Here is a 72,089-nt window from a genome sequence, read left to right as displayed (position 1 = left end):
CGAGTTCACTCGGACAGATAACAAGAGGCAACAATAACAAAAAGGAAAGGAGTACGCATCTTTTTCACCCAAACTTTATTTTACCTATCAAAGTATAGAATTTCCAACAAAATTTTAGGTTTCATAATTTTATAAGTGTTGGAATAAATAACAATCCAGCAGGAATGCAAAATGAAAAGTCTATAACTCCTCTAAAGAATGAAAAGTCTATAACTCCTCTAAAAGTGGTCCGATTTGACTGAATTTTGTTCTGTGGTCATAAATTAGACAGTGAAACAGTTTGGCATTAAAACTTTTTCAAAGTACTTTCTTGAACTGGCGGTACCGAAATATGACATTTTTGGGGGCGGTAGCACAAACTTGAAATAAACGTGGCCTGCGTTTTATTTGCAGGAGTCATCGTGCCAAAATTTAGAGCAGTGTCGCTTATAGTCATTAAGATCCACGAATTCACTCGGACAGATAACTAGAGGCAACAAAACAAAAAAGAAAGAAGTACGCACCTTTTTCACCCAAACTTTATTTTACCTATCAAAGTATAGAATTCCCAACAAAATTTTAGGTTTCATAATTTTATAAGTGTTGGAATAAATAACAATCCAGCAGGAATGCAAAATGAAAAGTCTATAACTCCTCTAAAGAATGAAAAGTCTATAACTCCTCTAAAAGTGGTCCGATTTGACTGAATTTTGTTCTGTGGTCATAAATTAGACAGTGAAACAGTTTGGCATTAAAACTTTTCAAAGTACTTTCTTGAACTGGCGGTACCGAAATATGACATTTTTGGGGGCGGTAGCACAAACTTGAAATAAACGTGGCCTGCGTTTTATTTGCAGGAGTCATCGTGCCAAAATTTAGAGCAGTGTCGCTTATAGTCTTTAAGATCCACGAGTTCACTCGGACAGATAACTAGAGACAACAATAACAAAAAAGAAAGGAGTACGCATCTTTTTCACCCAAACTTTATTTTGCCTATCAAAGTATAGAATTCCCAACAAAATTTTATGTTTCATAATTTTATAAGTGTTGGAATAAATAACAATCCAGCAGGAATGCAAAATGAAAAGTCTATCACTCCTCTAAAGAATGAAAAGTCTTTAACTCCTCTAAAAGTGGTCCGATTTGACTGAATTTTGTTCTGTGGTCATAAATTAGACAGTGAAACGGTTTGGCATTAAAACTTTTTCAAAGTACTTTCTTGAACTGGCGGTACCGAAATATGACATTTTTGGGGGCGGTAGCACAAACTTGAAATGAACGTGGCCTGCGTTTTATTTGCAGGAGTCATCGTGCCAAAATTTAGAGCAGTGTCGCTTATAGTCATTAAGATCCACGAGTTCACTCGGACAGATAACAAGAGGCAACAATAACAAAAAGGAAAGGAGTACGCATCTTTTTCACCCAAACTTTATTTTACCTATCAAAGTATAGAATTCCCAACAAAATTTTAGGTTTCATAATTTTATAAGTGTTGGAATAAATAACAATCCAGCAGGAATGCAAAATGAAAAGTCTATAACTCCTCTAAAGAATGAAAAGTCTTTAACTCCTCTAAAAGTGGTCCGATTTGACTGAATTTTGTTCTGTGGTCATAAATTAGACAGTGAAACGGTTTGGCATTAAAACTTTTTCAAAGTACTTTCTTGAACTGGCGGTACCGAAATATGACATTTTTGGGGGCGGTAGCACAAACTTGAAATAAACGTGGCCTGCGTTTTATTTGCAGGAGTCATCGTGCCAAAATTTAGAGCAGTGTCGCTTATAGTCTTTAAGATCCACTAGTTCACTCGGACAGATAACTAGAGACAACAATAACAAAAAAGAAAGGAGTACGCATCTTTTTCACCCAAACTTTATTTTGCCTATCAAAGTATAGAATTCCCAACAAAATTTTATGTTTCATAATTTTATAAGTCTTGGAATAAATAACAATCCAGCAGGAATGCAAAATGAAAAGTCTATAACTCCTCTAAAGAATGAAAAGTCTATAACTCCTCTAAAAGTGGTCCGATTTGACTGAATTTTGTTCTGTGGTCATAAATTAGACAGTGAAACAGTTTGGCATTAAAACTTTTTCAAAGTACTTTCTTGAACTGGCGGTACCGAAATATGACATTTTTGGGGGCGGTAGTACAAACTTGAAATAAACGTGGCCTGCGTTTTATTTGCAGGAGTCATCGTGCCAAAATTTAGAGCAGTGTCGCTTATAGTCATTAAGATCCACGAGTTCACTCGGACAGATAACTAGAGGCAACAATAACAAAAAAGAAAGAAGTACGCACCTTTTTCACCCAAACTTTATTTTACCTATCAAAGTATAGAATTCCCAACAAAATTTTAGGTTTCATAATTTTATAAGTGTTGGAATAAATAACAATCCAGCAGGAATGCAAAATGAAAAGTCTATAACTCCTCTAAAGAATGAAAAGTCTATAACTCCTCTAAAAGTGGTCCGATTTGACTGAATTTTGTTCTGTGGTCATAAATTAGACAGTGAAACGGTTTGGCATTAAAACTTTTTCAAAGTACTTTCTTGAACTGGCGGTACCGAAATATGACATTTTTGGGGGCGGTAGCACAAACTTGAAATAAACGTGGCCTGCGTTTTATTTGCAGGAGTCATCGTGCCAAAATTTAGAGCAGTGTCGCTTATAGTCTTAAAGATCCACGAGTTCACTCGGACAGATAACTAGAGGCAACAATAACAAAAAAGAAAGGAGTACGCATCTTTTTCACCCAAACTTTATTTTACCTATCAAAGTATAGAATTCCCAACAAAATTTTAGGTTTCATAATTTTATAAGTGTTGGAATAAATAACAATCCAGCAGGAATGCAAAATGAAAAGTCTATAACTCCTCTAAAGAATGAAAAGTCTTTAACTCCTCTAAAAGTGGTCCGATTTGACTGAATTTTGTTCTGTGGTCATAAATTAGACAGTGAAACGGTTTGGCATTAAAACTTTTTCAAAGTACTTTCTTGAACTGGCGGTACCGAAATATGACATTTTTGGGGGCGGTAGCACAAACTTGAAATGAACGTGGCCTGCGTTTTATTTGCAGGAGTCATCGTGCCAAAATTTAGAGCAGTGTCGCTTATAGTCATTAAGATCCACGAGTTCACTCGGACAGATAACAAGAGGCAACAATAACAAAAAGGAAAGGAGTACGCATCTTTTTCACCCAAACTTTATTTTACCTATCAAAGTATAGAATTTCCAACAAAATTTTAGGTTTCATAATTTTATAAGTGTTGGAATAAATAACAATCCAGCAGGAATGCAAAATGAAAAGTCTATAACTCCTCTAAAGAATGAAAAGTCTATAACTCCTCTAAAAGTGGTCCGATTTGACTGAATTTTGTTCTGTGGTCATAAATTAGACAGTGAAACAGTTTGGCATTAAAACTTTTTCAAAGTACTTTCTTGAACTGGCGGTACCGAAATATGACATTTTTGGGGGCGGTAGCACAAACTTGAAATAAACGTGGCCTGCGTTTTATTTGCAGGAGTCATCGTGCCAAAATTTAGAGCAGTGTCGCTTATAGTCATTAAGATCCACGAATTCACTCGGACAGATAACTAGAGGCAACAAAACAAAAAAGAAAGAAGTACGCACCTTTTTCACCCAAACTTTATTTTACCTATCAAAGTATAGAATTCCCAACAAAATTTTAGGTTTCATAATTTTATAAGTGTTGGAATAAATAACAATCCAGCAGGAATGCAAAATGAAAAGTCTATAACTCCTCTAAAGAATGAAAAGTCTATAACTCCTCTAAAAGTGGTCCGATTTGACTGAATTTTGTTCTGTGGTCATAAATTAGACAGTGAAACAGTTTGGCATTAAAACTTTTCAAAGTACTTTCTTGAACTGGCGGTACCGAAATATGACATTTTTGGGGGCGGTAGCACAAACTTGAAATAAACGTGGCCTGCGTTTTATTTGCAGGAGTCATCGTGCCAAAATTTAGAGCAGTGTCGCTTATAGTCTTTAAGATCCACGAGTTCACTCGGACAGATAACTAGAGACAACAATAACAAAAAAGAAAGGAGTACGCATCTTTTTCACCCAAACTTTATTTTGCCTATCAAAGTATAGAATTCCCAACAAAATTTTATGTTTCATAATTTTATAAGTGTTGGAATAAATAACAATCCAGCAGGAATGCAAAATGAAAAGTCTATCACTCCTCTAAAGAATGAAAAGTCTTTAACTCCTCTAAAAGTGGTCCGATTTGACTGAATTTTGTTCTGAGGTCATAAATTAGACAGTGAAACGGTTTGGCATTAAAACTTTTTCAAAGTACTTTCTTGAACTGGCGGTACCGAAATATGACATTTTTGGGGGCGGTAGCACAAACTTGAAATAAACGTGGCCTGCGTTTTATTTGCAGGAGTCATCGTGCCAAAATTTAGAGCAGTGTCGCTTATAGTCTTAAAGATCCACGAGTTCACTCGGACAGATAACTAGAGGCAACAATAACAAAAAAGAAAGGAGTACGCATCTTTTTCACCCAAACTTTATTTTACCTATCAAAGTATAGAATTCCCAACAAAATTTTAGGTTTCATAATTTTATAAGTGTTGAAATAAATAACAATCCAGCAGGAATGCAAAATGAAAAGTCTATAACTCCTCTAAAGAATGAAAAGTCTTTAACTCCTCTAAAAGTGGTCCGATTTGACTGAATTTTGTTCTGTGGTCATAAATTAGACAGTGAAACGGTTTGGCATTAAAACTTTTTCAAAGTACTTTCTTGAACTGGCGGTACCGAAATATGACATTTTTAAGGGGGCGGTAGCACAAACTTGAAATAAACGTGGCCTGCGTTTTATTTGCAGGAGTCATCGTGCCAAAATTTAGAGCAGTGTCGCTTACAGTCTTTAAGATCCACGAGTTCACTTGGTCAGATAACTAGAGACGACAATAACAAAAAAGAAAGGAGTACGCATCTTTTTCACCCAAACTTTATTTTACCTATCAAAGAATAGATTTCCCAATAAAATTTTAGGTTTCATAATTTTATAAGTGTTGGAATAAATAACAATACAGCAGGAATGCAAAATGAAAAGTCTATAACTCCTCTTAAAAATGAAAAGTCTATAACTCCTCTAAAATGTGTCCCAAATTGACTGAATTTTGTTCTGTTGTCATAAATTAGACAGTGAAACAGTTTGGCATTCAAACTTGTTCAAAGTACTTTCTTGAACTGGCGGTACCGAAATATGACATTTTTGGGGGCGGTAGCACAAACTTGAAATAAATGTGGCCTGCGTTTTTTTGCAGGAGTCATCGTGTTAAAATTTAGAGCAGTGTCGCTTATAGTCATTAAGATCCACGAGTTCACTCGGACAGATAACCAGAGGCAACAATAACAAAAAGGAAAGGAGTACGCATCTTTTTCACCCAAACTTTATTTTACCTATCAAAGCATAGAATTCCCAACAAAATTTTAGGTTTCATAATTTTATAAGTGTTGGAATAAATAACAATCCAGCAGGAATGCAAAATGAAAAGTCTATAACTCCTCTAAAGAATGAAAAGTCTATAACTCCTCTAAAAGTGGTCCGATTTGACTGAATTTTGTTCTGTGGTCATAAATTAGACAGTGAAACAGTTTGGCATTAAAACTTTTTCAAAGTACTTTCTTGAACTGGCGGTACCGAAATATGACATTTTTGGGGGCGGTAGCACAAACTTGAAATAAACGTGGCCTGCGTTTTATTTGCAGGAGTCATCGTGCCAAAATTTAGAGCAGTGTCGCTTATAGTCTTTAAGATCCACGAGTTCACTCGGACAGATAACTAGAGACAACAATAACACAAAAGAAAGGAGTACGCATCCTTTTCACCCAAACCTTATTTTGCCTATCAAAGTATAGAATTCCCAACAAAATTTTATGTTTCATAATTTTATAAGTGTTGGAATAAATAACAATCCAGCAGGAATGCAAAATGAAAAGTCTATAACTCCTCTAAAGAATGAAAAGTCTATAACTCCTCTAAAAGTGGTCCGATTTGACTGAATTTTGTTCTGTGGTCATAAATTAGACAGTGAAACGGTTTGGCATTAAAACTTTTTCAAAGTACTTTCTTGAACTGGCGGTACCGAAATATGACATTTTTGGGGGCGGTAGCACAAACTTGAAATAAACGTGGCCTGCGTTTTATTTGCAGGAGTCATCGTGCCAAAATTTAGAGCAGTGTCGCTTACAGTCTTTAAGATCCACGAGTTCACTTGGTCAGATAACTAGAGACGACAATAACAAAAAAGAAAGGAGTACGCATCTTTTTCACCCAAACTTTATTTTACCTATCAAAGAATAGATTTCCCAATAAAATTTTAGGTTTCATAATTTTATAAGTGTTGGAATAAATAACAATCCAGCAGGAATGCAAAATGAAAAGTCTATAACTCCTCTAAAGAATGAAAAGTCTTTAACTCCTCTAAAAGTGGTCCGATTTGACTGAATTTTGTTCTGTGGTCATAAATTAGACAGTGAAACGGTTTGGCATTAAAACTTTTTCAAAGTACTTTCTTGAACTGGCGGTACCGAAATATGACATTTTTGGGGGCGGTAGCACAAACTTGAAATAAACGTGGCCTGCGTTTTATTTGCAGGAGTCATCGTGCCAAAATTTAGAGCAGTGTCGCTTATAGTCTTAAAGATCCACGAGTTCACTCGGACAGATAACTAGAGGCAACAATAACAAAAAAGAAAGGAGTACGCATCTTTTTCACCCAAACTTTATTTTACCTATCAAAGTATAGAATTCCCAACAAAATTTTAGGTTTCATAATTTTATAAGTGTTGAAATAAATAACAATCCAGCAGGAATGCAAAATGAAAAGTCTATAACTCCTCTAAAGAATGAAAAGTCTTTAACTCCTCTAAAAGTGGTCCGATTTGACTGAATTTTGTTCTGTGGTCATAAATTAGACAGTGAAACGGTTTGGCATTAAAACTTTTTCAAAGTACTTTCTTGAACTGGCGGTACCGAAATATGACATTTTTAAGGGGGCGGTAGCACAAACTTGAAATAAACGTGGCCTGCGTTTTATTTGCAGGAGTCATCGTGCCAAAATTTAGAGCAGTGTCGCTTATAGTCTTTAAGATCCACGAGTTCACTCGGACAGATAACTAGAGACAACAATAACAAAAAAGAAAGGAGTACGCATCTTTTTCACCCAAACTTTATTTTGCCTATCAAAGTATAGAATTCCCAACAAAATTTTATGTTTCATAATTTTATAAGTGTTGGAATAAATAACAATCCAGCAGGAATGCAAAATGAAAAGTCTATCACTCCTCTAAAGAATGAAAAGTCTTTAACTCCTCTAAAAGTGGTCCGATTTGACTGAATTTTGTTCTGAGGTCATAAATTAGACAGTGAAACGGTTTGGCATTAAAACTTTTTCAAAGTACTTTCTTGAACTGGCGGTACCGAAATATGACATTTTTGGGGGCGGTAGCACAAACTTGAAATAAACGTGGCCTGCGTTTTATTTGCAGGAGTCATCGTGCCAAAATTTAGAGCAGTGTCGCTTATAGTCTTAAAGATCCACGAGTTCACTCGGACAGATAACTAGAGGCAACAATAACAAAAAAGAAAGGAGTACGCATCTTTTTCACCCAAACTTTATTTTACCTATCAAAGTATAGAATTCCCAACAAAATTTTAGGTTTCATAATTTTATAAGTGTTGAAATAAATAACAATCCAGCAGGAATGCAAAATGAAAAGTCTATAACTCCTCTAAAGAATGAAAAGTCTTTAACTCCTCTAAAAGTGGTCCGATTTGACTGAATTTTGTTCTGTGGTCATAAATTAGACAGTGAAACGGTTTGGCATTAAAACTTTTTCAAAGTACTTTCTTGAACTGGCGGTACCGAAATATGACATTTTTAAGGGGGCGGTAGCACAAACTTGAAATAAACGTGGCCTGCGTTTTATTTGCAGGAGTCATCGTGCCAAAATTTAGAGCAGTGTCGCTTACAGTCTTTAAGATCCACGAGTTCACTTGGTCAGATAACTAGAGACGACAATAACAAAAAAGAAAGGAGTACGCATCTTTTTCACCCAAACTTTATTTTACCTATCAAAGAATAGATTTCCCAATAAAATTTTAGGTTTCATAATTTTATAAGTGTTGGAATAAATAACAATACAGCAGGAATGCAAAATGAAAAGTCTATAACTCCTCTTAAAAATGAAAAGTCTATAACTCCTCTAAAATGTGTCCCAAATTGACTGAATTTTGTTCTGTTGTCATAAATTAGACAGTGAAACAGTTTGGCATTCAAACTTGTTCAAAGTACTTTCTTGAACTGGCGGTACCGAAATATGACATTTTTGGGGGCGGTAGCACAAACTTGAAATAAATGTGGCCTGCGTTTTTTTGCAGGAGTCATCGTGTTAAAATTTAGAGCAGTGTCGCTTATAGTCATTAAGATCCACGAGTTCACTCGGACAGATAACCAGAGGCAACAATAACAAAAAGGAAAGGAGTACGCATCTTTTTCACCCAAACTTTATTTTACCTATCAAAGTATAGAATTCCCAACAAAATTTTAGGTTTCATAATTTTATAAGTGTTGGAATAAATAACAATCCAGCAGGAATGCAAAATGAAAAGTCTATAACTCCTCTAAAAGTGGTCCGATTTGACTGAATTTTGTTCTGTGGTCATAAATTAGACAGTGAAACAGTTTGGCATTAAAACTTTTTCAAAGTACTTTCTTGAACTGGCGGTACCGAAATATGACATTTTTGGGGGCGGTAGCACAAACTTGAAATAAACGTGGCCTGCGTTTTATTTGCAGGAGTCATCGTGCCAAAATTTAGAGCAGTGTCGCTTATAGTCTTTAAGATCCACGAGTTCACTCGGACAGATAACTAGAGACAACAATAACAAAAAAGAAAGGAGTACGCATCTTTTTCACCCAAACTTTATTTTACCTATCAAAGTATAGAATTCCCAACAAAATTTTAGGTTTCATACTTTTATAAGTGTTGGAATAAATAACAATCCAGCAGGAATGCAAAATGAAAAGTCTATAACTCCTCTAAAGAATGAAAAGTCTTTAACTCCTCTAAAAGTGGTCCGATTTGACTGAATTTTGTTCTGTGGTCATAAATTAGACAGTGAAACGGTTTGGCATTAAAACTTTTTCAAAGTACTTTCTTGAACTGGCGGTACCGAAATATGACATTTTTGGGGGCGGTAGCACAAACTTGAAATAAATGTGGCCTGCGTTTTATTTGCAGGAGTCATCGTGCCAAAATTTAGAGCAGTGTCGCTTATAGTCATTAAGATCCACGAGTTCACTCGGACAGATAACTAGAGGCAACAATAACAAAAAGGAAAGGAGTACGCATCTTTTTCACCCAAACTTTATTTTACCTATCAAAGTATAGAATTCCCAACAAAATTTTAGGTTTCATAATTTTATAAGTGTTGGAATAAATAACAATCCAGCAGGAATGCAAAATGAAAAGTCTATAACTCCTCTAAAGAATGAAAAGTCTATAACTCCTCTAAAAGTGGTCCGATTTGACTGAATTTTGTTCTGTGGTCATAAATTAGACAGTGAAACAGTTTGGCATTAAAACTTTTTCAAAGTACTTTCTTGAACTGGCGGTACCGAAATATGACATTTTTGGGGGCGGTAGCACAAACTTGAAATAAACGTGGCCTGCGTTTTATTTGCAGGAGTCATCGTGCCAAAATTTAGAGCAGTGTCGCTTATAGTCTTTAAGATCCACGAGTTCACTCGGACAGATAACTAGAGACAACAATAACACAAAAGAAAGGAGTACGCATCCTTTTCACCCAAACCTTATTTTGCCTATCAAAGTATAGAATTCCCAACAAAATTTTATGTTTCATAATTTTATAAGTGTTGGAATAAATAACAATCCAGCAGGAATGCAAAATGAAAAGTCTATAACTCCTCTAAAGAATGAAAAGTCTATAACTCCTCTAAAAGTGGTCCGATTTGACTGAATTTTGTTCTGTGGTCATAAATTAGACAGTGAAACGGTTTGGCATTAAAACTTTTTCAAAGTACTTTCTTGAACTGGCGGTACCGAAATATGACATTTTTGGGGGCGGTAGCACAAACTTGAAATAAACGTGGCCTGCGTTTTATTTGCAGGAGTCATCGTGCCAAAATTTAGAGCAGTGTCGCTTATAGTCATTAAGATCCACGAGTTCACTCGGACAGATAACTAGAGGCAACAATAACAAAAAGGAGAGGAGTACGCATCTTTTTCACCCAAACTTTATTTTACCTATCAAAGTATAGAATTCCCAACAAAATTTTAGGTTTCATAATTTTATAAGTGTTGGAATAAATAACAATCCAGCAGGAATGCAAAATGAAAAGTCTATAACTCCTCTAAAAGTGGTCCGATTTGACTGAATTTTGTTCTGTGGTCATAAATTAGACAGTGAAACAGTTTGGCATTAAAACTTTTTCAAAGTACTTTCTTGAACTGGCGGTACCGAAATATGACATTTTTGGGGGCGGTAGCACAAACTTGAAATAAACGTGGCCTGCGTTTTATTTGCAGGAGTCATCGTGCCAAAATTTAGAGCAGTGTCGCTTATAGTCTTTAAGATCCACGAGTTCACTCGGACAGATAACTAGAGACAACAATAACAAAAAAGAAAGGAGTACGCATCTTTTTCACCCAAACTTTATTTTACCTATCAAAGTATAGAATTCCCAACAAAATTTTAGGTTTCATACTTTTATAAGTGTTGGAATAAATAACAATCCAGCAGGAATGCAAAATGAAAAGTCTATAACTCCTCTAAAGAATGAAAAGTCTTTAACTCCTCTAAAAGTGGTCCGATTTGACTGAATTTTGTTCTGTGGTCATAAATTAGACAGTGAAACGGTTTGGCATTAAAACTTTTTCAAAGTACTTTCTTGAACTGGCGGTACCGAAATATGACATTTTTGGGGGCGGTAGCACAAACTTGAAATAAATGTGGCCTGCGTTTTATTTGCAGGAGTCATCGTGCCAAAATTTAGAGCAGTGTCGCTTATAGTCATTAAGATCCACGAGTTCACTCGGACAGATAACTAGAGGCAACAATAACAAAAAGGAAAGGAGTACGCATCTTTTTCACCCAAACTTTATTTTACCTATCAAAGTATAGAATTCCCAACAAAATTTTAGGTTTCATAATTTTATAAGTGTTGGAATAAATAACAATCCAGCAGGAATGCAAAATGAAAAGTCTATAACTCCTCTAAAGAATGAAAAGTCTATAACTCCTCTAAAAGTGGTCCGATTTGACTGAATTTTGTTCTGTGGTCATAAATTAGACAGTGAAACAGTTTGGCATTAAAACTTTTTCAAAGTACTTTCTTGAACTGGCGGTACCGAAATATGACATTTTTGGGGGCGGTAGCACAAACTTGAAATAAACGTGGCCTGCGTTTTATTTGCAGGAGTCATCGTGCCAAAATTTAGAGCAGTGTCGCTTATAGTCTTTAAGATCCACGAGTTCACTCGGACAGATAACTAGAGACAACAATAACAAAAAAGAAAGGAGTACGCATCTTTTTCACCCAAACTTTATTTTGCCTATCAAAGTATAGAATTCCCAACAAAATTTTAGGTTTCATAATTTTATAAGTGTTGGAATAAATAACAATCCAGCAGGAATGCAAAATGAAAAGTCTATAACTCCTCTAAAGAATGAAAAGTCTTTAACTCCTCTAAAAGTGGTCCGATTTGACTGAATTTTGTTCTGTGGTCATAAATTAGACACTGAAACGGTTTGGCATTAAAACTTTTTCAAAGTACTTTCTTGAACTGGCGGTACCGAAATATGACATTTTTGGGGGCGGTAGCACAAACTTGAAATAAATGTGGCCTGCGTTTTATTTGCAGGAGTCATCGTGCCAAAATTTAGAGCAGTGTCGCTTATAGTCATTAAGATCCACGAGTTCACTCGGACAGATAACCAGAGGCAACAATAACAAAAAGGAAAGGAGTACGCATCTTTTTCACCCAAACTTTATTTTACCTATCAAAGTATGGAATTCCCAACAAAATTTTAGGTTTCATAATTTTATAAGTGTTGGAATAAATAACAATCCAGCAGGAATGCAAAATGAAATTTGCAGGAGTCATCGTGCCAAAATTTAGAGCAGTGTCGCTTATAGTCTTTAAGATCCACGAGTTCACTCGGAAAGATAACTATAGAAGACAATAACAAAAAAGAAAGGAGTACGCATCTTTTTCACCCAAACTTTATTTTACCTATCAAAGAATAGATTTCCCATCAAAATTTTAGGTTGCATAATTTTATAAGTGTTGAAATAAATAACAATCCAGCAGGAATGCAAAATGAAAGTCTATAACACCTCTAAAGAATGAAAACTCTCCTCTAAAACTCCTCTAAAATGGGTCCGATTTTACCGAATTTTGTTGTGTGGACATAAATTATACAGTGAAACAGTTTGGCATTAAAACGTTTTCAAAATGCTTTTTTGAACTGGAGGTATCGAAATATGACTTATTTGGCGGCGGCAGGGGGCGTGGAACAATTTTGAAACAAACGGGGCCTCCGTTTTATTTGCTGGAGTCATTGTGCCAAAATTTAGAGCAGTGTCTCTTATAGTCTTTAAGATCCACGAGTTCTCACGGACATATAACTAAAGACGACTAAAACAAAAAAGAAAGGAGTACTCATCTTTTCAACCCAAACTTTAGTTACCTATCAAAGTATAGACTTCCCAACAACATTTTAAGTTGCATAATTTTATGAATGTTTGTGTTGAGCCAAGCAGACAAGGGCGAAGCTGCTAAATAAGTCACATATGTTATAAATCTGAGTAGCAGCGGCGGGTTATCGGCAGTTCTGGTTTTTTGTTTACATCTCCCCGTTCGCATGCGCTTTGCTGGTATTTGTAGCGCATGCGCTTTGGGGAGCTTTTTTTTGGAGAGCTGCTGCACACCAGCAAATCGTGCATTTGTGTGCGTTCGTATTGCTAAGTTCGTATTGCTAAGCTTGGGTACTTGTATTATTGTATTGATTGGAACAGCTGCAAGTTGGGTTAGAGTTGAACCCTCGAGAAATAAAATATTGAAATTGCCTTGAAAATTGAACTGTGGAATTTAATTCGTTTGGCCGCTATTAAAAACCATTAATAGCTTAACATTTTGGTGACCCCGACGTGATTATCATCCGTTCAATTAACGCGATCAGCATTAAAAGTGCCACTAAAACACCGTTGTTGGTTTTGTTGTCGCATTTTAATTTAATTGGCATCTTAATTGGAATAATTCAATGGAATCTGGAGCTGAAGCCACTGCATCTGCTGCGTCAAGCCGTGAAAGGATGCTGCGGAGACGCGCAGAGGTAACATGCCAGGAAATGGAGGTACTGCATCGGAAGGTCAAGGCTGCGATGCAAACTGAAGATTCAACCATTCTGACCCTCGAGTCTATGGAGAAGCGTCTGCGCGACCGTTTCACCACGCTGCAGGAGGAATTGGAGGAGCTAAATTACAGCGAGATCGGGAGCGATTTATATTGGCGATTCTCTCAGCTGGCTACAGACGTGCACGTTGACATCCAGGTGGAGGTGGCCAAGCGTTCTATGCGGGTTGCTGCTCACTCTACGCTGTTAGATGCTACCAATGGTGCTGGGATTTCAAACGCTCCATATAGGCCTGCTCCCTCATTGCCCCCGTTGCCAATGCCAACATTTAGCGGCGGCTATGCTGAGTGGCCGGATTTCTGCGCCCTATTTAGGACAACAATTGACAGCCACCCGCACTTGACCAACATGGAGAAGCTCAGGTGGCTCATTTCCTGCCTGCGGGACTCAGCCCTGGAGACTGTGAGGGCGCTTGAGATTACCGACGCGAACTATGAGGTTGCCCTCGACCTTTTGCGCAACCGTTTCAGCAACCGTCGCTTAATCTTCCAGTCTCACATCAACGAGATCTTGCAGTTAAGGGCGGTTGAGCCAGGATCCGTTGCTACTCTTCGAGAATTATCCGACCGATTTAATGGACATATGCGGGCCCTTATGAGTTCCGGGACGTCGGCTGAAATTCAAGGGTGCCTCCTCATCCAGATCATCTTTCAAAAACTGGACCCTGCCACAAAGGCCAAATGGGAAGACTCGCTGGCAGGAAACACTGATGATAGCCTGCCAACTTGGGAATCTATGGCTCGGTTTCTGGAGCAAAGGTGCCGTACCCTGGAGACGGTGGATTTGGCCTTAGCTCCGCATTTGTCAGCGAATCAAGCGGGCCGTCGTAGGCCATTTAACAACCGATCCTGCATGCTCCTGAATGCTCCGCCTGCTTCGTGTGCCCTGTGCGGCAACCTGGCACACGCTGTGCCTTCTTGCCCAAGGTTTCTCGCCTTGTCAGTTGAGGAACGATACGATGAGGTTCGACGTCTTGCCCTCTGCTTTGTGTGCCTCAAGTCTGATCATTTAGCCCGCGGATGCTCATCCTCCCGCTGCCCAACTTGCCATCGCCGACACCATGCGCTATTGCATCCTTGCGAGCGTTTAGCCAGCGCCACTTCCGTTCCTGCTTCTGGATCGAATCCGGCCAATGTAGCAGGGGTTGCGACCTCTCAGGCTCCTCCTGCTAATGCTCTTATTGCACAGGATCGCAGCGCTGAAATAGTGTTCTTGCCCACCGCCAACATTCTCGTCCGTGGCAGATCAGGAGCCTTTCTTCCTTGTCGAGCACTACTTGACTCCGGCTCCCAAGTTCATCTCATCACATCCCGGCTGGCCAGCCAACTTCAGCTTCATCGGTCCAAATGCTCTGTAGCAGTGACTGGCCTTGGAGACGCTGAGTTTATTACGGATCGGGCATCGGTTAACGTTTGCCTGAAGTCTCGCCTATCCACGTATTCCGTTTACATTGAGGCAATTGTGGCGTCTCACATCATAGAGCGTCAACCTGGCCTGAACTTAGATGTGTCCAATTGGAAGGTTCCCGCCAATGTGGTGCTAGCTGACCCGGACTTCCACAGAGCTCAGCGTGTGGATCTGCTGATTGGAGCAAGCCTGTTTTTTGATCTGCTCTCAGTCGGGCAAATCCAGCTAGGAGACGGTCTGCCTCTGTTGCAGAAGACACGTTTTGGATGGGTAGTTTCTGGAGGAGGTTGCACCCCGGGAAACCCTCGCTTGGCCGCATCATGTAAGATGATTTCTGCTGACTCAGCAACCTCGTTTGACGATCGCCTCGATTATCTTCTCCGCCAATTCTGGGAAGTGGATGCCTGCACTGCGCCTATCGTTCAGGCCACTAAGGAGGAGCTCGATTGCGAGGCCCACTTCGTCATGCACCACGTCCGCCTTGAATCAGGTGCCTATTCCGTTCGCCTGCCAATCAAGCACAGTGTGGATCTGTTAGGGGAATCCTACGCACAGGCTTTGCGTCGGTTCCATTCACTTGAGCGCAAGCTGGATCGTCATCCGAATTTAAGGACCCAATATTCGTCTTTCATCAAGGAATACTTGGATCTGGGTCACATGTCTCTGGTGCCGCAGGAATTGCGAGGTAAGTGCCAGTATTTCCTTCCCCACCACTGCGTCCTGAAGGAAGAAAGTTCCACCACTAAGCTGAGAGTTGTGTTCGATGGTTCGGCTGCTACGGCTTCCGGCTATTCCCTCAATGATGTCCTGATGTCCGGCCCCGTGATTCAGCCTAAGCTTTTTCATACATTGCTTCGGTTTCGGTCCCACCTTGTAGCTTTGACTGGGGACATTTGCAAGATGTACCGCTGCGTAAGGGTCTTTCCGGATGATAGTTTGCTGCAGTGCATCCTCTGGAGAGATTCTATCCACGATGACGTGAAGGTTTTTAAGCTCGACATCGTGACGTATGGCACAAAGCCAGCGTCTTTTTTATCTATTCGCTCAATGCACCAGCTGGCTAAGGATGAAGGTGCCGGTTTTCCCGTTGGCTCTCGTGTTGTCCTCCAGGATTTTTATGTGGACGACCTTATATCTGGTGCCCCAACGAAGACTGAAGCGCTTGAGATAATAGCTCAGACATCGAGCCTGTTGAACAAGGATCAGTTTCAATTAAGGAAATGGTGCTCCAACATCCCAGAGGTTTTGGAAGGCGTGCCCGAAAGTGATAGAGAGTCTTACTTGAAATTTGACGATGGCAGTCCGTTCACAAAGACTCTTGGATTAGCATGGGATCCTTCAGCTGACCTGCTGCTTTTTTCCTTTGAAGCTCTTCAGCCCACCGCCAAACCCACCAGGAGATCTATACTATCTTCCGTCGCTCGGTTTTATGACCCAATGGGCTTGGTAGGTCCTGTAGTCACCAGGGCAAAGATCCTGTTGCAGAAGCTGTGCCGAGAAAATTTGTCAAGGGATGAAAGCCTTCCTCAATCCCTTCTCTCCGAGTGGTTACAGTTCTGTTCCAGTTTTGACCAAATTCAGCGAATTAAGTTTCCTCGGTTAGTCATTCCCTGTCAAGAAAGGCTGGAGGTCCACGGATTTTGCGACGCTAGTTTAGATGCGTATGGAGCGTGCGTGTATGTATTGTCAGGTTCTGATTGTCGGCTGTTATGCTCAAAGAGTCGAGTGGCACCCATTAAAACTCAGACAATACCGAAGCTAGAGTTATGTGGAGCTGAATTGCTAGCAAGACTAATGGCTGAAGTTGCTGATCTTGGGACATATAAAGGAGATTATTATTGTTGGTGTGACTCCTTGGTGGCCCTATCCTGGATTCAAGATGAACCTGCTCGATTTAACGTGTTTGTTTCTAATCGCGTTTCTTCCATTCAGGAGCTCACCAAGGCAATGAAATGGCTTTATGTTCCTACTGCCGTCAACCCAGCCGATCTACTGTCCAGAGGTTCTCTTCCCACTGAGCTATTAAACTCCCAGCTTTGGTCCCAAGGCCCTCCATTTCTTCGTGGTTCCAAGGATGATTGGCCCATTGCTGTTGTGGCCGAAAAGGCAGCCATCGAACTTCGCGCCAGGACTTTATTGGCTACGGCTCCACCCAGGGATATCGCCGCATTGTCAAAGTTTGCCAACTCGTTTCCCTCCCTACAGAGAGTGTTCGCCTACGTCTTCAAGTTTTGCCGCCGCATCCGTCACGAAGGGAGTTCTGTTCAGGATCTCAAAGGAGGAACCCATCTACTGTTGCGCGCCGTCCAGCTTGCCGAGTTTAAGGAAGAGATAAGCTTACTAAAGTCACGCAGATTGGTTCCGCCCTCAAACCCTCTGGCCTCGCTTGCTCCCTTTGTGGATAATGATGGTTTGCTTCGTGTTGACGGGCGATTGCGGAACTCTGCGTTGGATTTTGACGGACGTCATCCGATCATCCTTCCCAGAGGCCATCCCGTCACTTCGGCCATAGTGACTCACTTTCACGAGAAGAACCTGCATTCTGGTCCTCGGGCACTAGTGGCGAAAATCCGTTCTCAATACTGGCCCATTGGGGGGAGGAAGACCGTTTCAAGGGTTGTGAACAAATGCGTACGTTGTTTTCGCGCAAAGCCTCGTCTACTGGAGCATGTTATGGCCGATCTTCCGACCGAGAGAGTTGCAGGATTCCAATGTTTTAATGTCACTGGTGTGGATTTTTGCGGACCGTTTTTCTACAAGGCAGAGACTCGGAATAAGGGCCCTATTAAATGTTATGTAAGCGTATTCATCTGCTTCAGTACGAAGGCAATCCATTTGGAGTTAGTTAAGGACCTTTCCACCGCTTCGTTTCTGAGCGCCCTCCAACGGTTTATTTGTACGCGACGTAAACCCAGACAGATATGGTCGGATAATGCCACCAATTTTGTGGGTGCCAAGAATGAGCTTATGGAGTTGAAGCGAAGATTCCTCAGCCAGGAGCACCAGGCTTCTCTGCACGATTTTTGCCTGTCTGAGTCTATCGAGTGGCGATTTATTCCTCCACGCTCTCCTCATTTTGGTGGTCTATGGGAAGCAGCAGTGAAAACGGCTAAGCACCATCTTTATCGTGCAGTTGGTCCCGCAGTTCTTGGCTTTGAAGAATTAAGGACTTTGTTGTGCCGCATCGCCTCAATTATTAATTCTCGGCCCCTTGTGTCGATTTCAGAGAATCCTGCGGATCTACATGTCCTGACGCCGGCTCATTTTTTAAATGGCGGACCGCCTTCAACATTCATCGAGCCGGACCTTACTGCGCTAAACTTTAATCGGCTGGATGGGTGGCAGAGAGTCTCCTTCCTGCAGCAGGTTTTCTGGGCTCGTTGGAAGGAGGAGTACCTTACGCTGTTGCAGCAGCGTTCCAAATGGCGCACCCCTGGCCCTGTAATTGCTGTTGGAGACATAGTCCTGGTGAAGGATGAAAATCTACCCCCAATGAAGTGGGGGTAGATACTGGAGCTGGTTCCTGGGCGTGACGGAGTGCACCGTATGGCCGTTCTCAAAACAGCGGTGGGAGTGACTAGGCGTGCGGTGTCACGGCAGTGTCTGCTGCCTGTCAAGGATTTGGTTGAAGATTCAGCCTTCAACGGGGGGAGGATGTTGAGCCAAGCAGACAAGGGCGAAGCTGCTAAATAAGTCACATATGTTATAAATCTGAGTAGCAGCGGCGGGTTATCGGCAGTTCTGGTTTTTGTTTACATCTCCCCGTTCGCATGCGCTTTGCTGGTATTTGTAGCGCATGCGCTTTGGGGAGCTTTTTTGGAGAGCTGCTGCACACCAGCAAATCGTGCATTTGTGTGCGTTCGTATTGCTAAGTTCGTATTGCTAAGCTTGGGTACTTGTATTATTGTATTGATTGGAACAGCTGCAAGTTGGGTTAGAGTTGAACCCTCGAGAAATAAAAAATATTGAAATTGCCTTGAAAATTGAACTGTGGAATTTAATTCGTTTGGCCGCTATTAAAAACCATTAATAGCTCAACACATCTTTTTCACCCAAACTTTATTTTACATATCAAAGTATATATTTCCCATCAAAATTTAAGGTTTCATTATTTTATAAGTGTTGGAATAAATAACAATCTAGCAGGAATGCAAGGTGAAAAGTCTATAACTCCTTTAAAGAATGAAAAGTCTATAACTCCTCTAAAAGTGGTCCGATTTGACTGAATTTTGTTCTGTGGTCATAAATTAGACAGTGAAACAGTTTGGCATTCAAACTTGTTCAAAGTACTTTCTTGAACTGGCGGTACCGAAATATGACATTTTTGGGGGCGGTAGCACAAACTTGAAATAAACGTGGCCTGCGTTTTATTTGCAGGAGTCATCGTGCCAAAATTTAGAGCAGTGTCGCTTGTAGTCTTTAAGATCCACGAGTTCACTCGGACAGATAACTAGAGACAACAATAAGAAAAAAGAAAGGAGTACGCATCTTTTTCACCCAAACTTTATTTTACCTATCAAAGTATAGAATTCCCAACAAAATTTTAGGTTTCATAATTTTATAAGTGTTGGAATAAATAACAATCCAGCAGGAATGCAAAATGAAAAGTCTATAACTCCTCTAAAGAATGAAAAGTCTTTAACTCCTCTAAAAGTGGTCCGATTTGACTGAATTTTGTTCTGTGGTCATAAATTAGACAGTGAAACGGTTTGGCATTCAAACTTTTTCAAAGTACTTTCTTGAACTGGCGGTACCGAAATATGACATTTTTGGGGGCGGTAGCACAAACTTGAAATAAACGTGGCCTGCGTTTTATTTGCAGGAGTCATCGTGCCAAAATTTAGAGCAGTGTCGCTTATAGTCTTTAAGATCCACGAGTTCACTCGGACAGATAATTAGAGACGACAATAACAAAAAAGAAAGGAGTACGCATATTTTTCACCCAAACTTTATTTTGCCTATCAAAGTATAGAATTCCCAACAAAATTTTAGGTTTCATAATTTTATAAGTGTTGGAATAAATAACAATCCAGCAGGAATGCAAAATGAAAAGTCTATAACTCCTCTAAAGAATGAAAAGTCTATGACTCCTCTAAAAGTGGCCCGAATTGACTTTTCTGTGGTCATAAATTAGACAGTGAGACAGTTTGGCATTCAAACTTTTTCAAAGTACTTTCTTGAACTGGCGGTACCGAAATATGACATTTTTGCGGTCAGTAGGGGGCGTGGTACAAACTTGAAACAAAAGGGGTCTGCATTTTATTTGCAGCAGTCATCGTGCCAAAATTTAGAGCAGTGTCGCTTATAGTCTTTAAGATCCACGAGTTCACTCGGACAGATAATTAGAGACGACAATAACAAAAAAGAAAGGAGTACGCATATTTTTCACCCAAACTTTATTTTGCCTATCAAAGTAAAGATTTCCCATCAAAATTTTAGGTTTCATTATTTTATAAGTGTTGGAATAAATAACAATCCAGCAGGAATGCAAAATGAAAAGTCTATAACTACTCTAAAGAATGAAAAGTCTATAACTCCTCTAAAAGTGGTCCGATTTGACTGAATTTTGTTCTGTGGTCATAAATTAGACAGTGAGACAGTTTGGCATTCAAACTTTTTCAAAGTACTTTCTTGAACTGGCGGTACCGAAATATGACATTTTTGCGGTCAGTAGGGGGCGTGGTACAAACTTGAAACAAAAGGGGTCTGCATTTTATTTGCAGCAGTCATCGTGCCAAAATTTAGAGCAGTGACGTTTCTAGTCTTAAAGATCCACGAGTTCACTCGGACAGATAACTAGAGACAAATACAAAAAACGACAATAACAAAAAAGAAAGAAGTACGCAGGTTTTTTTTGCAGGGGTCATCGTGCCAAAATTTAGAGCAGTGTCGCTTATAGTCTTAAAATCCACGAGTTCACTCGGACAGATAACTAGAGACGACAATAACAAAAAAGAAAGGAGTACGCATCTTTTTCACCCAAACTTTATTTTACATATCAAAGTATAGATTTCCCATCAAAATTTTAGGTTTCATTATTTTATAAGTGTTGGAATAAATAACAATCCAGCAGGAATGCAAAATGAAAAGTCTATAACTCCTCTAAAGAATGAAAAGTCTATGACTCCTCTAAAAGTGGCCCGAATTGACTTTTCTGAGGTCATAAATTAGACAGTGAGACAGTTTGGCATTCAAACTTTTTCAAAGTACTTTCTTGAACTGGCGGTACCGAAATATGATATTCATGCGGTTGGTAGGGGGCGTGGCACAAACTTGAAACAAATGGGAGTCATCGTGCCAAAATTTAGAGCAGTGTCGCTTAAAGTCTTAAAGATCCAGGAGTTCAAAAAACGACAATAACAAAAAAGAAAGAAGTACGCAGGTTTTAGTTGCAGAAGTCATCGTGCCAAAATTTAGAGCAGTGTCGCTTATAGTCTTTAAGATCCACAAGTTCACTCAGACAGATAACTAGAGAAGACAATGACAAAAAAGATTACGCATCTTTTTCACCCAAACTTTATTTTACCTATCAAAGTTAAGATTTCCCATCAAAATTTTAGGTTTCATTGTTTTATAAGTATTGGAATAAATAACAATCCAGCAGGAATGCAAGATGAAAAGTCTATAACTCCTCTAAAGAATGAAAAGGCTATAACTCCTCTATAAGTGGTCCGAATTGACTTTTCTGTGGTCATAAATTAGACAGTGAAACAGTTTGGCATTCAAACTTTTTCAAAGTACTTTCTTAAACTGGCGGTACCGAAATATGATATTCATGCGGTTGGTAGGGGGCCTACCACTCGTGCGGTTAAGATCCACGAGTTCACTCAGACAGATAACTAGAGACGACAATAACAAAAAAGAAAGGAGTACGCAACTTTTCACCCAAACTTTATTTTACCTATCAAAGTATAGATTTCCCATCAAAATTTAAGGTTTCATTATTTTATAAGTGTTGAATTAAATAAAAATCCAGCAGGAATGCAGGATGAAATATCTGTAACTCCTTTAAAGAATGAAAAGTCTATAACTCCTCTAAAAAGTGTTCCGATTTGACTGAATTTTGTTCTGTGGTCATAAATTAGACAGTGAAACAGTTTGGCATTCAAATTTTTTCAAAGTACTTTCTTGAACTAGCGGTACCGAAATATGACATTTTTGCGGTCGGGGGCACATACTTGAAACAAACGGGCCCTGCGTTAAATTTGTCATCGTGCCAAAATTTAGAGCAGTGTCGCTTATAGTCTTTAAGATCCACGAGTTCCCTCGGACAGATAACTAGAGACAAATACAAAAAACGACAATAACAAAAAAGAAAGAAGTACGCAGGTTTCATTTGCAGGAGTCATCGTGCCAAAATTTAGAGCAGTGTCGCTTAAAGTCTTTAAGATCCATGAGTTCACTCAGAGAGATAACTAGAGACGACAATAACAAAAACGAAAGGAGTACGCATCTTTTTCACTCAAACTTTATTTTACCTATCAAAGTATATATTTCCCATCAAAATTTAAGGTTTCATTATTTTATAAATGTTGGAATAAATAACAATTTAGCAGGAATGCAAGATGAAAAGTCTATAACTCCTCTAAAGAATGAAAAGGCCTATAACTCCTCTATAAGTGGTCCGAATTGACTTTTCTGTGGTCATAAATTAGACAGTGAAACAGTTTGGCATTCAAACTTTTTCAAAGTACTTTCTTAAACTGGCGGTACCGAAATATGATATTCATGCGGTTGGTAGGGGGCCTACCACTCGTGCGGTTAAGATCCACGAGTTCACTCAGACAGATAACTAGAGACGACAATAACAAAAAAGAAAGGAGTACGCAACTTTTCACCCAAACTTTATTTTACCTATCAAAGTATAGATTTCCCATCAAAATTTAAGGTTTCATTATTTTATAAGTGTTGAATTAAATAAAAATCCAGCAGGAATGCAGGATGAAATATCTGTAACTCCTTTAAAGAATGAAAAGTCTATAACTCCTCTAAAAAGTGTTCCGATTTGACTGAATTTTGTTCTGTGGTCATAAATTAGACAGTGAAACAGTTTGGCATTCAAATTTTTTCAAAGTACTTTCTTGAACTAGCGGTACCGAAATATGACATTTTTGCGGTCGGGGGCACATACTTGAAACAAACGGGCCCTGCGTTAAATTTGTCATCGTGCCAAAATTTAGAGCAGTGTCGCTTATAGTCTTTAAGATCCATGAGTTCACTCGGACAGATAATTAGAGACGACAATAACAAAAAAAAAAAGGAGTACGCATCTTTTTTACCCAAACTTTATTTTACCTATCAAAGTATAGATTTCCCAACAAATTTCCAAAAAAATTTTAGGTTTCATAATTTTATAAGTGTTGAAATAAATAACAATCCAGCAGGAATGCAAGATGAAAAGTCTATAACTCCTCTAAAGAATGAAAAGTCTATAACTCCTCTAAAAATGGTCCGAGTTGACTGAATTTTGTTTTGTGGTCATAAATTAGAGAGTGAAACAGTTTGTCATTAAAACTTTTTCAAAATACTTTTTGAACTGGCGGTATCGAAATATGACACTTTTGGGGTCGGTAGGGGCCGTGGCACAAATTTGAAACAAACGGGGCCTGCGTTTTATTTGCAGGAGTCATCGTGCCAAAATTTAGAGCAGTGTCTCATATAGTCTTTAAGATCCACGAGTTCACAAACGGGGCCTGCGTGTTATTTGCAGGAGTCGTCGTGCCAAAATTTAGAGCAGTGTCGCTTATAGTCTTTAAGATCTACGAGTTCACTCGGACAGATAACTAGAGACGATTTACCTATATTACCTATTATTTTACCTATCAAAGTATAGAATTCCCAACAAAATTTTAGGTTTCATAATTTTATAAGTGTTGGAATAAATAACAATCCAGCAGGAATGCAAAATGAAAAGTCTATAACTCCTCTAAAGAATGAAAAGTCTTTAACTCCTCTAAAAGTGGTCCGATTTGACTGAATTTTGTTCTGTGGTCATAAATTAGACAGTGAAACGGTTTGGCATTCAAACTTTTTCAAAGTACTTTCTTGAACTGGCGGTACCGAAATATGACATTTTTGGGGGCGGTAGCACAAACTTGAAATAAACGTGGCCTGCGTTTTATTTGCAGGAGTCATCGTGCCAAAATTTAGAGCAGTGTCGCTTATAGTCTTTAAGATCCACGAGTTCACTCGGACAGATAATTAGAGACGACAATAACAAAAAAGAAAGGAGTACGCATATTTTTCACCCAAACTTTATTTTGCCTATCAAAGTATAGAATTCCCAACAAAATTTTAGGTTTCATAATTTTATAAGTGTTGGAATAAATAACAATCCAGCAGGAATGCAAAATGAAAAGTCTATAACTCCTCTAAAGAATGAAAAGTCTATGACTCCTCTAAAAGTGGCCCGAATTGACTTTTCTGTGGTCATAAATTAGACAGTGAGACAGTTTGGCATTCAAACTTTTTCAAAGTACTTTTTTGAACTGGCGGTACCGAAATATGACATTTTTGCGGTCAGTAGGGGGCGTGGTACAAACTTGAAACAAAAGGGGTCTGCATTTTATTTGCAGCAGTCATCGTGCCAAAATTTAGAGCAGTGTCGCTTATAGTCTTTAAGATCCACGAGTTCACTCGGACAGATAATTAGAGACGACAATAACAAAAAAGAAAGGAGTACGCATATTTTTCACCCAAACTTTATTTTGCCTATCAAAGTAAAGATTTCCCATCAAAATTTTAGGTTTCATTATTTTATAAGTGTTGGAATAAATAACAATCCAGCAGGAATGCAAAATGAAAAGTCTATAACTCCTCTAAAAGTGGTCCGATTTGACTGAATTTTGTTCTGTGGTCATAAATTAGACAGTGAAACAGTTTGGCATTCAAACTTTTTCAAAGTACTTTCTTGAACTGGCGGTACCGAAATATGACATTTTTGCGGTCAGTAGGGGGCGTGGTACAAACTTGAAACAAAAGGGGTCTGCATTTTATTTGCAGCAGTCATCGTGCCAAAATTTAGAGCAGTGTCGCTTATAGTCTTTAAGATCCACGAGTTCACTCGGACAGATAACTAGAGACGACAATAACAAAAAAGAAGGAGTACGCATCTTTTTCACCCAAACTTTATTTTACATATCAAAGTATAGATTTCCCATCAAAATTTTAGGTTTCATTATTTTATAAGTGTTGGAATAAATAACAATCCAGCAGGAATGCAAAATGAAAAGTCTATAACTCCTCTAAAGAATGAAAAGTCTATGACTCCTCTAAAAGTGGCCCGAATTGACTTTTCTGTGGTCATAAATTAGACAGTGAGACAGTTTGGCATTCAAACTTTTTCAAAGTACTTTCTTGAACTGGCGGTACCGAAATATGATATTCATGCGGTTGGTAGGGGGCGTGGCACAAACTTGAAACAAATGGGAGTCATCGTGCCAAAATTTAGAGCAGTGTCGCTTAAAGTCTTAAAGATCCAGGAGTTCAAAAAACGACAATAACAAAAAAGAAAGAAGTACGCAGGTTTTTTTTGCAGGGGTCATCGTGCCAAAATTTAGAGCAGTGTCTCTCATAGTCTTTAAGATCCACGAGTTCACTCGGACACATAACTAGAGACGACAATAACAAAAAAAAAGGAGTACGCATCTTTTTCACCCAAACTTTATTTTACATATCAAAGTATATATTTCCCATCAAAATTTAAGGTTTCAGTATTTTATAAGTGTTGGAATAAATAACAATCTAGCAGGAGTGCAAGGTGAAAAGTCTATAACTCCTCTAAAGAATGAAAAGTCTATGACTCCTCTAAAAGTGGTCCGAATTGACTTTTCTGTGGTCATAAATTAGACAGTGAAACAGTTTGACATTCAAACTTTTTCACAGTACTTTCTTGAACTGGCGGTACCGAAATATGATATTCATGCGGTTGGTAGGGGGCGTGGCACAAAATTAAAACAAACGGGGCCTGCGTTTTATTCGCAGGAGTCATCGTGCCAAAATTTAGAGCAGTGTCGCTTATAGTCTTTAAGATCCACGAGTTCCCTCGGACAGATAACTAGAGACAAATACAAAAAACGACAATAACAAAAAAGAAAGAAGTACGCAGGTTTCATTTGCAGGAGTCATCGTGCCAAAATTTAGAGCAGTGTCGCTTATAGTCTTTAAGATCCATGAGTTCACTCAGAGAGATAACTAGAGACGACAATAACAAAAACGAAAGGAGTACGCATCTTTTTCACTCAAACTTTATTTTACCTATCAAAGTATATATTTCCCATCAAAATTTAAGGTTTCATTATTTTATAAATGTTGGAATAAATAACAATTTAGCAGGAATGCAAGATGAAAAGTCTATAACTCCTCTAAAGAATGAAAAGGCTATAACTCCTCTAAAGGTGGTCCGAATTGACTGACTTTTGTTCTGTGGTCATAAATTAGACAGTGAAACAGTTTGGTATTCAAACTTTTTCAAAGTACTTTCTTGAACTGGCGGTACCGAAATATGACATTTTTGCGGTCGGTAGGGGGCGTGGTACAAACTTGAAACAAAAGGGGCCTGCATTTTATATGCAGGAGTCATCGTGCCAAATTTAGAGCAGTGTCGCTTATAGTCTTTAAGATCCACGAGTTCCCTCGGACAGATAACTAGAGACAAATACAAAAAACGACAATAACAAAAAAGAAAGAAGTACGCAGGTTTCATTTGCAGGAGTCATCGTGCCAAAATTTAGAGCAGTGTCGCTTAAAGTCTTTAAGATCCATGAGTTCACTCAGAGAGATAACTAGAGACGACAATAACAAAAACGAAAGGAGTACGCATCTTTTTCACTCAAACTTTATTTTACCTATCAAAGTATATATTTCCCATCAAAACTTAAGGTTTCATTATTTTATATATGTTGGAATAAATAACAATTTAGCAGGAATGCAAGATGAAAAGTCTATAACTCCTCTAAAGAATGAAAAGGCTATAACTCCTCTATAAGTGGTCCGAATTGACTTTTCTGTGGTCATAAATTAGACAGTGAAACAGTTTGGCATTCAAACTTTTTCAAAGTACTTTCTTAAACTGGCGGTACCGAAATATGATATTCATGCGGTTGGTAGGGGGCCTACCACTCGTGCGGTTAAGATCCACGAGTTCACTCGGACAGATAATTAGAGACGACAATAACAAAAAAAAAAAGGAGTACGCATCTTTTTTACCCAAACTTTATTTTACCTATCAAAGTATAGATTTCCCAACAAATTTCCAAAAAAATTTTAGGTTTCATAATTTTATAAGTGTTGAAATAAATAACAATCCAGCAGGAATGCAAGATGAAAAGTCTATAACTCCTCTAAAGAATGAAAAGTCTATAACTCCTCTAAAAATGGTCCGAGTTGACTGAATTTTGTTTTGTGGTCATAAATTAGAGAGTGAAACAGTTTGTCATTAAAACTTTTTCAAAATACTTTTTGAACTGGCGGTACCGAAATATGACACTTTTGGGGTCGGTAGGGGCCGTGGCACAAATTTGAAACAAACGGGGCCTGCGTTTTATTTGCAGGAGGCATCGTGCCAAAATTTAGAGCAGTGTCTCATATAGTCTTTAAGATCCACGAGTTCACAAACGGGGCCTGCGTGTTATTTGCAGGAGTCGTCGTGCCAAAATTTAGAGCAGTGTCGCTTATAGTCTTTAAGATCTACGAGTTCACTCGGACAGATAACTAGAGACGACAATAGCAAAAAAGAAAGGTGTATAATTAATGTAGATAATTAATTGGAATGTTATGAAGTCTAGTATAAGTTAGTTTAGGGCAGAGCGGGAGTGCAAGTAAAGCTCTCACTTGCGCTCTCCCATGAATTCGCCCCGCTTCGCCGCACTAGATAAGCTAGGCTTAAGTTTTTGTTGATATGAATATATAATCGAATTTATAACGTTGAAAAGAGTGCACGCATTTTTCGTTTTCGTTCGTTGTTTTGCAATAATTTAATTCTACAGCCACGTTTGTTTCCTTTCGTTTTTTCGCGACGAGATAAACTAATCTCAGTGAACATTTTGGCGACCCGGGGGGACTGTAGTGAATACAATTAAATAAAAAAAAGCAACAAAAACAGTGACAGTGACACAATACATATATAAACAATATATAACATATATATATTCAAAAAAAAAAAAGAGTTGCTCGCGACAGTTGTGGTGGTGAATTCACAAATAAAAATTAAAGAATTCTCCGCGTCGCGAAACAAACTTCTCCAATCGAGTTGCAACTGGAAGGATTTGTCGTCCCCATGCCCTGCACCTGCATCGATTGTCAAAGGAAAGTGGCCGCAGGATTAAAGGATCCGAAAGCACAAACCCAGGTATTTGTGCAAAAAATTGAAAGTTGAGATAAGACAAATTAAAATCCGTCTTGTGCTGGAATATTGGACCCTCCTTTCAATTCTTGGCGCATACGTACGTAGAAAAAATAGTAGAGCAAAAATAAATAACAACAAATATAAAAGTTCTAAAAATGTAATTATAAATATATGTGCTAACCTAAATGTACTGCCTGTGGATAAAATAAAAAAGAAAATATTTATATTATTTGCAATCACTTTCGCCCCCTACCCTTCGTTCTCGAATTTACAAATCTTCCAAATAAATACTAAAGCGCAGCCAAAAATTATTTTATTTATTACAGATAAAATAAGGGTGCATATATATTTGGTATACATACATACAAATAGATGCAGCGATAATATTCTCGTTTTCGTTTCCCACCGTTATCCGCTGCTGTATGTATGTATGTTTTTGGCGCGTATAGTTTAACGGAACGCCAAGTGCCGCGCTCCCTTAAATTTGCATTGTTTTCGTTTTTGTATTGAAAAAATAAATTTTTCAGGTATTTGTGCAAAAAATTGAAAGTTGAGATAAGACAAATTAAAATCCGTCTTGTGCTGGAATATTCCACCCTCCTTTCAATTCTTGGCGCATACGTACGTAGAAAAAATAGTAGAGCAAAAATAAATAACAACAAATATAAAAGTTCTAAAAATTTAATTATAAATATATGTGCTAACCTAATTGTACTGCCTGTGGATAAAATAAAAAAGGAAATACTCATCTTTTGGTGAAAAAGATGCGTACTCCTTTTTCGTTATTGTCGTCTCTAGTTATCTGTCCGAATGAACTCGTGGATCTTAAAGACTATAAGCGACACTGCTCTAAATTTTGGCACGATGACCCCTGCAAAAAAAACCTGCGTACTTCTTCGTTTTTTGTTATTGTAGTTTTTTTATTTGTCTCTAGTTATCTGTTCGAGTGAACTCGTAGATCTTAATGACTATAAGCGACACTGCTCTAAATTTTGGCACGATGAATGCTGCAAATAAAATGCAGGCCCCTTTTGTTTCAAGTTTGTACCACGCCCCCTACCGACCGCAAAAATGTCATATTTCGGTACCGCCAGTTCAAGAAAGTACTTTGAACAAGTTTGAATGCCAAACTGTTTCACTGTCTAATTTATGACCACAGAAAAGTCAATTCGGACCACTTTTAGAGGAGTTAAAGACTTTTCATTCTTTAGAGGAGTTATAGACTTTTCATTTTGCATTCCTGCTGGATTGTTATTTATTCCAACACTTATAAAATTATGAAACCTAAAATTTTGTTGGGAATTCTATACTTTGATAGGCAAAATAAAGTTTGGGTGAAAAAGATGCGTACTCCTTTCTTTTTTGTTATTGTTGTCTCTAGTTATCTGTCCGAGTGAACTCGTGGATCTTAAAGACTATAAGCGACACTGCTCTAAATTTTGGCACCATGACTCCTGCAAATAAAACGCAGGCCACGTTTATTTTAAGTTTGTGCTACCGCCCCCAAAAATGTCATATTTCGGTACCGCCAGTTCAAGAATGTACTTTGAAAAAGTTTTAATGCCAAACTGTTTCACTGTCTAATTTATGACCACAGAACAAAATTCAGTCAAATCGGACCACTTTTAGAGGAGTTATAGACTTTTCATTCTTTAGAGGAGTTATAGACTTTTCATTTTGCATTCCTGCTGGATTGTTATTTATTCCAACACTTATAAAATTATGAAACCTAAAATTTTGTTGGGAATTCTATACTTTGATAGGTAAAATAAAGTTTGGGTGAAAAAGATGCGTACTCCTTTCTTTTTTCTTATTGGTGTCTCTAGTTATCTGTCCGAGTGAACTCGTGGATCTTAAAGACTATAAGCGACACTGCTCTAAATTTTGGCACGATGACTCCTGCAAATAAAACGCAGGCCACGTTTATTTCAAGTTTGTGCTACCGCCCCCAAAAATGTCATATTTCGGTTCCGCCAGTTCAAGAATGTACTTTGAAAAAGTTTTAATGCCAAACTGTTTCACTGTCTAATTTATGACCACAGAACAAAATTCAGTCAAATCGGACCACTTTTAGAGGAGTTATAGACTTTTCATTCTTTAGAGGAGTTATAGACTTTTCATTTTGCATTCCTGCTGGATTGTTATTTATTCCAACACTTATAAAATTATGAAACCTAAAATTTTGTTGGGAATTCTATACTTTGATAGGTAAAATAAAGTTTGGGTGAAAAAGATGCGTACTCCTTTCTTTTTTCTTATTGGTGTCTCTAGTTATCTGTCCGAGTGAACTCGTGGATCTTAAAGACTATAAGCGACACTGCTCTAAATTTTGGCACGATGACTCCTGCAAATAAAACGCAGGCCACGTTTATTTCAAGTTTGTGCTACCGCCCCCAAAAATGTCATATTTCGGTACCGCCAGTTCAAGAAAGTACTTTGAACAAGTTTGAATGCCAAACTGTTTCACTGTCTAATTTATGACCACAGAACAAAATTCAGTCAAATCGGACAACTTTTAGAGGAGTTATAGACTTTTCATTCTTTAAAGGAGTTATAGACTTTTCACCTTGCATTCCTGCTAGATTGTTATTTATTCCAACACTTATAAAATAATGAAACCTTAAATTTTGATGGGAAATATATACTTTGATATGTAAAATAAAGTTTGGGTGAAAAAGATGCGTACTCCATTTTTTTTTTTATTGTCGTCTCTAGTTATCTGTCCGAGTGAACTCGTGAATCTTAAAGACTATAAGAGACACTGCTCTAAATTTTGGCACGATGACTCCTGCAAATAAAACGCAGGCCACGTTTATTTCAAGTTTGTGCTACCGCCCCCAAAAATGTCATATTTCGGTACCACCAGTTCAAGAAAGTACTTTGAAAAAGTTTGAATACCAAACCGTTTCACTGTCTAATTTATGACCGCAGAACAAAATTCAGTCAAATCGGACCACTTTCAGAGGAGTTAAAGACTTTTCATTCTTTAGAGGAGTTATAGACTTTTCATTTTGCATTCCTGCTGGATTGTTATTTATTCCAACACTTATAAAATTATGAAACCTAAAATTTTGTTGGGAATTCTATACTTTGATAGGTAAAATAAAGTTTGGGTGAAAAAGATGCGTACTCCTTTCTTTTTTGTTATTGTTGTCTCTAGTTATCTGTCCGAGTGAACTCGTGGATCTTAAAGACTATAAGCGACACTGCTCTAAATTTTGGCACCATGACTCCTGCAAATAAAACGCAGGCCACGTTTAGTTCAAGTTTGTGCTACCGCCCCCAAAAATGTCATATTTCGGTACCGCCAGTTCAAGAATGTACTTTGAAAAAGTTTTAATGCCAAACTGTTTCACTGTCTAATTTATGACCACAGAACAAAATTCAGTCAAATCGGACCACTTTTAGAGGAGTTAAAGACTTTTCATTCTTAAGAGGAGTTATAGACTTTTCATTTTGCATTCCTGCTGGATTGTTATTTATTCCAACACTTATAAAAATAAGAAACCTAAAATTTTGTTGGGAATTCTATACTTTGATAGGCAAAATAAAGTTTGGGTGAAAAATATGCGTACTCCTTTCTTTTTTGTTATTGTCGTCTCTAATTATCTGTCCGAGTGAACTCGTGGATCTTAAAGACTATAAGCGACACTGCTCTAAATTTTGGCACCATGACTCCTGCAAATAAAACGCAGGCCACGTTTATTTCAAGTTTGTGCTACCGCCCCCGAAAATGTCATATTTCGGTACCGCCAGTTCAAGAATGTACTTTGAAAAAGTTTTAATGCCAAACTGTTTCACTGTCTAATTTATGACCACAGAACAAAATTCAGTCAAATCGGACCACTTTTAGAGGCGTTAAAGACTTTTCATTCTTTAGAGGAGTTATAGACTTTTCATTTTGCATTCCTGCTGGATTGTTATTTATTCCAACACTTATAAAATTATGAAACCTAAAATTTTGTTGGGAATTCTATACTTTGATAGGCAAAATAAAGTTTGGGTGAAAAATATGCGTACTCCTTTCTTTTTTGTTATTGTCGTCTCTAATTATCTGTCCGAGTGAACTCGTGGATCTTAAAGACTATAAGCGACACTACTCTAAATTTTGGCACGATGACTCCAGCAAATAAAACGCAGGCCACGTTTATTTCAAGTTTGTGCTACCGCCCCAAAAATGTCATATTTCGGTACCGCCAGTTCAAGAAAGTACTTTGAAAAAGTTTTAATGCCAAACTGTTTCACTGTCTAATTTATGACCACAGAACAAAATTCAGTCAAATCGGACCACTTTTAGAGGAGTTATAGACTTTTCATTCTTTAAAGGAGTTATAGACTTTTCACCTTGCATTCCTGCTAGATTGTTATTTATTCCAACACTTATAAAATAATGAAACCTTAAATTTTGATGGGAAATATATACTTTGATATGTAAAATAAAGTTTGGGTGAAAAAGATGCGTACTCCATTTTTTTTTTTATTGTCGTCTCTAGTTATCTGTCCGAGTGAACTCGTGAATCTTAAAGACTATAAGAGACACTGCTCTAAATTTTGGCACGATGACTCCTGCAAATAAAACGCAGGCCACGTTTATTTCAAGTTTGAGCTACCGCCCCCAAAAATGTCATATTTCGGTACCACCAGTTCAAGAAAGTACTTTGAAAAAGTTTTAATGCCAACCGTTTCACTGTCTAATTTATGACCACAGAACAAAATTCAGTCAAATCGGACCACTTTTAGAGGAGTTAAAGACTTTTCATTCTTTAGAGGAGTTATAGACTTTTCATTTTGCATTCCTGCTGGACTGTTATTTATTCCAACACTTATAAAATTATGAAACCTAAAATTTTGTTGGGAATTCTATACTTTGATAGGCAAAATAAAGTTTGGGTGAAAAATATGCGTTCTCCTTTCTTTTTTGTTATTGTCGTCTCTAATTACACGGTGCGACTGTGAAAAAACACTTGTGAAACGAGATAGTGTAGGTTGTTAATCTGGTCGAAGAGAACTCAAAAATATTTTTTTTATATTTTTGGAACCCTCCAATTTTTTTTTATTTAAAAAAAAACCGTTTTTCGGGACTTTTTTGCGCTTAAAAATTCCTGAACGCGTTTTTTTCAACCGATTTCAAAATTTTCGGTGTTTTTCAATAGTTAAATGTTGTAGCTTTTGAAAAAAAAATATATCTTCGATTTTGTTGAACAAAAAGGACAAAATTTTTACACCTGAAACTAAAGTTTTCGACTTTTATTCGTGTTTTTCGGATTTTGATGCCAGTTTTTCGGTAAAACTTACTAAAATTCTGTCATGTTTGCCACATATCAATGTTGTCTTATTCATTCTGAATAAAACGAGACAAATTTCATCAAAAAATAATGAAAATTGGTGAAGCTATAACGCTTTTCCCAAAAAAAGTCAACTCAACCTAGCGGGCGCTTCGGAAGAACAATGTGTATAAAAATAAGAGTATATTGCTTTCTTCTGACAAAAAGTTTGTCATTTATGCCACATATCAATATTGTCTCAATAATACTGAATAGAACGAGACAAATTTCATTAAAAAATAATACAAATTGTTGAAGTTATAACGCTTTTCCCAAAAAAAGTCAATTCAACCTTGCGTGCGCTCCGGAGTACCTGTGTGTATAAGTCAGGAATATGCTCTTCTTCTTATAGTGCTCCCATGGTTTTATTGACTTTTTTTGGGAAAAGCGTTATAACTTCAACAATTTGTATTATTTTTTAATGAAATTTGTCTCGTTCTATTCAGTATTATTGAGACAATATTAATATGTGGCATAAATGACAAACTTTTTGTCAGAAGAAAGCAATATACTCTTATTTTTATACACATTGTTCCTCCGAAGCGCCCGCTAGGTTGAGTTGACTTTTTTTGGGAAAAGCGTTATAACTTCACCAATTTTCATTATTTTTTGATGAAATTTGTCTCGTTTTATTCAGAATGAATAAGACAACATTGATATGTGGCAAACATGACAGAATTTTAGTAAGTTTTACCGAAAAACTGGCATCAAAATCCAAAAAACACGAATAAAAGTCGAAAACTTTAGTTTCAGGTGTAAAAATTTTGTCCTTTTTGTTCAACAAAATCGAAGATATATTTTTTTTTCAAAAGCTACAACATTTAACTATTGAAAAACACCGAAAATTTTGAAATCGATTGAAAATAACGCGTTCAGGAATTTTTAAGCGCAAAAAAGTCCCGAAAAACGGTTTTTTTTAAATAAAAAAAAATTGGAGGGTTCCAAAAATATAAAAAAAATATTTTTGAGTTCTCTTCGACCAGATTAACAACCTACACTATCTCGTTTCCCAAGTGTATTTAGTTTTTTTTTTTTTGTCGCACAGTGTTATCTGTCCGAGTGAACTCGTGGATCTTAAAGACTATAAGCGACACTGCTCTAAATTTTGGCACGATGACTCCTGCAAATAAAACGCAGGCCACGTTTATTTCTAGTTTGTGCTACCGCCCCCAAAAATGTCATATTTCGGTACCGCCAGTTCAAGAAAGTACTTTGAAAAAGTTTGAATGCCAAACCGTTTCACTGTCTAATTTATGACCACAGAACAAAATTCAGTCAAATCGGACCACTTTTAGAGGAGTTATAGACTTTTCATTCTTTAGAGGAGTTATAGACTTTTCATTTTGCATTCCTGCTGGATTGTTATTTATTCCAACACTTATAAAATTATGAACCCTAAAATTTTGTTGGGAATTCTATACTTTGATAGGCAAAATAAAGTTTGGGTGAAAAATATGCGTACTCCATTCTTTTTTGTTATTGTCGTCTCTAATTATCTGTCCGAGTGAACTCGTGGATCTTAATGACTATAAGCGACACTGCTCTAAATTTTGGCACGATGACTCCTGCAAATAAAACGCAGGCCACGTTTATTTTAAGTTTGTGCTACCGCCCCCAAAAATGTCATATTTCGGTACCGCCAGTTCAAGAAAGTACTTTGAAAAAGTTTTAATGCCAAACCGTTTCACTGTCTAATTTATGACCACAGAACAAAATTCAGTCAAATCGGACCACTTTTAGAGGAGTTAAAGACAGATAAAATAAGGGTGCATATATATTTGGTATACATACATACAAATAGATGCAGCGATAATATTCTCGTTTTCGTTTCCCACCGTTATCCGCTGCTGTATGTATGTATGTTTTTGGCGCGTATAGTTTAACGGAACGCCAAGTGCCGCGCTCCCTTAAATTTGCATTGTTTTCGTTTTTGTATTGAAAAAATAAATTTTTTATAATGGAAAGTACTAAACAAAAACTTAATTCCACGACTCTTATTGACTTAAAAAAAGATTAAATGTCAAAGTTAAAAGCATTCGCCGGTTGGAGTAACGTTTGGAAGATGGATCACTTCCTCTAAACAAAACCGAGCTAGAATGCAGGCTTCAGGTTTTAGATGAGGCAATTTCTAAAGCAAATGATTGCAAGACCAGATCGAGCAAATAGATGAATCGGATGATTTCGGAGCCGAGTTGGAAGAATTAGGAATAACTACAAAGGCAAGGATTATGTCCTTATGTAATGCCTTGAATTCAGCTGAAGACTCCCGTTCAGCTACTGCAAGTTCTGCAGCTCCAACTCGAGCTCGACTTCCTAGTTTGGCATTGCCAAAATTCAGTGGAAATTATTCGGATTTCAAAAATTTCATAAGTCTTTTCGAGACATTAGTTGACAGAGATGTGAACATTCCAGTTATCGAGAAATTTAATCATTTAATTTCTTGCCTCTCTGGTGAAGCCTTAGGAACTGTCAAGGCATTCCAGGTCACCGAAAGTAATTAAGCCAAAGCTATCGCTAGTGGATCCAGTGACCAAGCAAAAATGGAAAGAGTCACTGGATTATGAGGAATTGCCGCTGTGGTCCGATTTCGAAAAAATACTAAATCGTAGATACCAGCTGTCCGCTGAAGAGACTGGAAAACCAAAACAAGAAAGAACTGGGTTCAGCAAGCAACTGAGTAGAACTTCGTTGGCTTGTTCTTCTACCAACGCCAAACTAGCTTGCAGTTATTGTTACGCTAACAACCATTTTTTGGCCCAGTGCAGTCCGCTCGCGCGCCTTGCTGTAATACAAAGGTTTGAGTTGTCTGCGAAAAGGTCACACGGTAGCGAATTGTAAATCGACCAGGTGTCAAATCTGTTCAAGATCGAACCATAAACTTCTGCACCGATTTACAGTGACCGAAAATAACTTAGCATTACCACCACCCACACAAAATCCTCCTTCAGAGTTAACGAATGATGGCCCTTCTACTTCACATGCTTTGCATGCGTCGTCTGTAGAAAGGGTTTTGTTAGCAACGTCGATCGTAAGCGTTCAAACAAAAAATGGTGAGCACATCTTGGCCCGAGCATTACTTAACTCAGGGTTACAGAAGATCTTGCTCAACGCTTACAGATCCGTAGGGAGGAATCGAGCATCAACTTGCTTGGAATTGGTCAAACTAATTCACAAGTTAAGAAAAAGATACACACCGTGGTGAAGTCGAGAGTCAATGATAGCGAGTTTCCGTTCGACTTTTGGGTTTTGAAAACCATTTCAGGCTATCCCCTGACCAGTCAGTGAAAGTAAAAGATTGGACCCTACCAAAGAACTTGCCGTTAGCAGACCCATATTTTTAAAAACCTCAGCGGATAGATATGCTAATTGGAGCTGAGTCATTTTTCGAACTGTTGTCCGTTGGCCAAATAAAACAAGGTCCGAACCATCCCATCCTTCAAAAAACTCTCCTTGGGTGGATAGTATCGGGAAAATATCTGGCAAATTCCTCAACTCCTCTATAATATTAGAAATATTAGAGTCAATAGACAAAAACTTGAAAAAATTCTGGTCGTTGGAAGAAGTTCCATCTTCTAAAAAGATGTTGTCGCCAGAACAAGAGCTATGTGAGGAACATTATCGGAATACTACAAGAATACTGCCTTCAGGTCGATTTGAAGTTAAACTTCCATTTAAGTCAGATCCAAGCGTTTTGGGCAATTCATTCGAGATAGCCAAACGCCGATTTCTGTCGCTCGAGAGAAGATTATCTCGAGATCCGAACTTAAAAAAAATGTATTTGGAATTTATGGAAGAATACGAATCCCTAGGCCATATGTCCCCTGCAAGCAATTACGTTCTTGCTTCTCCACACTACGTCATCCCCCACCAGTGTGTCTTGCGGCCGCAAAGTACAACGACCAAGGTTAGGTTAGGGCGGTGATGCAAGGGGGTCATAGAATACCCCCTCGCTTCCACTTGAGCCGCTAGGGCTCCTTGTGCTGCCGCTGGAGCAAGGGTTTCACCGAGATGCTACCCCCCCTTCCTGTCTACCAGGGTGCATATATATGCCTAGACTACCTATGGCGGCCCATGGTCCCAGCCTGCTTTCTTTATGAAGGCAACCAATCCGCGTGGAGAGATCTCTGAGAGATCGTTAAGGTCCGAGAGTTCTTCGGACCCGAAGTGTTTGAGTCTGCTGCGTCCGAGTGCCGGGCAGTGGCATAAGAGGTGCGATACCGATTCTACCTCCTCTTCATCCCTGCAGCTCCTGCAGAAATCATTGTGGGGGACTGCTAGCCTGGCCGCGTGTTCGCTTATCAGCCAGTGCCCAGTGATTGCCCCAATCGCTAGGCTGCATTCCGGTCTAGTCGGAGCAATAAGTCTCGCCGATCTTTTCTGAGAGCGTGTCGGCCAGATCAAACGTGATGTTCTACAGGTCTGGAGATTACTCCATTTCCTATTGGCTGCCAGGTCGAAAAACTCCCTGCACTTTAGCCTGCAAGTAGCCAAGGGTATGCCTACAAGTTCTTTCTCCGGTAGGAGAGGGTTGGTAGTCCCTGCCCTAGCTAGTTCATCTGCAGCACAGTTTCCCTCGTGGTCCCTGTGACCGGGAACCCAGATGAGGTAGATGTCATGCTGTTCAGCCATCTCGTTGAGAGATCTGCGACAGTCATTGACTGTCCTGGAGTTGGATGAGAATCCGTCAAGTGCCTTGAGCGCTGCTTGACTATCTGAGAAGATACATATTGTGCCCCGATTGCACCTTAGAGCTGGGGATTCAAGTGCTTCCTTAATGGCTACTACTTCAGCCTGGAAAACACTGCAGTGGTCGGGGAGTCTGAAGGACTCCTTTAGGCTCAGATGCTCGCAAAAGTAACCGCCTCCCACCTGGCCGTTAAGTTTTGATCCATCTGTATAGATATGAATGGAGCCCTCCGGTCCCGGTATCCGGGCATCCCATTCCTCCCTCGAGGGGATTAAGACTTTGTAGTTAGTGGTGGGTTGGTCGACGGGCACGCAGTAATCCGTACCCCCCTCAGGCATGAAATGGTGTAGGTCCAGTCTGGTATGACCGAAACTATTTTTGCTCCATAGGTTTGCCTCCCGCAGTCTTATTGCGGCCAGAGTGGCTGTCTTTACCCCCATCAGTTCAACTGGTAGTAGGTCAAGTATCTAGGGCATCACTAGGCGTAGTGCGTAGACTGCCTGTTATACAGACTTCCGCCATGCGCTGCGTCTTCCTGAACTTTTCCCTGCATGTGGAGTTGTCCAGGGCGGGCCACCAGACAACGACACCATAGAATAGAATTGGTCTGATGATCGCTGTGTATAACCATCTGACCATCTTCGGGGACATTCCCCATTTCAGGCCTACCGCCTTGCGGCAGGTATAGAGTGCTATTGCCGCTTTCTTAGTCCTATCAGCGGTGTTCAGCTTCGAGTCCAGTTTCCTGTCTAGAGTGATACCTAGGTACTTCGCACTATCACTAAGAACTAGTGATTCTCCTAGGAGCTTCGGAAGTCTTAGGTTAGGTATCTTGTACTTCCTGGTGAACAGCACGAGCTCTGTCTTGGACGGATTGACTCCCAGCCCGTTCTTTTGCGACCAGGCCGACAGAACTTCGAGCTTCCCTGTCATTAGGTCGCATAGCGCCTGTGGGAATTTCCCCACGAAGGCAATATCCACCTCCTTGTGGGGTGCCTCTCTTGACGTATCTTCGAATAGTCGAACCTCCAAGAGTAGCCTCGACACTCCTGTTAACCAGGATCTGCCGTATTAGGTGAGTTGATCGATTGTCTATTCCAAGTCCCGTCAGTGCGTCGATTATTGAGCACGGTAAGGTATTGTTGAAGGCCCCTTCTATGTCTAGAAAAGCCACAAGTGCGTATTCCTTGAAATTAATCGCTCGTTCGGCGATCATAGTGATATCGTGCAGGGCTGTTTCAGTTGATCGGCCCCTTTTGTAAGCATGCTGAGTGTTGGGACTTGTGCCAGCATCAAAAATCATAATTATTTCTATTTCTATTCTCTCAGTGTAACCAGCCGCAGCGGTCCACTAATTGCCCGTTATCAGCTGCTACCATATTCTTTGTCTCTCCCAGATTCGCATGCGCTTTGTTGTTCTTTTGTAGCGCATGCACTTTGGGAGCTTTGGTGGAGCTTCTGCGCAAGCTCTTAGGTTTTATGACTTTTAATTCGGCATTGTTTTGGACCGGCCGCGGAATTTGTTTTGGGGTTAAATTGACCCAATAAAAATATTGAAATCGAATTGTGGATTTCGTATTAATTCGGTCGCTATCAAAATTCTGATAGCTCAACATTGGTGACCCCGACGTGATCGCGCTCTAATTGATTGTGATCATTAAAGTGCTTAAAGGAAACCTTGTAAAGGAAAACTTGTTGCTATTGTTTCCATTACATTGCACCTTGCACAAAAACAAATTACATAATGGAGTCTGGAGACTTATCTAGTGCCTCGGTTCCTGCAAGCAGGGAAAGGCTGTTGCGGCGAAGGGCAGAAGTGACCTACCAGGAGATGGAAGCCCTGCATAACAAGGTCAAGGCTGCAGTGCAGAAGGAAGATTTGGCCATCATGGTACTGGAGCCGTTGGAAATTGCGTTGCGGAAGAAATTCACCACACTCCAGGAGTTAGAGCGATTGAGCTCTAGCGAAATTGGGAGCGAATTATTCTGGAAGTTCTCCCAGCTTGCCGCTGATGTGCGCTTTGACATTCAGGTGGGAATTGCAAAGCCCTCCATGAGGGTACCTGCACACTCCACTTGTCTCGATGGCCCCAATGGTCCCACTGTTTCGTCAATGGCAGAACCAACCATAGCGGTGGTGAAGGTTCAGGATGGTCTGTTGGAAAATCGTCGCTCATGCAGTCAGGATTACCCGCTGGACCGCGACATCCAATCGGGTTCTCGGGATTTGAAGTTGGAACAAACCTTGAACAACGATCACGATAGCCAGGACGTGGGCCATTGCGTCTCATCAGTGCCCCTGCTATCCACCTCTCCCCCCGTGGTCGCTATTTCAACGTAGCATCTGGCAGTTGTCTGCGATGGATTTTCTTAATCTCATCTGGCTCGGGATTTGGATTATTGTCACCGTTGCCGATTAAGTCAGCACCCAGGTCTGACTCCATTCTGAACTCTAGCCTGCACCCTTCCAATGGGGGGAGGTCGTCCGCATCGCTGCTGCCGCCGTCTGCAGCTGCCAAGGTGGCTGCTGCTCCAGCCGTGAAGGCTCCCGATCCTGCAATCGAAAGGTGCGCCTACGCGCAATTTCGGAAAGATGTTTCCTTCCACTCTCGCCACACTGTTGACGCTTGGCTCGAGCGCTCTCTGGATCTGGATGGACACGGCAGCCTGCAACTGAGAATTATGGACCTTGAGATCATCAGCAATATTATGTGATAAAGCTGCCCCATGCCCCTAAGGATTTTTTTTGTTGAAAGATGGAATTCAACGGGGGGAGGATGTTGGGACTTGTGCCAGCATCAAAAATCATAATTATTTCTATTTCTATTCTCTCAGTGTAACCAGCCGCAGCGGTCCACTAATTGCCCGTTATCAGCTGCTCCATATTCTTTGTTTCTCCCAGATTCGCATGCGCTTTGTTGTTCTTTTGTAGCGCATGCAGTTTGGGAGCTTTGGTGGAGCTTCTGCGCAAGCTCTTAGGTTTTATGACTTGTAATTCGGCATTGTTTTGGATCGGCCGCGGAATTCGTTTTGGGGTTAAATTGACCCAATAAAAATATTGAAATCGAATTGTGGATTGTTTATTAATTCGGTCGCTATCAAAATTCTGATAGCTCAACACTGAGAGCATGAGATGTCATTTGGGTTAATGTTAAGTTGTAGATGGAGACTTAAGAGTCTTTCCATAGTCTTAAGGAGAAAGGAAGACAGACTTATAGGTCTGAAGTCCTTGGGGGTGCGGTGGGATGGTTTCCCCGCCTTGGGTATGAATACAACCTTCGTGCACAGCCATGCCTTTGGTATCATACCAGTAGTGAAGACTGTGCTGAAGATTTTCTTAATCCATTTCCTTAGGTTAATACCTGCTCTGGATAACTGAGCTGGTAGAATATCGTCCGGTCCCGGAGATTTGAAGGGTTTAAAACTGTCTATTGCCCATTTAAGGTTTCTGTCACTAAGTAGGTAGTTGAGCGAGCCCTGGTGACCCTGGCTACGCATCACCTGGGTTGCTCCTTCCGATGAGCAACCCGGGAAGTGTGCGTTGATAAGGGTCTCCAGGGTTTCCAGGCTTGAGGTTGTCCAGCACCCCTCCGTGTTTTTAATGTAACCTGCGATGGGGGCTGTAGTAGAGAGAATCTTTCTTAGGCGGGCGGCCTCTGATGTCTCCTGAATGTTGGTGCAGAAATTGGCCCAGGCAACCCTCTTTGCCTTGCGCAATTCTTTGTTATATTGCCTAAGTTCAGCTTTATAGGTTTCCCACGCCTCGTCTGTGTTGGTACGGTGCGCGTGGTTGAAGGCCCTACGTGCATTTTTTTTGTAGGGGGCTAAAGGCGAGGTCCACCACTGAGGCTTCTTCGATCTGTTGCTACCTATTTTTTTCTTGGGGCAGGCCTTGTGGTAAGCTTTTGCGCTAGTCGCAATAAGCTTGTCTACCATGGCGTTGAGCCCCTCATAGGTCTCGATGGTCTCTGAAGGCGGTTCGCCTAAGGATCTATCTAGTATATTTTTATAGAGCTCCCAGTTTGCCTTTCTAGGATTTCGTACTGCTTGCTTGGTAAAGTTTTCAAAATTTACTACTATCTCAATATAGCGATGGTCTGAAAATGAGTGTTTGTCAAGGACTCTCCAGCTGGTGATTGCATCAGCCAGGGAGTACGAGAATAATGTGACATCAAGAACCTCCCTTCTGTTCTTAACTACGAAGGTGGGTTCTGAACCTCTGTTACCCACTAGAAGCTTAGAGCTGAGGATAAAATCGAAGATTGACTCACCCCTCTCGTTTGTGTCAGTGCTTCCCCACTGACTGTGATGAGCGTTGGCATCGCATCCTATTATTAGGTCGATGTCCTTCCTTTCGCTGTCTTCCGCAAGCCGCCTGAGTAGCGAATGGGGTGGAGGTCCTAGGTGGTCGTGACCCATATATGCCGAGCATATTCTTAGATGGCCGTCTGGGCCCTCTATCGATGCGGCTACGTGATCTTCATTGCTGAAATTTGGTAGCAAGAAGGTATTAAGGCTTTTCTTTGCGAGTATGCATGCTCGCTTTTTACCTGTTACATCGGCTGTGTACAGCCTGAAGTCCGACGCCCCCAGACCGAGAATCCTGTCTCCGTTGATCCAGGGTTCTTGGATGAGGGCCACGTCAGCTCCATTCTCTGCAAGATGGAGCAGGAGGGCGGCGGATGCCACCTTACTGTGATGGAGGTTTATCTGCAGGAATGTCAGGGACATCCTTTAGATTCTCCACCAGAGTAACCTCCGCCTCGGTGTCGGAGCCCAGCAATGAGTCCTCCTCCATGCCGACGCCACCAAGAGCCCTCGCCAGGTCACTCTCCTCCAGGTGTACCCTTCCAGAATGTCCTCCTCCACATCCGACATTCCTTCTGGGCGGACCTCTTCGGTCGGTTCCCCCGAGTCTAACTCATGTGCGTCCATCTCCAAGTCGATGCCTCCAGGTTTACTCTTCGCATCCGACTTGTAGATCCTCACCGCAACGTGCTCGAACCCGTATTTGATACGGCAACCGGCACCCTCCAGGATCTTCGCAGTCTCCTCATTTAGAGTGAGGACAACCTGCCTTCTCAGTCCCACTGCTTCCTCCACCTTGGCGACTCTCCAGTCCGCCGTAGGGAGTGTGGGATTGCACATTTTGAGCATGGCCAGAATGGTGGCAGGGTCCGCCGGCTTCTCTGTCAGCCATACGCGGGCCCTCGGTTTGCTGGGGATCTTGTCCCAGTCCACCGCCTCCAGTCTGGCTCCTGGGTAGACCTCCCCAAGCGACGCAATCATTCGCTTGTAGAGGCTTACAGACCTCGCATCTTGGCACGCTATCACCTTGATGCTACCCTGGTACCACCCTGCGTCTTCGCAGTCCGGTGGAGGTCCTCCGCTCTTGAGCATCTCCTCCATGAAGCGCCCATGCAGCTCATTCACTACCTTACGCCAAAGCTCCTTGGGGATCAGGCCATCCTTGGAGCCATTATCAATGACCCCAATGATGGTCCTGCCCTTGGTAACTTCGGCGAAGGATCTGTTACTTTGTGTCTGCACCTTCTTCTTCTTAGCTAGGGGCGCTCCACCGTCGGTCGATTTCTGCCTTTTGGCCCTCTGTGCACTCTCCTTGGCAGAGTCGCCTACTCCTGTCGGCTTCTTTGGGTCCAATCTGGCTCCCGCTCTTGCTGGCTGAAAGTCAGGCAGGATTTCCCTCGCCCACTTTATTATTTCAGCCTGATCGGGATTGGACTCCGCCGATGGGTCTGCCCTCATCAGGATGAAGGCCGCTCTCCTCCTATCTTAATAGGAGCCCTTCCGCTGCAGGGGGCCAGCAGTCGTCGGGCCGGGGACTTCCTTAGGGTTGCCGCCGGTGCGAGAGGAGCTCGATTCAGGGATCTTGCCCTCCACACCGTTCGGTGGTCCCATAGTGGGCCCCATTTTGGGGGTCGATGCCTTGGCATCTCCCCCTACACCGGCGCCGCTCGCCTCCGGATGTTGTCCCTCAGTGGGGAGCTTCGCCATCCCAGCATCTCTTTGGCCTCTATCTGCCTTGGAGATTGACGGATCCGAGATCCCATTTTCGGACTTTCTTAGGGAGTTCCGTTCTCCACTGTTTGTTTTTCTTTTATTATTATTGTCGTTCATTTTTGGACCCACGATTAGGCGGGAAGGGGTTCGTCCATCATGACATAGCCCGCATGATAAGCCTGGTTAAAACTGAGGGGTCGGCCGGTCCCCCAGAGTCCGCATATTAACGTCCGTGCATCCCCCGGACATGCATCCCTCGGCATATGCTGTTCCACCTTGGATTGGGGTGATTTGAGGAAGGGAGTTTTCTTCTCCCCGACCGACTACAATTCGCCAGCATCCTCGGCAGAGACATGACCTTACCGGGACCTGTTACCAGCCGCCCTCACGTGGAGAGTATAGTCGCACTACCATCGGTGTACACAGTTACGGCACATGAGCTCATGCGTTTCTCCCCCTGTTGTACCCGATTGGCTGACGGCCTACAACGACCAAACTACGAGTCGTTTTCGATGCGTCCTGCAAGACATCCACACAAAAGTGTTTAAATGAGTTGTTGATGGTGGCCCCAACAATTCAGGAAGAGCTTTACTCAACTCTTCTTAGATTTCGGCTCAAACAAATTCGCTCTGGTAGCCGACATAAAAAAAATGTATCGTCAAGTGACGGTAAATGAAGCAGATCGACGATACCAGTTGATAGTGTGGAGAAAATACCCGTCTGAGTCCTTGAAATTGTGCAAGCTCAACACCGTTACTTATGGCACTGCACCAGCCCCATTCCTGGCCATAAGGTGTTTGAAGAGGTTGAGTGAATCCGCGAAAAATACATTCCCTCGAGCTGCTAAAGTTATTGGGTCTGACTTTTACGTCGACGACATGTTAAGGGGTGCTGGTTGCGTGGAGGAGCTAAAGAAAATTAAGTCTGAAGTAACTCAGGTTCTTCAAAACGCTGGGTTTGAATTGAGCAAGTGGTTTTCAAACTCGCCTGAAGTTACTGCATCCGAGAGCACGGTTAAGCCAGTAACACTTTCGGACTCAGAGCTGACAAAAACATTAGGAATCGTTTGGGTTCCTAAAGATGATGTATTTAAATTCGAAATTGATATGTCAGTCATGGGTCAAAGGGCGACTAAGCGAAATATTCTTTCGGTGACGTCAAAGCTTATCGACCCCCTTGGCTTATTAAGCCCGATCCTTAATAAAGGAAAGATCCTGTTACAGGAACTTTGGATTAATAAGCTAGATTGGGATGAGTCCTTTCCACTGCACTTGGAAACCGCATGGAACAAAATTCAGCTTGCCTTGTCACAGTTAGAAGAGATCTCAATACCGAGATTTGTGATGAGTGAGCCAATGTCACCAATTGAAATTCATGCCTTCTCTGACGCATCGATGAGAGCCTATGAAGCCTGCGTCTATATCCGTTGCAAATCTGCAGAAGGTTTACTACCTTAGTCTCATTGTTGACTGCAAAGTCGAAAGTAGCGCCGCTCAAGACAAAGACGCTCCCCCGCCTTGAGTTATGTGCCGCTCACCTTCTCGCGGACCTCTGTCGCAAAATAAAACCTCTTATCAAAGCACCGATCGAACGAAGTGTATATTGGTCAGATTCGGAAGTTTGTCTTCATTGGATTTGTTCCCATCCATCGTCGTTGTCAACGTTCGTATCAAATAGAGTTGCTGAGATTCAAGAGTGGTCAGAGGATAGCACGTGACGGCATGTACCCACTAAACAGAACCCGGCAGATATTGTGTCAAGAGGTGGAGACGTAAAGGAAACGATAGAATCAATTTGGTTCACAGGACCATCGTTTTTAACGGAGCCGGAAGATAAGTGGCCAACGAGCCCTCGGTTTGATCCGTCACCAGAGATTTTGCAGACGGAAGCAAAGAAGAGTGAGGTCGGACTGACTGCAATGGTCTCTACCTCATATTTGTTGGAAGTGACAGAAGGATTTTCCTCTCACTTAAAACTGCTGCGAGTGTTCGTTTACATGGTCCGCTTTATAAAGAAGTGTAAAAAATTAGTAGTTACTTCTGATAATGTACCTTCACCTGTCGAATATCAAGACGCTTTTAATAAAATTGTCCAGATAGTTCGTGCTCTCCGCCCGTTTTCCATATGTGGCGTGGATTTCTGTGGCCCTATTGAGACGACATTGAAAATTCCTGGTAGGCCACCATACAAGTCCTACATTGCCCTGTTTGTTTGTTTTGCCTCTAAAGCAGTACATTTAAAAGTAGTTTCCGATTTGTCAACTGATTCCTTTTTATTGGCTTTCCAAAGATTCGTTGGGCGCCGGGGATGTCCGCAGATCGTGCAACAATTTCACGTATTTGCATAATTTTATAAGTGTTGAAATAAATAACAATCCACCAGGAATGCAAAATGAAAAGTCTATAACTCCTCTAAAGAATGAAAAGTCTATAACTCCTCTAAAAAGTTTTCCGATTTGACTGAATTATGTTCTGTGGTCATAAATTAGACAGTGAAACAGTTTCGCATTCAAACTTTTTCAAAGTACTTTCTTGAACTAGCGGTACCGAAATATGACATTTTTGCGGTCGGGGGCGTGGCACAAACTTGAAACAAACGGGGCCTGCGTTTTATTTGCAGGAGTCATCGTGCCAAAATTTAGAGCAGTGTCGCTTATAGTCTTTAAGATCCACGAGTTCACTCGGACAGATAACTAGAGACGACAATAACAAAAAAGAAAGGAGTACGCATCTTTTTCACCCAAACTTTATTTTACCTATCAAAGTATAGATTTCCCATCAAAATTTTAGGTTTCATAATTTTACAAGTGTTGGCATAAATAACAATACAGCAGGAATGCAAAATGAAAGTCTATAATTCCTCTAAAGGATGAAAAGTCTATAACTCCTCTAAAAAGTGTTCCGATTTGACTGAATTTTGTTCTGTGGTCATAAATTAGACAGTGAAACAGTTTGGCATTCAAATTTTTTCAAAGTACTTCCTTCAACTAGCGGTACCGAAATATGACATTTTTGCGGTCGGGGGCGTGGCACAAACTTGAAACAAACGGGGCCTGCGTTTTATTTGCAGGAGTAATCGTGCCAAAATTTAGAGCAGTGTCGCTTATAGTCTTTAAGATCCACGAGTTCACTCGGACAGATAACTAGAGACGACAATAGCAAAAAAGAATGGTGTATAATTAATGTAGATAATTAAGTGGAATGTTATGAAGTCTAGTATAAGTTAGTTTAGGGCAGAGCGGGAGTGCAAGTAAAGCTCTCACTTGCGCTCTCCCATGAATTCGCCCCGCTTCGCCGCACTAGATAAGCTAGGCTTAAGTTTTTGTTGATATGAATATATAATCGAATTTATAACGTTGAAAAGAGTGCACGCATTTTTCGTTTTCGTTCGTTGTTTTGCAATAATTTAATTCTACAGCCACGTTTGTTTCCTTTCGTTTTTTCGCGACGAGATAAACTAATCTCAGTGAACTTTTTGGCGACCCGGGGGGACTGTAGTGAATACAATTAAATAAAAAAAAGCAACAAAAACAGTGACAGTGACACAATACATATATAAACAATATATAACATATATATATTCAAAAAAAAAAAGAGTTGCTCGCGACAGTTGTGGTGGTGAATTCACAAATAAAAATTAAAGAATTCTCCGCGTCGCGAAACAAACTTCTCCAATCGAGTTGCAACTGGAAGGATTTGTCGTCCCCATGCCCTGCACCTGCATCGATTGTCAAAGGAAAGTGGCCGCAGGATTAAAGGATCCGAAAGCACAACCCCAGGTATTTGTGCAAAAAATTGAAAGTTGAGATAAGACAAATTAAAATCCGTCTTGTGCTGGAATATTCCACCCTCCTTTCAATTCTTGGCGCATACGTACGTAGAAAAAATAGTAGAGCAAAAATAAATAACAACAAATATAAAAGTTCTAAAAATGTAATTATAAATATATGTGCTAACCTAAATGTACTGCCTGTGGATAAAATAAAAAAGAAAATATTTATATTATTTGCAATCACTGTCGCCCCCTACCCTTCGTTCTCGAATTTACAAATCTTCCAAATAAATACTAAAGCGCAGCCAAAAATTATTTTATTTATTACAGATAAAATAAGGGTGCATATATATTTGGTATACATACATACAAATAGATGCAGCGATAATATTCTCGTTTTCGTTTCCCACCGTTATCCGCTGCTGTATGTATGTATGTTTTTGGCGCGTATAGTTTAACGGAACGCCAAGTGCCGCGCTCCCTTAAATTTGCATTGTTTTCGTTTTTGTATTGAAAAAATAAATTTTTTATAATGGAAAGTACTAAACAAAAACTTAATTCCACGACTCTTATTGACTTAAAAAAAGATTAAATGTCAAAGTTAAAAGCATTCGCCGGTTGGAGTAACGTTTGGAAGATGGATCACTTCCTCTAAACAAAACCGAGCTAGAATGCAGGCTTCAGGTTTTAGATGAGGCAATTTCTAAAGCAAATGATTGCAAGACCAGATCGAGCAAATAGATGAATCGGATGATTTCGGAGCCGAGTTGGAAGAATTAGGAATAACTACCAAGGCAAGGAATATGTCCTTATGTAATGCCTTGAATTCAGCTGAAGACTCCCGTTCAGCTACTGCAAGTTCTGCAGCCCCAACTCGAGCTCGACTTCCTAGTTTGGCATTGCCAAAATTCAGTGGAAATTATTCGGATTTCAAAAATTTCATAAGTCTTTTCGAGACATTAGTTGACAGAGATGTGAACATTCCAGTTATCGAGAAAATTAATCATTTAATTTCTTGCCTCTCTGGTGAAGCCTTAGGAACTGTCAAGGCATTCCAGGTCACCGAAAGTAATTACGCCAAAGCTATCGCTAGTTTAAAAAGAGTTTATGATAACGAATGTCTCATCTTTGCGAACCAAATACGTCAACTGTTCAGCCTTCCGAAAATTTCCCAGCCGACTGCGTCGTCGTTGAGGGGTCTCATCGACACTGTGTCATCAATTTATGGATCACTATTATCCATTGGAGATGATACTAAAATTGCAAACTCAATGATTATTCATTTAGTTTTGAGTAGAGTGGATCCAGTGACCAAGCAAAAATGGAAAGAGTCACTGGATTATGAGGAATTGCCGCTGTGGTCCGATTTCGAAAAAATACTAAATCGTAGATACCAGCTGTCCGCTGAAGAGACTGGCAAACCAAAACAAGAAAGAACTGGGTTCAGCAAGCAACTGAGTAGAACTTCGTTGGCTTGTTCTTCTACCAACGCCAAACTAGCTTGCAGTTATTGTTACGCTAACAACCATTTTTTGGCCCAGTGCAGTCCGTTCGCGCGCCTTGCTGTAATACAAAGGTTTGAGTTGTCTGCGAAAAGGTCACACGGTAGCGAATTGTAAATCGACCAGGTGTCAAATCTGTTCAAGATCGAACCATAAACTTCTGCACCGATTTACAGTGACCGAAAATAACTTAGCATTACCACCACCCACACAAAATCCTCCTTCAGAGTTAACGAATGATGGCCCTTCTACTTCACATGCTTTGCATGCGTCGTCTGTAGAAAGGGTTTTGTTAGCAACGTCGATCGTAAGCGTTCAAACAAAAAATGGTGAGCACATCTTGTCCCGAGCATTACTTAACTCAGGGTCACAAATGAATGTTATTACAGAAGATCTTGCTCAACGCTTACAGATCCGTAGGGAGGAATCGAGCATTAACTTGCTTGGAATTGGTCAAACTAATTCACAAGTTAAGAAAAAGATACACACCGTGGTGAAGTCGAGAGTCAATGATAGCGAGTTTCCGTTCGACTTTTGGGTTTTGAAAACCATTTCAGGCTATCCCCTGACCAGTCAGTGACAGTAAAAGATTGGACCCTACCAAAGAACTTGCCGTTAGCAGACCCATATTTTTAAAAACCTCAGCGTATAGATATGCTAATTGGAGCTGAGTCATTTTTCGAACTGTTGTCCGTTGGCCAAATAAAGCAAGGTCCGAACCATCCCATCCTTCAAATAACTCTCCTTGGGTGGATAGTATCGGGAAAATATCTGGCAAATTCCTCAACTCCTCAACAGTCGCTCTCTAGTCTGAATTGCCAAGGAAATATTAGAGTCAATAGACAAAAACTTGAAAAAATTCTGGTCGTTGGAAGAAGTTCCATCTTCTAAAAAGATGTTGTCGCCAGAACAAGAGCTATGTGAGGAACATTATCATAAGACTACAAGAATACTGCCTTCAGGTCGATTTGAAGTTAAACTTCCATTTAAGTCGGATCCAAGCGTTTGGGCAATTCATTCGAGATAGCCAAACGCCGATTTCTGTACCTCATATTTGTTGGAAGTGATAGAAGGATTTTCCTCTCACTTAAAACTGCTGCGAGTGTTCGTTTACATGGTCCGCTTTATAAAGAAGTGTAAAAAATTAGTAGTTAGTTCTGATAATGTACCTTCACCTGCCGAATATCAAGACGCTTTTAATAAAATTGTCCAGATAGTCCAAGAGCACGAGTATCAAGAGGAAATTAAAAATGTTAGAAAAAATCTTGTTGTTAGCCCAAGCCTACAGAGCCTAAGTCCGTTTGTCCATGAAACCTCTCAGGCTGGGCTTACCTTTTCGTTGTTGCGGGACGGGGGGCGACTAGCTCCTATTTCGTACGATGCCAAGTTTCCAGTACTTTTGACGAAGCGCTCTCAATTTGTTCAGAGCTACATCCGATACTTGCACGAGTCGAATTTTCATGTGGGTCCACGAGCACTAGTGAGTCTCTTGCGACAGCGCGTTTGGATAGTAAACGTGCAGGAAGTCGGCAGTCAGATAGTGCGGTCATGCATACGCTGTTTTAAATGCAAGCCTCATCTGATGACTAAATCATGGGAGATTTACCCTTAGATCGAGTTCGTGCTCTCCACCCGTTTTCCATATGTGGCGTGGATTTCTGTGGCCCTATTGAGACGACATTGAAAATTCGTGGTAGGCCACCATACATAGTCCATAGTCCTACATTGCCCTGTTTGTTTGTTTTGCGTCTAAAGCAGTACATTTAGAAGTAGTTTCCGATTTGTCAACTGATTCCTTTTTATTGGCTTTCCAAAGGTTCGTTGGGCGCCGAGGATGTCCGCAGATCGTGCATTGCGTCAACGCGACGAACTTCGTCGGAGCGAGTCGCCACTTCGCAGCACTGCGGCACCAGATCGAGAGCGAAGCGGACGAGCTGCGACAATACGCATCAAAAAAAGGATGCGTATTTGCGTTCATACCGCCGCGGGCTCCGCACATGGGCGGACTATGGGAGGCAGGTGTGAAGTCTGCAAAGCAACTACTCCTACGAGCGGTGGGCAGCGCGAAGTTGACCGCAGAGGAGCTGCAGACCGTCCTCGTTAGAGTCGAGGCCGTCCTGAACTAGAGGCCTCTGGGCGCCCTCAGTCAGGATCCAAGCGACGGCGAGGCTTTGACTCCCGGGCACCTGTTGACAGGCGGGCCGCTCATCGCCCCACCAGCACCGCGGACCCGGACCAGCAAGGTCTAACGTGCTTGCGGCGATGGCGGCTTGCCTCGTCAATCAACCAAACGTTTTGGCAGCGTTGGTCCCGGGAGTACGTCTTGGGCCTACAGGCGCGGTCGAAGTGGCAGCGGGAGCAGGAGGACGCCAGAAAGGGCGATCTGGTCCTGGTCGCCGAGGACAACCAGCCGCCCCAGCAGTGGAGCACCGCCAAGGTCGTCGAGACTCACGCCGGCGCGGACGGAAGCGTCAGGGTCGCCGACGTCAGGACGACTAGAGGAGCAGTATTCAGGAGAGCAGTCCACAAGCTGGCGAGGTTGCCAGTAGTTGAAGCATAATGAAGGCCTTTAACGGGGCCGGTGTATAATTAATTAATTAAGTGGAATGTTATGAAGTCTAGTATAAGTTAGTTTAGGGCGGAGCGGGAGCGCAAGTAAAGCTCTCACTTGCGCTCTCCCATGAATTCGCCCCGCTTCGTCGCACTAGATAAGCTAGGCTTAAGTTTTTGTTGATATGAATATAATCGAATTTATAACGTTAAACAGAGTGCACGCATTTCTCGTTTTGTTAGTTGCTATATTTAATTTTACAGCCACCTTTTTGCCTTTCGGTTTTTTCGCGACGAGATAAAATAATCTCAATTAACAAAAGGAGTACGCCTCCTTTTCACCTAAACTTTATTTTACATATCAAATTATAAATTTCGCATCAAAATTTTAGGTTTCATAATTTTATAAGTATTGGAATAAATAACAATCCAGCAGGAATGCTAAATGAAAAGTTTATAATTCCTCTAAAGAATGAAAAGGTACAACTCCTCTAAAAGTGGTCCGATGTGACTGAATTTTGTTCTGTGGTCATAAATTAGACAGTGAAACAGTTTTGATCCCCAACCGTTAAGACGAATGAGTAGTGGACTGTAGAGTTATATGTTCTTGTCAGTTTCGCTGTCTTATTGGTACTAAGAAAATTTACATTTGTAGAACTTAACGATAGGTGTGTGTGTGCATACATGTTGTGGATTCTAAAGCTAGTACGTATAGAAAATATAAAGATGACAATATGGGATAACTTATAAACTATGTATCGATAGTCCATTCCTAAACATCCCGGGCCACCCTGAAACACGGTTTCTGAACTGAGTAGTTTCGCAATTTTCGTTATTGGCCGGGTTTTGAGCCGGATGATCCTGACTGCTCGAACCATATTGTCCTTTCCTTGGAAAGTGTCGATCCCCTTCGCTAGTTGCCATGATGCTGGTGGTGTGTTGGACTCCTTGACGAGCACAACGCTGCCGATCGAAATGTTAGGGGTTGTCGTGGTCCGCTTAGGACGCTGCTGATGCTTCGCCTCTGCTGACAACTGCAAAGGTTGGATTTGTCCACCCACTCTTAGCAGGTTGTCCTTGCCGATGATTGGTGAGAGCTTGACCAATTGAGATTGGTTCCCTAGAGCCTTGTTTGCGCGTAGTAACTGGATCTCCTGTTGAAAACCAGCTTGAGCTTGTTGCAGCCATCGAATCCTTGCTGCTTTGATCTCATCAAACTTTAGAGAGTTCGATGTTTGTTTCGAAGATGGGTGCTTCATGCGATGAATGAAGCGCAAAACGTAAGCAAGTGTGTGTATAAGCTTCAGCCAAGATGAGTTGCGATTGGGAAGCTTATCCCATGGGTTGTCCGTCGTGACATTCGTCTGCGCAGCTAGGCAGGTAGTTTTGGTAGTTATTTTTCAACCTTTCCAAGAATTTTTCCTTGTCCCTCAGCCATGAAGGACCCTTCCACCATAATTGGAAGTCAATGAGCTCGGATACTCCCAAGCCACGGGATGCGCAATCCGCTGGGTTCGATTTTGAGTCTACATGCCGCCATGCATGCTTCGGGATGGTTTCGAGGATTTCTGAAGTGCGGTTTCCAACAAAAGTCTTGAGTTGGGCTGGTAAATACGATAACCATGACAGGACTATCGTCGAATCACTCCATGCGTAAATCGTTACGTCGTTGTTCATTAGTCCAGCTTTTATGGTAGAAGTTGACTCAGTAGAAGTGCGCCACATAGTTCCAGGCGCGGCAAAGACTGCTGCTTCAAAGGTGCCACTCTTGTTTTTGCTGCAAGTATGGCGACCGAAATGGTTCCATCGTCGTTAACCATTCGGCTAGGATATTTCGATAGGTTTACATTGTACGACAATGTGTCCTCTCCAGGGTGCCAATGCAGCCCTAGCACTTTGACTGGTGATTGTGAGGAATCCGTGTTATCCTCCGATTCGATGCGTTTGGTATTCGATACCCATTTCCCGAGCTCTAGGTTAGCACAGGACATCAGTTGGACGAGTTCGTCCCTGTTGCGTAGCAGCTCATCCTCACTATTTGCTCCAGTGAGCACGTCGTCGACATAGAAATCTTCCAACCCGATTTTTGCTGCATTCGGAAACTCGTTCTTATGGTCAGCAGCTAGTTGCTCTAGCACTCTGACTGCTAGAAATGGTGCGCATGATGTTCCATACGTCACCGTGCATAGTTGGAAGTGCTTGATAGGATCTGACGGATCCTCTCTCCATACGATTCTCTGATAGTCTCTATGTTTTTCGCTCACCCATATTTGACGGAACATCTTGACTATGGCTGAAAAGACGTATTTGTACATACGGAATCGCAAGCACACAGCAAATAAGTCTCGCTGAATACTCGGTCCGATCGAGAGCGTGTCGTTTAAAGCCATGCCTTTGGCGTCTTGATATGATCCGTCGAAAACCACTCGAAGTTTCCGACCCAATACGGGATGATGTGGCAGGTAGAAATTACTACCCTTGGGAATTTCGCTCGGTGAGATTTCTCGCATATGTCCTAGCTCCTGGTATTCCCTCATGAACTTTACGTAGTCGTTACGTAATTGTTGATTCTGTGCTAAACGTCGTTCAACAGATTTGAACCTCTGCAGCGCTCCTTGAAGTGTATCTGCGAATTGTGTTTCGGATACTTTAAACGGAAGTTCCACGATGTACTTGCCTTGTTCGTCTCGAGTGTGTGTTGCAAGAAAGTGTTTCTCCACCTCCTCGTCTTCAGGTTGAACTTCTGCCTTGCGTTGTATGCTCTCCAGCTCCCAGAACCTTCTGAGATAAGCATCGATGTCGATTGTCGTTGTGAGTGCCGTAGCGTAGTGAAAGCAGTGATGTAATTACCCATCCGAAAATTGATGATATAGCAATGAGCTTTCCTTTGTTGTCGTAGATCTTTCTCCCAGTTATAACACTCCAAACGTGTTCGCTGCCCAAAAGAATGTCAATTGGGGCATTCGTGCTAAATTGCGAATCTGCCAATTGCAGATCGTTGAAAACTTGAAGTACAGACGCGTCGATGGTCTGCCTTTCCAATGATGTTGTAATCTTTCCAAGCACGTGAGCCTGGACTACCAGCTGATCTTGCGAAATACGGGATTGGATGCTTATAGTGCTGCATCCCCTTGTAGTGTCTGCTTTGGTTGATGAAATTCCCGAAACCAGTATGCGTGATGGCGTACGAGCCAAACCAAGTGTTTGTATACAGCGTTCAGATATATACGACAGTTCTGAACCCGTGTCCAATAGGAGTCGGCATGCAACCAAATCTCCCTTTGCGTTGCGAACGTTGACCATGACCGTAGGCAAGGTGCTCCTGTTCCATCCAGTTGATTGTTGTGAATTTGCACTGCCTTGTGCACATACAATTGCTGCAGAACCTTCTGCTTGTGCGATGTGACTCGTAGCCACCGTTGAGATGTGTGCGCTAGGATCCTCCTGATCCTCACCAGTTTGAGCGATTGTTCCAATAGCCTGTTGCGTGCGTTGCAGATGCAACAGTGAGTGATGCTGACCTTTACATTGTCTGCACTTGAACGTCGATTTGCATTTTCTGACCCCATGACCAGGATTCAGGCAATTGTAACACAGAGCGTTTTCCTTGGCAAACGAAAACCTCTGTCCTGCTGACATATCCAGGAATTGTTGGCATCCATACAGACGATGCTCTGTAGAATGACATTTGCTGCACTTGTTTCCTTCAAGTACAACCAGCGAATATGTGACCTTCCTTGTCTTGTCACCGATTGAGGCTGTAGTCTTGCCTCCGATTGTTTCACGCTTGCTTTAGTTCCTCGCAACGTGCATCCAAAAATTTGAAGAATTCCTCCAGTGTGGGTGAGTCTGTCTCCACACTGCGCTCGATCCACCTGCGTCGAGTATCTGCATCCAGCTTCTCCAGCGTCAAGTAGATGATCCAACAATCTCGTCCTGTTTCCTCTATGGCATCCAAACCACGCACTATTTCATTGGCGCCGTCTGACACCTTCCGTAATGTTGTTGTATCCGACCTTGTTGTTGTTGGCAGCTTCATAAACTGCTCCAATAGTGAATTCACGATGTGCCGTGGACGATTATATCTTTCATTAAGTCGCTCCCACGCAGTGTTGTAAGCTGAATCCGCAATAGCCAAATGTCGTACCAGATTCGCAGCCTCGTCGATCAGAAGAGATTTCAAATGATGAAATTTGTGCGTATTTGTCAAATTCGCCTTGTTGTGAATTGTGCTCTCATATATGTCTTTGAAGGCTGGCCACTCTGAATAATTGCCAGCGAATCGTTTAATTTGAATTTTAGGCAATTCGCTTTGAGCTGATGCCCCTACCATTTGAGCACTACCTGAATTCGCCGCGTAGGCGTCTCCTCCTTCAGGTCTCGACATGTTTGCAGTGGCTCGATTTGCCGCCAACTGCTCGAAGAGTTGTTGTTGTTGTAGCAAACTTATTATTGCGTCGTTGTTTTGCAGCACGCCGCTGCCGTTTTCACTGATCCCAATTGATGGACTAGGTCTTGTACCTACCATCGCCGAAAGTAATGCATCTGCCCTTAGATATTTTTCCTCGTAGAATCTGTTGTCGCTCCGAATCCACATAGCCATCTACTTCGTCGAGCATAGCTATTTCATCACCAAATCTATTGAATTCTTTCCATGTTGTGTCGAGATGCTTCAGCCGCGAAGACACCTCTGCCCGTGTGGCGTTCGAATTTTGCTCGTCCTCAGCCCAAGCCAAGCTCCGTGTGATATTGGCCTTGAGTCTGGCGCGCCCTTTTGTCAATGCTTTTAATTGCTCCATGCCGAGAAACAATTACAAATGAGAACCAATGCACAGAAAACTACAAAACAAATCCGGATGCGAAGGACCAAACAATGATCCCCAACCGTTAAGACGAATGAGTAGTGGACTGTAGAGTTATATGTTCTTGTCAGTTTCGCTGTCTAATTGGTACTAAGAAAATTTACATTTGTGGAACTTAACGATAGGTGTGTGTGTGCATACATGTTGTGGATTCTAAACCTAGTAGGTATAGAAAAGTATATAGATGACAATATGGGATAACTTATAAACTATGTATCGATAGTCCATTCCCAAACAAGTTTGGCATTCAAAATTTTTGAAAATTCTTTCTTGAACTGGCGGTACGGAAATATGACATTTTTGGGGGTGGTAGGGGGCGTGGCACAAACTTGAAACAAACGGGGCCTGCGTTTTATTTGCAGGAGTCATAGTGCCAAAATTTAGAGCAGTGTCGCTTATAGTCTTTAAGATCCACGAGTTCACTCGGACAGATAACTAGAGACGACAAAAATAAAAAAGAAAGGAGGTCTCATCTTTTTCACCAAAACTTTATTTTCCCTATCAAAGATAGACTTCCCAACAAAATTTTAGGTTGCATCTAATATATAAAATTCTCGTGTCACAGTTTTCGTTGCCATACTCCTCCGAAACGGCTTGACCGATTTTGATGAAATTTTTTGTGCTTATCCGGTATCTATGAGAATCGGCCAACATCTATTTTTCATCCCCCTAAATGTTAGGGGTAGTCCACCCCTAAATTTTTATTTTTATTTTTTAGACAAAATTTTTAATTTCTCTTTTTTTATGATATAAAATACAAAAATACATACAATCCTCAATTTTCACCCTTCTACGATCAACTGTTCTGTTCAATATATATATATTCATATATTCAACATATGCCCAACACGATCCGTTCAGGGTATTATGTTCGGACTACAATGGTCTCTACCACATCTTGTCACTTTGCTCCACTAACAATCTTAAATCGCTTATATAAACCGCCTTATCTGTGCAACACTCTTCCTCGTGGTATCTTTCTCCTAATCCTCGTTTATCTATCTCGGATCTATTCCCGCGATTCGAGCCGTACGTTACGCGGCAGCGTCCCTCGGTCGGTTGGACGGGAGGTGGGCCGCGCAAAAAAAAAAATAAAACAAGAAAGGAAAGCTAACTTCGGGCGGAGCCGAAGTTAATACACCCTTGCAGTTGAGTCGCAGTCCGCTAGGTGGCGCCACGCATCTTTAATTATTAGGTATATAGCGGATCGTATATAGTTGGCCGATCCTTATAAAATTTGGCATATCGAATTATTTGGACAATAGAGTTATCCATTGAAACTCCTATCCTTCTAACTTGAAAAACAACCATGTTATAGCATTTCCGATCAATCAGTTATATGGCAGCTATAGGATATAGTCGGCTGATCCTTATGAAATTCGACAAATCAGATTGTTTTTCCCAAAATAGAATCTGTACCAAATCCCATCTTTCTAACTTAAATAACACCAAAGTTATGCCAATTTCGATCGTTCTATGACAGCTATAGGATATAGTCGGCCGATCCTTATGACATTTTGTACAAAGGATATTTTAGTCAAACATAACATGTGTGGAAAGTCCCAACCCTCTAATTTAAAAAACACCAAAGTTATGGCATTTCCGATCAATCAGTTATATGGCAGCTAAAGGATATAGTCGACCGATCCCGGCCGTACCGACTTATATACTGCCTGCAAAGGAAAGAAGGATGTGTGCAAAGTTTGAACTCGATAGCTCTAAAACTGAGAGACTAGTTTGCGTAGAAACAGACAGACGGACAGACAGACAGACGGACAGACGAACATGCTCATATCGGCTCAGGAGGTGATCCTGATCAAGAATATATATACTTTATGGAGTCGGAGATGTCTCCTTCACTGCGTTGCACACTTTTGACCAAAATTATAATACCCTCTGCAAGGGTATAAAAAAATGAAAAGTCTACAACTCCTCTAAAGAACGAAAAGTCTATAACTCCTCTAAAAATGGCCCGATTTGACTGAATTTTGTTTTGTAGTCATATATTAAACAGTGAAACAGTTTGGCATTCAAACTTTTTCAAAGTTCTTTCTTGAACTGGCGGTACCGAAATATGACATTTTTGGGGGCGGTAGGAGGCGTGGCACAAACTTGAAACAAACGGGGCCTGCGGTTTATTTGCAGGAGTCATCGTGCCAAAATTTCGAGCAGTGTCGCTTATAGTCTTTAAGATCCACGAGTTCACTCGGAAAGATAACTATAGACGACAATAACAAAACAGAAAGGAGTACGCATATTTTTCACCCAAAATTTATTTTACCTATCAAAGTATAGATTTCCCAACAAAATTTTAGGTTGCATAATTTTATAAATGTTTGAATAAATAACAATCCAGCAGGAATGCACAATGAAAAGTCTATAACACCTCTAAAGAATGAAAAGTCTCATCTAAAACTCCTCTAAAATCGGTCCGATTTGACTGAATTTTGTTCTGGGGTCATAAATTATACAGTGAAAAAGTTTGGCATTAAAACTTTTTTAAAATAATTTTTTGAACTGGCGGTACCGAAATATGACTTTTTTGGCGTCGGTAGGGGGCGTGGAACAATTTCACGTATTTGCATAATTTTATAAGTGTTGAAATAAATAACAATCCAGCAGGAATACAAAATGAAAAGTGTAAAACTCCTCTAAAGAATGAAAAGTCTCCTTTAAAACTTCTCTAAAATCGGTCCGATTTGACTGAATTTTTGTTTGGCATTAAAACTTTTTCAAAATACTTTCTTGAACTGGCGGTATCGAAATGGCGGCACAAACTTGACAGAAACGGGGCCTGCGTTTTATTTGCAGGAGTCATCGTGCCAAAATTTAGAGCAGAGTCGCTTATAGTCTTTAAGATCCACGAGTTCACTCGGACAGATAACTAGAGACGACAATAACAAAAAAGAAAGGAGTACGCATCCTTTTCACCCAAACTTATTTTACCTATCAAAGAATAGATTTCCCATCAAAATTTTAGGTTTCATAATTTTATAAGTGTTGGAATAAATAACAATACAGAAGGAATGCAAAATCACTTCCTCTCTTTATCTTAAAGCGCACGGGCGTGTTTTTTTTGTGCGCACTACGTTTTTGTCAAATTTGTAATAAGCTTTCTATAAACAATCGGTGTTTATTTCTTTACATATATAAAAACAAATTGCAATTTCTTAGATCCGTATCGCTTCGCGTGTGCAGTGATATATTTGGAGGTAAAATAATAATTTGTTTAATTTTCCTTCCAAACATAGCCCTGCTCTGCTTCTTCATCTCCTACGGTGTTGTTGCTATTCTTTTGCTTCTACTCTCGCTCAATAGAGATTCTTATCTCTATTTATTTAAATCTTACTAACTTGCTCTCTTTAATCTTCCCCTTTCGTCACCTTTCTACAGTGGTTCAAGGTTCCTCAATAATAAAATCAAATAATATTATTAAACTAATTATTAATTTTTTTAATAACTTTTAATAAATTAATTATTTAATTTTTAATAATTTTTAATAAATTAATTATTTAATTTTAAATAAATTTAAATAAATTAATTACAAAATTTTTTAATAATTATGGATTTTAAATTGGTCTGTGCGTTGAAGTCTTGCAATAAGACAATCTCGTCTTCCCAGCCTACCATCCATTGCTGTCTCTGTGAAAACGTTTTACACGCTAAGTGTGCCGGGTTCACGACCTCAGTTTCGGATACAATCTCACGTAGGTCTGGTCTCCACTTTTGCTGTGACGGTTGTCGTGCTGTTCAGGACGAAATGAGGTCGTTCATGAGGCAGACTAAAAGCGGTTTCAAGGAGTTGATTAGTGGTTTTCGAAAAATCAATGACCAACTCTGTGCGCTCGATACACAGTTTAGTAGTCTTTAACCACTAAATGAGTCTCCAAAGAGTAAGAAATCTGCTTTTTATGATGTTTACTGCTCAGCCGATAACTATGCAGCCGCTTATATCTCTGGCCACCCCAAGGGCCGACCTGAGAAAAATTCGGCTTCCGAATGTCTCGGAATCAATGAGCATTTGTCCGATATGTCCTCTGTGGAAGTCATCCCAGACCCAATAATTCAAACTCCTGTAACAGTCACCAAACAGGGCAATCAACCGTCCGGACCCCCCGTACGTACTGATGCCGCAGTATTAGTTACGGCGGCACCAAAACTCTTGCTGGTGATTCCACCATCGAAACACATTTTTGTTTCCCGGCTTGCCCCTGATACTTCTGAGATTGATATCTCGGCTTACATCAAAGCCAAAACAAAAGTCCACATAAAGGTGGTGGACATTACAAAATTTAAATATTACCATTACGATTATTATTCAAAAATTTTATTTCACTTTAAACTCATTTTTCGATGCTTGTGTGCCGTGGAAATATCCGTCCGCTTCAACGAATCCGCCTTGGTATACAAGGCACCTTATAAATTTAAAGAAGAGTTTGACTAGACTTTTAAATAAACATAGATTATCTGGCTGTACAGCTAGTTATTCAAGATACTTAGTAGCTCGGTCCAATTTCACCGTGCATAACCAAAACCCTTGCAGGTGATCCCACCATCGAAACACATTTTTGTTTCCCGGCTTGCCCCTGATAATTCGGAGATCGATATCTCGGCTTACATCAAAGCCAAAGCAAGAGCCGACATAAAGGTGGTGGATATTACAAAATTCAAATATTCTTACACCAGGCACACGCCATCTTTCAAAATACGTGTGCCCTTGCAGATGTTCAAGACGATCAGTTCCGCCAGCTTTTGGCCAGAGAACATTTTCGTCCAAGAACATTAGCCAAGTACGGTGAAAAAAAAGATAACCAAACCTGTGGGTGTAAAACTCCCACAAGTTAAGGCCACTGATCAACCTTCCACCTCATCTTCCTCAATTTCAAAAAACTAATGTCTTCATTAACACTTACCTATCAGAATACAAGAGGGTTACGTAGTAAACTACCCAAACTGTATTCTGATAGTTCTTTTTTTGCATCCCACATTATTGTATTTACAGAAACTTGGTTAAAGCCGAAGATCTTAAGCTCCGAAGTTTTTCCTAGTAGGTACACCACTTTTAGATGTCATAGAACTTTGCGAAGGGGAGGAGGAGTACTAATTTCTGTAGACTCCAAATTCGCTTCTGAAGAGGTAAAATCACAAAAGTTTGGTGACATTGAATTTATTTGCATCAAAATCACTTTGTCCGATCAATCTTTGTATGTTACCTGTTCGTACATACCACCTTCGTCCGAACCGCCAACATACTGGCAACATTTGTCCGCTATTCGTTTGGTTTTCGATCGTCTGTCTGATGGTGACCAGCTGATAGCTCTGGGTGACTTTAATATCCCAGAACTTATGTGGTAAAATGTTGATAATTCACCGTCTTTACAGCTTAACTCCCACCATGACTTCCCTGAGGGCATGTTCGACATGTCACTCGGGCAAATTAACCACGTTAGAAATTCTTTAGGTCGGTTGTTGGACTTATGTTTCGTTTCTGATCCTGATGGAATTACTCTTTCCAGAACTTTGCCCCTTTCTAACCCTGAGGATCCATATCATCCCACTCTTGAGGTTTCAATCGAAAATAATTACTTTATTGACCTTAAGTCTACAGTTAAATCTCAGAAAGTTCGTTTCTTTCGTAAGGCTGACTTACTAAGGCTGATTTACTGGCATGCGAGGATATAAACACCGCATTACAAAAATTTTATTATACTTTCAACATATTTTTCGACGCTTGCGTGCCGTGGAAATATCCGTCCGCTTCAACGAATCCGCCTTGGTATACAAGGCACCTTATAAATTTAAAGAATAGTATGAGTAGACTTTTAAACAAACATAGATTATCTGGCTGTACAGTTAGTTATTCAAGATACTTAGTAGCTCGGTCCAATTTCACCGTGCATAACGCAGAATGTTATAGGAGTTATATTCGCCGCTGCAGGATTCAGTTTACTCAGGATCCGAAGCAGTTTTATAACTTTGTAAACCCTAAGCGTAAACATGTATCTTTTAATCAAGGATTACAACATCTTTTATCACGGATGGCTTCCGGAATGGCTTACAAACAGACGTCATATACACTGACTTCAGTAAAGCATTTGACTCTGTTAACCATTCGCTTCTTATAAGTAAACTCAGTCTTTTGGGATTCCCAACTGATCTTCTTATGTGGATTTCGAGGGAGAACCCAACGTGCTTTTGCGCGGTTCCCACTGCATACGTACAGCCCACCTCCCGTCCAACCGACCGAGGGACGCTGCCGCGTAACGTACGGCTCGAATCGCGGGAATAGATCCGAAATAGATAAGCGAGGATTAGGAGAAAGATATTACGAGGAAGAGTGTTGCATAGATAAGGCGGTTAATATAAGCGATTTAAGATTGTTAGTAGAGCAAAGTGATAAGATGTGGTAGAGACCATTGTAGTCCGAACATAATACCCTGAACGGATCGTGTTGGGCATATGTCGAACTACAATGGCTGAGGAGTAGAGGACGAAAGTTTCTGGTCGTTCGACTAGGAATGTTAAAGTTTAAACGTGTTAGTAAATGCTGGCTGTCTATATTTCCATAAATAAGATTATATAGAAACATGACACCCAGCATCGTTCTACGATTTGTTAATGTTGGTAAGTTGATTAGTAAAAGTCTACTATGATAAGAGGGGAGGTACAGATTTGCATCCCAATTAAGTCCCCTAAGAGCAAAAGTAAGGAAGTTTTTTTGTACAGATTCAATGTGATCTTGGTGTACTCCATATTGAGGACTCCAGACACACGATCCATACTCAAGAATCGGACGGACCAGTGATGTATATAATGTTTTAGTTATGTACGGGTCATTAACTAAACCCTCTTGTATTCTGATAGGTAAGTGTTAATGAAGACATTAGTTTTTTGAGATTAAAGAAGATGAGGTGGAAGGTTGATCAGTGGCCTTAACATGTGGGAGTTTTACACCCACAGGTTTGGTTATCTTTTTTTTCACCGTACTTGGCTGATGTTCTTGGACGAAAATGTTCTCTGGCCAAAAGCTGGCGGAACAGATCGTCTTGAACATCTGCAAGGGCACACGTATTTTGAAAGATGACGTGTGCCTGGTGTAAGAATATTTGAATTTTGTAATATCCACCACCTTTATGTCGGCTTTTGCTTTGGCTTTGATGTAAGCCGAGATATCAATCTCCGAAGTATCAGGGGCAAGCCGGGAAACAAAAATGTGTTTTGATGGTGGGATCACCTGCAAGGGTTTTGGTGCCGCCGTAACTAATACTGCGTCATCAGTGCGTACCGGGGGTCCAGACGGTTTATTACCCTGTTTGGTGACTGTTACAGGAGTTTGAATTATTGGGTCTGGGATCACTTGAAGCGATGCCACAGAGGACATATCGGACAATTGCTCATTGAGTCCGAGACATTCGGAAGCCGAATTTTTCTCAGGTCCGGCCCTTGGGGTGGCCAGAGATATAAGCGGCTGCATAGTTGTCGGCTGAGCAGGCTGAAGATTATTCGACCCGAGCACATCACTAAAAGCTGATTTCTTACACTTTGGAGACTCATTTAGTAGTTGAAGACTACTAAACTGTGTATCAAGCGCACAGAGTTGGTCATTGATTTTTCGAAAACCACTAATCAACTCCTTGAAACCGCTTTTAGTCTGCCTCATGAACGTCCTCATTTCGTCCTGAACAGCACGACAACCGTCACAGCAAAAGTGGAGTCCAGACCTACGCGAGATTGCATCCGACACTGAGGCCGTTAACCCGGCACACTTAGCGTGTAAAACGTTTTCACAGAGCCAGCAATGGATGGTAGGCTGGGAAGACGAGATTGTCTTATTGCAAGACTTTAATGCACAGACCAATTTAAAATCCATAATTATTAAAAATTTGAATAATTAATTTATTAAAAATTATTTAAAATTAAATAATTAATTTATTAAAAATTATTAAAAATTTAAATAACTAATTTATTAAAAATTATTAAAAAAATTAATAATTAATTTAAAAATATTATTTTATTTTATTAATGAGGAACCTTGAACCACTGTACCAAGGAAACGAGAAGGGGAGATTAAAGAGAGCAGTTAGTGCAAGTTAGTAAGATTTAAAGAAATAGAGATAAGAATCTCTATTGAGCGAGAGTAGAAGCAAAAGAATAGCAACAACACCGTAGGAGATAAAGAAGCAGAGCAGGGCTATGTTTGGAAAGTAAGTTAAATAAATTATTATTTTACCTCCAAATATATCACTGCACACGCGAAGCGATACGGATCTAAAAAATTGCAATTTGTTTTTATATCAGTAAAGAAATAAACACCGATTTTTTATAGAAAGCTTATTGCAAATTTTACAAAAACGCAGTGCGCACAAAAAAAACACGTCCGTCCGCTTTAAGATAAAGAGAGGAAGTTTTCTTTAAAGATGTTACCTCGCGTTTAGTCCGCGCCACATCGGGGGTGCCCCAAGGAAGTCATCTTGGACCCCTACTTTTGACACTGTTTATTAACGACTTGCCCCTTGCCTTAACTAATTCACTGGTACTTATGTACGCTGATGATGTTAAGCTATGCCTTCAGTATAAATTCACTAGCGCCCAGTCTAGACTTCAATCGGATCTGGATAATCTTCAAAATTGGTGTTTAGCAAATAATCTAAAGCTTAATGGATCGAAATGTAAACTCATGTCTTTTTACCGATCTAGTCCTCACCAGGCTATGTTCTTTCTCTATGGGAACGCCTTAGAACGATTAACTCAGGTTAACGACCTAGATTGTCCTATTGGATTTGAGACTTAAATTTACCGACCATATATCTACCATGGTTAATAAAGCTATGGGTGTGCTTGGTTTTATTAAAAGATGGTCAAAAGAATTTAATGACCCGTACATAACTAAAACGTTATATACATTACTGGTCCGTCCGATTCTTGAGTATGGATCGTGTGTCTGGAGTCCTCAATATGGAGTACACCAAGATCACATTGAATCTGTACAAAAAAACTTCCTTACTTTTGACCTTAGGGGACTTAATTGGGATGCAAATCTTTACCTCCCCTCTTATCATAGTAGACTTTTACTAATCAACTTACCATCATTAACAAGCCGTAGAACGATGCTGGAAATTCCAAGTACCTTTACTGCTTCTTCTTCTCGTTCGGTGCTGGATTCGCGTCTGCAGATACGTGATGAATTGGACACCCACTTGTCGAGTTCCAATTTGGCGTGTGAAATGAGTTCTAATAACTCATTCCTAATAGCTATTAGCTCATTCTCGTTGTTCGATCCAGTAAGTACATCGTCTACGTAGAAGTCCTCCAATAGGATTTTCGATGCAGTAGGATATTTCTCCTTGTGATCATATGCCAGTTGTTCTAACACTCGTACAGCCAGGTAGGATGCACAAGCGGTTCCATAAGTTACAGTGTCTAATTGATAGTGCTTAAGAGGCGCTGATGGATGCTCTCGCCAAACAGTACGTTGATATTTTTGATGATCGGGGCTTACCCAAATTTGGCGAAACATTTTAACAATATCTGCGGAGAATACGTATCTATACATTCTGAAGCGTAGGCATACGGAAAAGAGATTGCGTTGAATACTAGGCCCAATGTGTAATACGTCATTTAGTGCAACTCCGTTGGCGTCCTTAAATGACCCGTCGAATACGACCCTAAGTTTTCGCCCAACTATAGGATGATGCGGCAAATAGAAGAAATTGCCTGAATCGAAGCTTGGTGTTCGGATTTCTTGCATATGGCCGAGACTGATGTATTCCTGCATAAACTTGATGTACTTTTCTCGTAAATCCTGATTGCGCTGTAGTTGTCTTTCTACAGCCATGAAGCGGGATTGCGCTCCCTGGAACGTGTCTGCAAATTTCGGGTTTGCTATTTTGAAAGGTAGCTCGACTATATACCCTCCAGCGTCATCCCTTTTGTGAGTTTCGAGGAAATGTTTTTCCACCTTGTCTTCGTCGGGATCCTTGTGTGCGTAGCTTACTTCTTCTATCTCCCAAAATCGTTGTAGTGTAGTGTCAATGTTGCATGTGGAGAATAGAGTTGTAGTTGTTGGAGACTGATTAACTCCAACCGATGTGGTGACCCATCCAAATATTGAAGATATGGCAATCAGATTGCCCATATTGTCGGGCATCTTTTGGCCGGTTAGGGTGGCCCAAACGTAGTCGCTCCCCAATAAAATGTGATCCAACAAGATGTGATCTTACTTAGAACGTGTGCGGTAATCTTAAGAGTGTTGTCCGAAACTCTAGATTTGAGATGCAGCTGAGTGACCCCTCTGGTTGCCTCAGCCTTGATGGCAGAAATTCCTGACACTAGAATTCGTGATGATGAACGTGCTAGCCCAAGTGCGTTGATGCAACGTTCCGAAATGTATGACAATTCAGATCCACTGTCGAATAGTAGCCGGCAGCTTGTATATATCCCATTTGCGTTTTGGACATATACCAATGCAGTCGGCAGCGTGCTTTGGCGACGCCCATAATTGTTTGAAATTGCTACAGAGCCTTGTGCGTCTGCAGCCGATTGTGAGCCGTAAGCTCGGGCGATGTGACTCACTGTCACCGATGTAGTGTGAGGAGCGTCCTGATTACGCTGGTCCTCCTTTCCTGTTGACACGGTCTGTGCCGTATCCTGCGAACTGGTCGTGGTTGCTGCAAAGCCTTGCGCGTTTGCAGCCTGTTGTACATGCAATAAAGTATGATGCCGAGCATGGCATATCCTACAGTTGAATTTCAAACAGTTGAAACATACCGATTTCTCTTTTGCCGTTGCTCTTCGTTGTTCACAACTTAGCGCCAGAAAATCCGCAGATCCAACCAGATCGGGTCCGTTCATGTTGCCCTTGACGCCATTGCTTCTCTCGACAAATTGCTTGATCTTGCCATCCCCTATGCTTTGTCGTTGACTGAGTTCAAACTCCTCACAGCGGGTATCCAGGAACTTGAACAAATTCTAGGTTGTTGGTGAGTTTAGATAGCGGCTGTCCTCGATCCATTTGTGACGTGTTTCCGCATCCATTTTTTGCAAAATTAGAAAAATGATCCAGCAATCACGTGTGTTTTCCCCAATTGCGTCCAATGCACGAACTATTTCGTTTGCTCCATCCGTCCAGTTCGTTTGTTCCAGTAGCTTTGTGAACTGTTCCAATAATGAAAACACAATATGGCGTGGTCTGTCGTACCTCTCGTTTAAACGCGACACGGCTGTTTCATATGCGCTGTCAGTAATTGGCAAATGTGCAATTAGATTCGCTGCTTCATCAGTCAGTAGTGATTTCAAATAGTGAAACTTCTGTGTATCTGATAATTGTCGCTTCTTATGGATAGTGCTTTTATAGATATCCCAAAATGCCGGCCATTCCTTGTAGTCTCCCGAAAAGCGATTGATTTGAATTTTCGGTAGTTCATTATGCGCTGCTACCGCGTTCATTGCGTCATCTTGTGAAATAGGTGTACTTGCTGCTTCAGAAACAGCCATTCGTTCTAGTTGTTGTTGTTGTAGTAACCGTAAAAGTGCATCTCTTTCCTGAGACAAGTAACTCCCTTGCCCTCAGGTACCTTCCTTCGTACTCCTCGTAGTCGTTGGCTGGATCTACGTACACATCGACCGCATCGTGAAGCGATATCTTGTCGCCAATCTTCTCGAATTCGCTCCATGCCAAATCCAGTCGATCCAACAAGACATCGATTCCATCCTTCGTTTGTGTTGCAGGTAAACGCTCAGCTAAGGACACGATCCTCGTGATCGTACCCTTCAGTCTGCGGCGGCCTACAACCAGCAACTTGTATTCCTCCATTTAAGGCAATACTCCGTGTAGTGGTGAATTATTCCTCCAGTCAATCCCGCTCGAAGGACCAATATTTTACTTTGGTCAGAAATGAAACTCCTTCTCAGTGGACGGTATATGAATTTTGTGGTGTTTATTGATTGACGGTTAAGAAATAACTGAACAAACTAAATGCGACGCAGCGCATTGATGCCTTAGGTATACATACATGGATTTACATATGTGTGAGAAAGGGAAATTATTAAGTATATAAGAAAATGGCGGCGCGTCGATCAGCGTTGCCATGGTTATTTGTATATAGAACTTCTTACAATATGATTAAGGGGAAATGAGATTCATGTTGCCTAATTCTCAGAAGCATGAATAGTTACAAAGTTGCACAAATGCATTCCGTTCCTCAACAGGAATAAATAACAATCCAGCAAGCATGCAAAATGAAAAGCCTATAACTCCTCTAAAGAATGAAAAGGTATAACTCCTCTAAAAGTGGTCCGATTTGACTGAATTTTTTTCTGTGGTCATAAATTAGACAGTGAAACAGTTTGGCATTCAAATTTTTTCAAAGTACTTTCTTGCACTGGCGGTACCGAAATATGACATTTTTGCGGTCGGTAGGAGGCGTGGCACAATCTTGAAACAAACGGGGCCTGCGTTTTATTTGGAGTCATCGTGCCAAAATTTAGAGCAGTGTCTCTTATAGTCTTTAAGATCCACGAGTTCATTCGGACAGATAACTAGAGGCGACAATAACAAAACAGAAAGGAGTACGCATCTTTTTCACCCAAACTTTATTTTACCTATTAATGTATAGATTTCCCATCAAAATTTTAGGTTTCATAATTTTATAAGAGTTGGAATAAATAACAATCCAGCAGGCATGCAAAATGAAAAGCCTAGAACTCCTCTAAAGAATAAAAAAGGTATAACTCCTCTAAAAGTGGTCCGATTTAACTGAATTTTGTTCTGTGGTCATAAATTGGACAGTGAAACAGTTTGGCATTCAAATTTTTTCAAAGTACTTTCTTGCACTGGCGGTACTGAAATATGACATTTTTGGGGGAGGTAGGGGGCGTGGCACAAACTTGAAACAAACGGGGCCTGCGTTTTATTTGCAGGAGTCATCGTGCCGAAATTTAGAGCAGTGTCGCTTATAGTCTTTAAGATCCACGAGCTCACTTGGACAGATAACTAGAGATGACAATAACAAAAAAGAAAGGAGTACGCATCTTTTTCACCCAAACTTTATTTTACCTATCAAAGAATAAATTTTCCATCAAAATTTTAGGTTTCATAATTTTATAAGTGTTGGAATAAATAACAATCCAGCAGGCATGCAAAATGAAAAGTCTATAACTCCTCTAAAAAATGAAAAGGTATAACTCCTCTAAAAGTGGTCCGATTTAACTGAATTTTGTTCTGTGGTCATAAATTAGACAGTGAAACAGTTTGGCATTCAAATTTTTTCAAAGTACTTTCTTGCACTGGCGGTACTGAAATATGACATTTTTGGGGGAGGTAGGGGGCGTGGCACAAACTTGAAACAAACGGGGCCTGCGTTTTATTTGCAGGAGTCATAGTGCCAAAATTTAGAGCAGTGTCTCTTATAGTCTTTAAGATCCACGAGTTCATTCGGACATATAACTAGGGACGACAATAACAAAACAGAAAGGAGTACGCATCTTTTTCACCCAAACTTTATTTTACCTCTCAAAATATAGATTTCCCATCAAAATTTTAGGTTTCATAATCTTACAAGTGTTGGAATAAATAACAATACAGCAGGAATGCAAAATGAAAAGTCTATAACTCCTCTAAAGAATGAAAAGGTATAACTCCTCTAAAAGTGGTCCGATTTAACTGAATTTTGTTCTGTGGTCATAAATTAGACAGTGAAACAGTTTGGCATTCAAATTTTTTCAAAGTACTTTCTTGCACTGGCGGTACTGAAATATGAGATTTTTGGGGGAGGTAGGGGGCGTGGCACAAACTTGAAACAAACGGGGCCTGCGTTTTATTTGCAGGAGTCATAGTGCCAAAATTTAGAGAAGTGTCGCTTATAGTCTTTAAGATCCACGAGTTCACTCGGACAGATAACTAGAGACGACAATAACAAAAAAGAAAGGAGTACGCATCTTTTTCACCCAAACTTTATTTTACCTATCAAAGAATAGATTTTCCATCAAAATTTTAGGTTTCATAATTTTATAAGTGTTGGAAAAAATAACAATACAGCAGGAATGCGAAAAGAAAAGTCTATAACTCCTCTAAAAAGTGTCCCGATTTGACAAAATTTTTCAAAATACTTTCTTGAACGGGCGGTACCGAAATATGACATTTTTGGGGAAGGTAGGGGGCGTGGCACAAACTTGAAACAAACGGGGCCTGTGTTTTATTTGCAGGAGTCATAGTGCCAAAATTTAGAGCAGTGTCTCTTATAGTCTTTAAGATCCACGAGTTCATTCGGACATATAACTAGGGACGACAATAACAAAACAGAAAGGAGTACGCATCTTTTTCACCCAAACTTTATTTTACCTCTCAAAATATAGATTTCCCATCAAAATTTTAGGTTTCATAATCTTACAAGTGTTGGAATAAATAACAATACAGCAGGAATGCAAAATGAAAAGTCTATAACTCCTCTAAAGAATGAAAAGGTATAACTCCTCTAAAAGTGGTCCGATTTAACTGAATTTTGTTCTGTGGTCATAAATTAGACAGTGAAACAGTTTGGCATTCAAATTTTTTCAAAGTACTTTCTTGCACTGGCGGTACTGAAATATGAGATTTTTGGGGGAGGTAGGGGGCGTGGCACAAACTTGAAACAAACGGGGCCTGCGTTTTATTTGCAGGAGTCATAGTGCCAAAATTTAGAGAAGTGTCGCTTATAGTCTTTAAGATCCACGAGTTCACTCGGACAGATAACTAGAGACGACAATAACAAAAAAGAAAGGAGTACGCATCTTTTTCACCCAAACTTTATTTTACCTATCAAAGAATAGATTTTCCATCAAAATTTTAGGTTTCATAATTTTATAAGTGTTGGAAAAAATAACAATACAGCAGGAATGCGAAAAGAAAAGTCTATAACTCCTCTAAAAAGTGTCCCGATTTGACAAAATTTTTCAAAATACTTTCTTGAACGGGCGGTACCGAAATATGACATTTTTGGGGAAGGTAGGGGGCGTGGCACAAACTTGAAACAAACGGGGCCTGCGTTTTATTTGCAGGAGTCATAGTGCCAAAATTTAGAGCAGTGTCTCTTATAGTCTTTAAGATCCACGAGTTCATTCGGACATATAACTAGGGACGACAATAACAAAACAGAAAGGAGTACGCATCTTTTTCACC

General features: G+C 40.6%; 2 protein-coding genes across 2 annotated transcripts; both read right to left on the bottom strand.

The window, feature by feature from the left end:
- Positions 1-53,761: 53,761 nt before the first annotated feature.
- On the bottom strand, positions 53,762-55,712 carry LOC123258254. Its single transcript, XM_044718126.1, has 2 exons — positions 54,924-55,712; positions 53,762-54,841 (listed from the first exon to the last, which is right to left on the bottom strand). The coding sequence occupies exons 1-2, from the start codon at positions 55,710-55,712 to the stop codon at positions 53,762-53,764; spliced, it is 1,869 nt and encodes a 622-aa protein (XP_044574061.1).
- A 142-nt stretch (positions 55,713-55,854) lies between these two features.
- LOC123258253 lies at positions 55,855-56,872 on the bottom strand. Its single transcript, XM_044718125.1, has 2 exons — positions 56,599-56,872; positions 55,855-56,336 (listed from the first exon to the last, which is right to left on the bottom strand). The coding sequence occupies exons 1-2, from the start codon at positions 56,870-56,872 to the stop codon at positions 55,855-55,857; spliced, it is 756 nt and encodes a 251-aa protein (XP_044574060.1).
- Between the last annotated feature and the right edge of the window lie 15,217 nt (positions 56,873-72,089).

This window comes from Drosophila ananassae (genome assembly GCF_017639315.1).
Source record: "Drosophila ananassae strain 14024-0371.13 chromosome Y unlocalized genomic scaffold, ASM1763931v2 tig00000179, whole genome shotgun sequence".
Taxonomy (NCBI): Eukaryota; Metazoa; Arthropoda; class Insecta; order Diptera; family Drosophilidae; genus Drosophila; species Drosophila ananassae.
This window is presented reverse-complemented; position numbering and strand designations above follow the sequence as displayed.

Coding starts and splice junctions, on each gene's coding strand:
- LOC123258254 (XM_044718126.1), bottom strand. CDS start 55,712: ATGTCAGCAGGACAGAGGTTTTCGTTTGCCAAGGAAAACGCTCTGTGT. Junction 54,842..54,923: donor TATCATCAATTTTCGGATGG/GTAATTACATCA, acceptor AGGTTCTGGGAG/CTGGAGAGCATACAACGCAA.
- LOC123258253 (XM_044718125.1), bottom strand. CDS start 56,872: ATGGAGCAATTAAAAGCATTGACAAAAGGGCGCGCCAGACTCAAGGCC. Junction 56,337..56,598: donor ATGCATTACTTTCGGCGATG/GTAGGTACAAGA, acceptor GCAATTATTCAG/AGTGGCCAGCCTTCAAAGAC.